Source organism: Zonotrichia leucophrys, chromosome 1A (genome assembly GCF_028769735.1).
Source record: "Zonotrichia leucophrys gambelii isolate GWCS_2022_RI chromosome 1A, RI_Zleu_2.0, whole genome shotgun sequence".
Taxonomy (NCBI): Eukaryota; Metazoa; Chordata; class Aves; order Passeriformes; family Passerellidae; genus Zonotrichia; species Zonotrichia leucophrys.
Genome location: NC_088170.1, coordinates 44,763,743 through 44,835,831, shown reverse-complemented (window position 1 = coordinate 44,835,831; position 72,089 = coordinate 44,763,743). Strand labels below are relative to the sequence as shown.

The window sequence follows — 72,089 nt, the reverse complement described above, 5'->3', positions numbered from 1 at the left end:
ATTTGAAAAATACTGGATATTTTGTATTCCCACCCTTTCTCGCTCTGAATATTATAATATCATTCCCCTCTTATGCCTTTTTTCCCCCCCCCCAAAATTATATAGCTGCCCCACAAGTTTCAGATCTTGCAAATGTAGCTCAGGGGAATTTTGGGCATTTAAAACAATTCCCCTCTCAGAAGTTCCTTGCAGCATTCGTTATATAGCCTGATATAACTAAAAAACTACATGCAGAACTCTCTCTTATATTGTAAAATATGGAAATATGAGTGATGAGGTTAACTTTGAAAACATAGAATGTCTTAGAAAATGACAAATGCTGATCTAGGTAATTGGATGCAAACACTAAAATGCCTTCTGCAAAGCACAGGTGAAAACAAGCGTAGGTAATTATTATATTTTGATTCCCATCCCTGTAGCTATAAAATACATGCCATCAGGATCATGAAATTGGAAAACAAACTTATGTTCTAAATCAAAGAAACAGGCCTTAGTCTGAACTCCACAATTTAGAAGACATGGTATCACAAACAACGTTTATGTTCTTTGACAATGTTCACAAGCATTAGAAAATTGAAGTCATAATGAAACTGCAGCTCACTCACAATCTCTGGCCCTAGGATGTGCATTGTTGATGTGTGTGTTTTGGAAGCCCCATCTGTTACGAGCTAGGCTTTATATACTGAATAATTGCTAAATTCCAAGGAGACCAGGTGGCAAGGCAAATTAATTTGGAAAGAAATAGAAAAGTCAGGGGGGAAGGGAGCCGAAAAATTGTAGGAGAAAGTTAATTCAGCATTTTCTGAATGTACTTAATGAGGACAAGTATAAAGAGAGAAAGAAAATATACAACAAAACATAGAAAGGAAGGGGAAAGGCAAGAAGAGACATTTTGGCATCAAGACATGCCTATAGACATATTTCTTGGACCCCAAGAAATGAGAATGTAAGGGCACGAAAAGCACTGAGGATTTTGCCATGAAAGTTTCTCTTCAAGAATATTCATGCTCTCAATAATTATTCATATATTTGAAACATCAATCCACAATGCCATGTGTAAACCAAAACAAGTTTAGTCTTCTTTTTTGTGAATGGTTGAAAACAGCTCTAATGTGGAAAGAAGAGAGGAGGGTAAAGGAAGAAAGATCTATTTTAGGTTCCCAGTCTGAGTGGCACATTTCCAATTTTTCATGTGAGAAGCACTCACAAAAAACTAACCAGATAGATACAAACACCCAAATTGCTACTATAAACACAGGGAGCCCTCTGTGCAAGAAATCTCTGGCAAGAACACAGGGAACCATAAAGCTGGATTAGGTTTCTCTAAAGAGCAGCTGGTGTCAAGTACAGTTCTGTTGTCCTAGCCCTCATTTGCTCCTATTACCAGCAGTCGATGAGACAAAGGAGTTAGGTTAAAGTGATTTATTAAATTTTGATTATTGTACTAGTATTTTGGATCTATATAAAATCTAAATCTAAAAGTAGATTGCCTAAGTACAGAAGTAAATCTGTAACCTGGCAGTAAATCCAGTGCAGAAGCCTATGACACCTGTAAATTATACATACACTACTCAGATTAAGACGATTTTTATCTTGCTTTGAATCCAAAGTCGTTTAAAAATTATGAAATCAATCACAGCACAAAAGAATTTATTAGCACTTTGACAGCACAGCAAAATGCAATATATACTTAGGTCATATTATTTTACAGAGGTATGTGCTCAATGTGACCCCCAAAAGGGTAAGGTGGTACGAGGCAACATTTAAGAGAAAGTTACCAAGCCAGAAAAAAGATAATCACACAAGTAAAACTGGCTCCAGGTAGGGAAGACATGCTGCTGAATGCACAAGGATTATTGACAAGATCCAAAAAACCCCAGAAAAACCCAACCAAAAAATCCCCAAATATCAAATAGAGCAGGAATACATGTGCACTGTTTTGACTAAAGGTTCAGTTTCTCTTCAGGTGTGAAGTGCTGTGTTCTCATATTCAGACCTGCCCAAAATAAAGATATCAAACAGCAGATAAATATCTGATTTTTAAGGTGTAACTGGGAGTAGATAAAAATACATGAAAGACAACACTAATTCAAATCAAGGGCCTATCTAGCTCATTATTCCATCTCCAACAGTGGCTGCAAGTGGACCCTAGGGAAGAAGAACACCAGAGAAAGCCTAAACACATAAGTATAATTTTCCTAGGTTTTTACTATTTTCAGCTCATATTTCCTGAGTGTCTTCTTGTCCATTTACTAGCTTCCTAAAGATGCCTTTTCCAAGTGCTTGTCAGATATGCCCTTGAACACAAATATACTCTAAGTACAGGCAACATCCTTTAAAAAGCAGTTTCACAGAATTTGTGCTAATGTTATGAAAAATTGCCTAATTTGTTTAGGAGGATCCAAAGGCCCTGCTTTCTATTTTAGAAAGGACAGTGAATAATTACACCTCCTTAAGTCTTATGTTTTCATGCGCACGAGTCCCAGTCTGCTTGGTTGCTCTGCCTATTTCTCACCAGCCATGTTGCCCACCCTGAACTGTTTTCAGTTCTCTTGAATCTCCCTTGAGACTGAGGATCCAGAACTAAATACTGTACTCAGGGGGAGGGGAAACCATGGATTTTATATGACAGCACATGTACCTTCTGTGTGCTGTCTTCAGTTTTCCCACTAAGCCTCAAGAATAAATTCTTCACAGGTGCCATATTTAAGGAGGGAAATAATACAAAGAGAGAAGAAAGGATTGTAGTAGAATAGCCAAGCCATGCTACACTGTGTATAAATCAAGTACACTCCGTGTACTTCAGGTATTTTTTAAATGTCAACAGTTCATAATTAACCACTGATATTTATGTATTTCTCCAGTGACCAAACTATCCCATCCAGTTTTTTGGGCTCATTTTGCATCTTTGGCAAATGTCTCTGGAATATCTAACTTGATATAAGATATTAGAATAGATGGACAGCAAGTCAATTAAGATGTGATATCTCAGAAATGGATATGCAAGTGCAGCAGGATGGTACGTTTACTTATGCCTTCAGCATCTTCAGTTAATTAAAAGGACTTAAAAAAAATCTGTACTAACCAAACTTTGCATTCCTTCACCTCAAAGTTAATTTCCATCTGCAAAGTATTTTATATCGCTTTTATTCAAAGTTGATGGAATATGTAAAAAATATCTTAGAAAATATGGAAAATAACCTACTGCTGAAGGTTAATTTATGTCACAGTTCTGGGTAGCTTTCCTATCACTGCCTGAAGACTAGTCAAATTAAATTTTTAAGGACAGAATAAGAATGATTTTATGGGGCAGAATTTGAAGCACATTTTATCTTCCAGGAAAAAATAAAAAGCTGATGATCAAAGAAACAACCAATGGAGAAGTATACAAAGGTAATTGTTTCAACTTATGCTTTCAGCAAAACTTCTGAAAACAGTTATGACTGTTATTACTGACCAGATAGTCCACCTGTGACACCAAGAATTTCAGCAATATTGGGGCTACTTAAAATTCCCTACTTTGTTAGCTAACATTAGTATTGTGTTGCAAGGCTTGCAAGGGTCTTTCAGGGGTGAAGAGATAGACGAGAATCTTGACTCCATGATCAGAAGGCTGGATTTATTAATTTATGAAATATAATACATTATGACTACACTAACAGGAAGAGAGAGAAAATTTCAGAAGCTGCTAAGCTAAGAATAAAAAAGGAATTGAATAAACAAGAGACCTCTCTGTGAATCTGTCCCAGAGAGCTTGGTCCCTGATTGGCCCTTAATTGTAAACATGGAACATGGGCCAATCACAGCTGCACCTGTTGCATTCCACAGCAGCAGATAACCATTGTTCACATTCTTTCTCTGGGGCCTCAGCTTCCCAGAAGAGGGAAAATCCTAAAGAAAGGATTTTTCACAAAAGATGTCTGTGACAGTATTGCCACACTTAGATGTTGGAGTTAATGTTAAGAACTGCAGTGCTTCAAACTTCCATACTTATCTGAACTCTGCTTGCCTTCTTGAGGCAAGACCAGACTTGCAATTGAAGTTCAGGATATATTTTTCATACTTTTACAGGGAGACTTACTCATAGGCAGCAATAAAAAAAAAAAGATAGGGCTTCTAAAGTGATACAAATGCTAACGGAACGTAGTGAAGCAGAGTGTTTATAAATTTTCTGATGTAGGTTCACTTGACTTGTGCCTATTCCTGTAAATCACGGTCTGTATTCAACTCAAGGATTCTGCAAAGGGCATAACCCAGCTTTTACTTTAAAAATCTAAAAATAATTTTTTTCATAAATGTCGAAACTATGTTACACACAGAACAAAAATTTCTGAGATGAGAAATATACACTGAAAAAAACAAATAATATGGTATATTAATTTAAGAATTTTCCTTACCAAGATAAGAATTTTAAAGGAATAAAAAATCTCAGACAAAACTGAAGCAAGTAAGTACCTTTTCAAAATTAAGAACTAAAAAATATTTCATCTGAGTTTCAAGTAATTCCAGTTTTAGAAAGCAATCCACATTTTTATATAGCCATACATTATGTGTGTGTATGCAGGTAGTTAGGCATGTATATGGCACACACAGACACATATTTCAAAAACAGATCGAACACCAATTCAGGCTCTTGCTGACAAATGATCTGCTATATCAATTTTTGCTATACATCACATTCCCTTTGGCCATGAGTACCAAATATCTTTTCATTGAAGGAGGTGACTATCTGTTAAAGCATTTTCTGTAGCAGTATTCCTGAAACCATACTGTGTTTTCATGTTTTGTCATAGGAAAATTTTTCCATAATATTTGCAATGTTTCAATTGACACATTAATTCAGTGAAAAAACCCCCAAAATAATTAATTAATATGAACCTTTCTACAAGGTCCTTTCTGATGCAGGACCAAAGCATTCAGAACAGGCATTCTTATCCTTTTGACATAAAGAAGCATGAAGGTGCTGAGAAACTTAAGAAGAAGGTATTTCTCATAACAATGGTAGTAAAATTATAAGAAAGGAATCATAAATAGGAGATTGTATTTGTATTTGAGACAAAATCAATGCCTCTCATTCCCACTATTATGTCACATATTCAAAAGCACCAAGAATTCAGACACAAAAATGTGTATACCAAGGTGAACAAAGAGCATTCCAGGTTTTAGGATGCCTATTTGTTTTGGGTGCCCTGAGAAGCACTGAGCAGATTTGTTGTGATCTTCACAACCTGTTAATCTGGATGCCAACACCACCTGCCATTCTTACAGCCCTTCTGGCATTCATTCTGCTATTCTGACAGAATGACAGATTGTTCAGTATGTCATTCAGTATCCTGACATTCATACCACTCTGAACAGTTCACTGTGTATTATCTGTGACAAAAGCATCTACAATGGCTATCCAGGAAATCTAGCCCACAGCTCTAGAATGGCAGCTCCCTGTTTGCCCAGGTATTAGAGCATGGATGCATAAAAGCTAACAGAAAACCATGCATTAGTTTCATACTGACACTGCCTAACTACCTAAGTGGATTATGGATTATACACTGAAGCAAGATCCCTGGTGGCCAGAGTTTTGAAATCAATGTGCCTAGACTTTTGTCTTCTAAGAAGCATTCCAAAAGGTCAGGAGGATTTAAAAGTCAACAGAGCAAAGTTGTATTATAATAGAAACAGGCATATTTAGTATTTCAAATATAAAAATCCCAAAGCAATTTGGTAAAAAGGAGTGACACCAAGGACATGAATACTTCTCCTTCAGCATCCTCCCTCCTCGCAGGAAGATGCTTGATAATGCTCCAGTGGCTCTCTGAGTCACCACTAACAATGCACACTCTGTTCAGCTTCAGCAAAGGTTTCTTCTGCCTCATACAGCCATGTTCTCTATTCTCTACACAGTCTCACAGGGTAAGCCTGATTTGCAGGATCTCATGTCATTACTCTTGCTCTCACTTCCTTCCTGCCTTTTCTAAACCATATGCCTGGAATGTTTCCCTTAGGCTGTGTCCATTTCACAAGCAAAGGAGGCCTCCACGTGATTCAGTTGATCCAGGGAGGAGATGTTCTAACTAAAACAAAACAGATAAAACAGATACGCTCTGTCACAAAATCCAATTTCAGCTGTGCTACTTACCTAAAGAAATGCATGGCTCCAAAGGACTGACATTAAGTGCAACCTCTACTTTGTAAGTCACAGCTGGCTGCAGATGAAGGCTGAGTTGGGTTATCAGATCTGGGACTATACAAACACGGTAAAGAGCAGCAAGACCATATCTCCCCCCATCTCCATGGCTGGGCAGCTCAGAGAGGAGCTTAATTACAGAGACAAGCAAAGACACACACATCTTTTATCCTTCCTTTGATTTTACCTACTGTGCAGTTTTCTCCCACTATGCCTGGATCCAAGGAACCTTACTTTAAAAGATATGCTTGAAAACTGTAACCTCCAGGAGCGGCAGAGAGAGGGAAGGCAAGAGCAGAGGAGGAGAGATGACCAGAAAGAAAAAAGATCAGTTTGGCAATTTAAGTGCCAGTATTTTTCCATATGAATTAAGTATGAAAAGCTTATTATGAAATGGAATTCCTCTGTGTAAGGAATAAGGTGACAAATTCATTGGCAATAATGAGGAAATTCAGACATCACATGGAATATTTATAAACATTTGTGCAGAAATCTTTTATGACTGACTGTAGCGCTGGTGAAAAAAATGAGCAGTTTTCATGGTCTTAACCTATCAGGGAAAAAAAAAGGTATATATTCACAGATCTCTCTTTGTCACAATATTACTTGTTTTCAAGCATTGCTGGCAAATATTTCACACTTATGATTTCAGTCCTGTATCTACCGCCACAATCAACTATTTTAAATCTTCCTCATGGCTGGAACAACTTCAGAATGATTTTTTCCTCCACCTGGTAGATGAGAGCTGCTATTACAGTGTAAGGTGAGAATTACAAAAGCACAGTATCTTGTCACCAGGGTTTGTAATCCCTTTGCAAGACCCAGTACAGGAAAGAGGTCAGAGCAGAGCTGAAAATGAAAGAGGGACATTGTACTGCATAGGCTTCCAGAGAAGCCCCAAATTCAAAAGCAGAAAGGCAGTAAAAATCCTTTTATTTTTTCCCCCTCCCAACCAGAATGAGCTTCCTACATCATACCTACAAGTTCAATGAAGAAATGGGATCAGGGATTTCTTTTCACATCTCAGCTTCCTGTGTGTAGCTGCAATGAACAAAGCTAAGAAATGCTGAAAACCTACTCAGTCTATAGTCAGCTTATTTCAGAAGGCCAAGAAATAGGACTGACTAGAAATTTAGCTTCTAAAAAGTCCACAAAATTCTTCATTTTAAGACTCCACATATGAATCATCTTGGTGCAACAAGAACAGCAAAAAAACGAACAATAATTCAACAGTCATAAGATTAATGCTTCATGTGTTTTGACCCGAACAATTCTCATCAATGGATCTACTTTTATTGTTCTGTTAACATCACACCTTACTGGGTTCTTAACATTATTTTGTAAGTTTACATATTTGCAGTTTGTGATAAGATAATGATCCTCTAACAGTGGTTTGAGAAAATTTGGCTCATATATCGCTACACATTGCCAATCAAGTCAAAAGCTCTTGTTCTCTACAACTCATAAATATAGATGGCACTCCAGGATATAATAGAAAATGTGCTCTCCACACTGTCATTGGATTAGTTCAACTTCACATTTTTATGTTTTTGCAAAGTAGAAATATTAACCTGAACACAAAATTAGTACTCAAAGTAATATTTAGCAACCTGTTTAACTTAGAGGGAATTTATAATACATTAATGTGTATCCTAATTATTCAACATAGTCTAAGACAAAGAATGAAATTAAGTACAAATATAAAGTTCATAATGTTGAAAAAGATGCTGACATTATCAGATAACACAAGAGAAGTAAAAAACCAAGATCGATAAATGGGAGCTTAAATGTGCAGTGATTCAGTTTTTCTTAATGCAAGAGTGTATTAAGCTTCTGAGCAATCCAAAATAGCAAGACAAATACTGTGAGCAAAATCAGAATATTTTTAATAATATGAAAAAATGTTCACTTGTTTTTCTTGTGAATTGTAGGGTTTTTGTTTAGTAAGGAACTCGAACAACTTAAAATTTATCTTATTTTCCTCTATGTGTTCCAGAAACACTGGTTAGAAAATTGTGGTAAAAAATTTACTGTTATCATAATTTGCTATGACACAAATCTTTGGTCATTCCAAAATATTAGGACTTGTTGGAAAACATGGAGAAGAAATTATGGAAAGCCATACTTCCTCTCCTTACTCTGCCATAGTTTTATCAATATAAGTCCTGTGCTGTTCTCACTGCAGGTCCCTCTAAGCTTGATATTCAGCTTTTCAAACATCAGGAATAAGGACATGGACCATTCAGAATTGATCAAACAGGACTGACTAAGATGGCCAGTAGCACATTGTGATTGTAACACTGTAATTCATCAAGAATCAATTTTCTTAATCTCTGATTGCAATCAATTTTTATCTACTGATGACCTGTATATTTTAGAGCAACTCTGAAGTTCCCCCACAGTTTTCTCAATTACCCCCCTGCTTTTCATATAATATCTCTCATAATCAAAATGCCAGACTTTCTAATTAGTTAAAATTTAACATATATATTTGGCACAAATGAAGACAGAAAGACCCTCTCAAATAGGTTAACAACTGTAATTTACTTCTTTCTTATATTCAGCCTGCAGTCTAGATGCGGTAATTTCTGGCTGACAAGACTTTTTTTTACTCCCAGCTCAGTGTATTCCAGCTTTTAATTATGCTGTAAGAACAGTCTTTATGAACAGGATTTAGAGCACCAGATGCAATTTCTGCCTTTTCTGCTATTAGCATGCAAATCAATCTAAAACAGAGCCAGCAATTTGTTTTTGCATTTTCTATATCACTTACTTCAGACTACTCACTGCTTGAAAAGATGGAGGGAAGAACACTGTGTTCCATACCACTACATAAATGAGCTAGGTGAAAACACTGCACACCACACCATGAAATAATAATTCTCAAAACTCCTATCATACTATGCGCAACTTATCCTTGGACTGACTCCCCAAAACCTGTTTAACTGAATTGAAAACAGAAGGAAAACCTACTGGATATCTCTATCTTAATTTCAGGCTTTCATTCCTTTCACACATAATATGAACCTATGGCTTAGAGTGTTAAATTGCTAGAGGCTTGTTCTCACCTTAAGTCAGGGGAACAGACATGCCTAGACACAGAAAATGTTGTAGGATATGCAGCATGCTTCTGGAATAAAAATCACTGAGCTCTAAAAATGAATTCCTTACAATTAATGGAAAGAAATTGGTGTTCACAGGACAAGATTAACTGGACCAAATATAAAGAGCTACAGCTGGTCAGATACATGCAACCTCTGTATCTAGACAAGCCAAGGAATTCTTGCAATAATAGTGTGATTGATTTAAATTTCAGTCTCACAAATCTACCCTGAGAATGGATGTTCTGAAATTCTATTTAATTATCTTCTAGCTAATTTTGCCTTGTTTCTGCTGTTAAACCTGAACATTTTTAATTACCAGGAATGGTTCCTGCTAAGTATTTGTTTTATTTTACTCGTTAAGACTCCAAAATATATGTAATCAATTAACATTTAAAACTTCTCCTGAGTAACACAAATCAAACCAATTCACAACATTCATCGATACTTCCCAGCTCAAAAACCATCTGTTTGAGAAAATACCCATAGTTCCTCAACATTGTTGCATTGCACAAGGAATTTAAAGAGAAATGTTTGTGATAGCAGGAATGTGAAAAGTGGACCAAAGGTAATCAACTATATGCATCTTAGGTTTAGTGACCAGCTGAATGCAAGTAATTTAAATCAATCATTTTGCCACTGAAACTTTTCTTCTAGATCCTAAATTTCCAACTTTTATCAAGAGGAAGACTAATATATTTATTACCATCAATATTTGAAAGTTATGTCAGAAAAACAAAGACAGATATTTCTGTGTTTTCAGTTTCATTTGCTAAATCCTAAATAACTAGTGTTGTATATTAACACATGAATATCCATTACAGATGAAACTAAAGAGCTGCATAGCCCAATATCAAATCTTTGAAAACTGCCAAAAGCAACACTTAAGGAAAATACTTACTGGTTTCTATTTCTTTGGCAAATTGAGCAACATATTACATATCTCAGCTAATATTTGGTAATCTTCTATCTGAGTTCCTTCAGAAATCCTTTGCAAATACCATTTGGTTTCAGACATTGTTGTAATCCAGTTTTGGCAGTTGTTTATATCAATTTTATTCATTTGCTTAGGAATGGGTTTTTTTCTGACACTTTTATTTGACATGATTTCTCCAAGTTTTTCAGAGAAAAGAAATCCTCTACTTTGGAAAAGTCCTAACACACTGTGGTGGACGAACTTTAATTTTCTGTGTGTGCTTCCTCAGTAACAACCCTGTTAGCCATGAACCCTGCATAGTCTCTGCCTTGCTTTTGTGTCTGTCATGCTCAAAGGAGCCTTATAGTTTTAACATCTCTGAGAAATCATACTGAAAAATATTCCTGGATGATTTGTTATGACTTTAAGTTGCCACAGTTTACATTCTTTCTTATTTTATTCACTTTGTCACCCAAATGCTGCTATGTACACATATAGAATATAATAGAAATATTGTCTTAGTACAATGCTGGTATTCCTGCAGAAGAAGTATAATGTTTTGATTTTTTTAAATATGCTTTTAATGCAAGAATAGAACATTCCTCTTGAGTTTGAAACAAACTGTGCTTCAATTTCTTCTTTAATTTCTATGTTTCTTTAGTAGAAACAGAATCTCTAAGCCACAAATTTTACCCTTTTCTATTGTGCTTATTGATGATTTATTTGGGAAAATACGTGTAATAGATGTGCATTGCATTTTATGCTATCCACTGGTTTGAAAGGAAATGCCTTTCTGTGAAAAGATGTGATTTTAAAGAAAGATAATCAAACAGTAAATGGAGGCCAGATAGTACACCAGGGATACAAAAAGATATGGAAAAATACTGTGCAAAGAAATGATTACACCAAGAATTAATTTATTCTGTCTCATTTTCCCTAATAAAAGCAGGGCTTGTTTTTGTTTGTGTCAGGACCAAGCACACATTATCAATTACAATACATTATAATTTCATTTTTTAATATCTCATAGCAGACCTGGCAGGTTTTCATCATCCATGATTCTGTACAGGAATCTTCACTTTAGTAATTCATTGTTCTTCATCCACCTGTTGGATATATACATATATTCTGACTTAATCTAACAATAAATTCTTTCTGTTCTATTGAAATCTGTAAATGCTAAACTAATTTCAGTTTAAGAATGCTGTTCTTGCTTTGTTCAAATTATGCTTTATGCTTTTTGAAGCTGATTTCCCTACTGTAGCTGGAAAGGGTAACCAACCCTTTCAACACTCACTAAGCCTCTGTCTTGCTCATCATTAGGAGCAGAGGCGTAGAACTCCTCATTAGGGCAGGAAGCATTCAATGCATCATGCTGGACTTTCATTTGCAGTGATCTTTGCTAAAAAGAAGCTCAGTTATTATTTGGCTATAGTTCATCTTTGCATCGCAACAGGAGAACTACTGCCACTGTAAAGATAACTTCAAAAATTATGTCCTCACTTTGTTAGATCCTCCCGTCTCCCACTGCTCTCCTAAAAGATAAATTTGGCTGGTGATTAGCAGACTTGCTTAAAGAGCAAGAAACCCAAGCACAGCTCATAGTTCATCTGTATATTTATTGTGTAGCCCAATCTGTTCTTCTATCTATTAAAATCATAATAATAGTACCCACTCCTGTAAAGAACTTTAAAGCTTCAGACAAAAAATGCTGTAAAAGCTAAATGCTATTATTAAGTCTTCCTCAATAAGTTGAGTATCATCCAGAGGAACAGAAGGCTAGACACAATCCTTTGCCATCAGAAGGACTACACTAAAATGGAGGTTACTGTAAATGGCAAAACATCTCAATTCTCACACAAACTTTTAAAAAATTCCATCACCACTTTGACACGCATATCACGGTATTTTTTATAAATAGACACTGTCAGAATCTGTCAGTCTTCAGAGAGATTTTCTATTTTGGAAAAGAAAAGTCTATTCAATACATCTCCAGGGTTTGCAGAAGTCTTCCTTGACACCAGCACCTCAGTTTTAGAGTAGAATATCCTTGTGAAGCATACCACAGGCTATGCATTAAAAGCTGAGTTGTTGGTATTGAAAGCTACAGAGTTGGTAACCTTAGAAAGGCTTTACATTACTTAAACTGTGACCAGCTGAATCCCCCTGATCAGCCTGAAAAGAAGCTGAGCCTTTCTCCAGAGTATACTGTACTGCACTCTGGGGGATCTCTGAGTATCTGGGGGCTTGCCTAATAAATGTTCACAACACTGTGACAACTTTCCCTTTGCAAAACTTAAAGGAGAATTGTCAGCTCTTTCACGTGACAGAATACACCTAAAAAATGGTTGACCAGAATTCAAGGAAAGCAAAAAGAAGTAGCTGTTTACATGCTGCATGGTTTTGCTGCAGCACTACTTGCCATACAATATTCTGAATGACAAAATTTTCCATAAATGAAAGGGGAATTTGGATGGTTGAACATAAAACAGTGTTCTGGGGCTTACTAAGCATGCAGAAATCACCGCTGAAACGTAAAGCCCCTGTACTGCAAACTGCTGGAGGCTGTCACAGTGTTTAAGGGGTACATCACAATCTGTCTCCTCTGCATTAGCCATCCATTAATAATTGCTGTTGAAGACAGGCCACTGAGCTGCACATACCTTCAGATTTAGCTACAGCTCTACTCATGAGTTGTGTGCTGAATCGCCTGCAAAGAGTCTGGATTTTAAAATAATTATTGCTGAAGATTTTTCCCCCATGCAAGGCAGAGCATCCAGTTACCCACAGGTACAATACTTCAAACTTCTTTTTGTGAAGCTTCATGTAATGCTTGTTGACCCAGCCTTTCAACCTTCTGACTTCTGTTCATAAGGCATTTCTTCATTCTGTAGTATCAGCCTCTCCTTCCAGGATGACATGATCTGTAAACTTTATGAATATACATTTAATTCCATCATGAAGATTTTTCGTGAAGATTTCCGATAATATCAGAGCTAGTGAGGAACTTAACTTGTGACAAGTATCTCACTCTTTAAACAAGGAAAGGCTCTAAAGTCCTCTCTAAAGCCTGCTCTTGCAGTGATTATTGAAGCCTTCTCACCCCAGATATAAAGATATTTCATTGGGAAATGCAAAGAACTTTGAAATAGTTCTAAATCTTGCTCTGTGTGTACACTGGCATACATAGGCTGGGGAAATAGTGAAATTGGTATATTTGGAGAGCAACTTATGTATATATCCATTTATATATTTATATTTATATATGTATATATATAAATTGATAGCCTGACCTAGAGGAGTTACAGATCAATAACATTCATCAAAACATCAAAATTACTGGAGAACCATTTGAGTGCTGTTTACCTAAAATCAAGGCAAGAAGAAGAAGAAATGAAAATACAAGACCTCTATGGCCTTTTTATTCTCTATCTATTCTGAGCAAAGCTTATTTTTTACCTCAGACACAGTTTTGATTAAAATTAGCATTCTCAAATTGCCAATAGTTTAATTTAATATTTTATGAGACAGTACTTGACCTATGCAGGTCTTATTGTGTTTAAATTTTGTAGAAATGTGTAGCAAATGATTATTACTGCTGGCAAAATCTTCTCACATAGAACAGAACATGCCTGAAAACTGGTACAGATTAGTTTCTGATGGCTGAGGAAGTGTAGTAGAGTGTTTAAAGCTGTGGGGTAGATTTAGGATGGGCAATTTACTGCAGAGAGTTAAACAGTTGTACAATTACCAGGAACCCAATCTTAGTCAAGTGCCTTTCTGCAACAGAGAGAGATGCTTCAAGCATTGACAGCCTACTAAAACATCCCTTAGTGTCTTCAAGCTCAAGCTGATAGATGTGTCAATATGACCTTTCTTCACCTTTTAGAAATTTCTAAAATACACGCCAGAATTTGTGTTTTCAATACCAGCGAAACAAGAGAGATTCTATATGGGTCAAGAATATTTAAATTACACCCTGCAGAAAGGCAGCTGTTCCTAGAAGAGCAAAGGTAAAAAAAAAGAGTAAGGAACAAGTGGCAGTTCTTAATTCTTCCTGGGCTAATGGAGAGCTGTATCTACAAACACCAGTCTTTAATCCAAACACTCATAAAGTGTTTCAAATTAGACTGTGACTTTATGTCTATCATGTTGCACAGATACACAAAGTTAGAGGAAGAGATGTCTCTGTGTGGTTTACATTAATATTTTCCTAGGTATGTCTAAATTTTCATGAAATAGGCTTTCATTTAAAATCATCTTTTCCCCTGCCAGTGTACAGACTTTATGGAGCCAAAAAGGGAATTACACTCCTAAAAAAAAAGGATGACTGGAGTCTAGAATGACAAGCAGCAACTAGAATTAATAACCTATCTACAACTTACCTTGTTTCTTGTGGGCAGTACATAAAGGGTGATACAAATTTAACAGTCCAGGTATCATGAGCTGATCACTTTTGACTAACCAGATAGGGATTTTTATTTCAGGGCAAAAGTAATGTAGGTAAATCAGTGACAAATCTTGATGTTAAACACATGTTAACTCAAACTTGCAATGAGCTTTCATGGCTCAGATTACTTGTGGGAATTTACTATATTTTGATTGTTTCATAACATTGTTGAAACATTTATCATCAGTAGTTGGAAGGAAGTGCTAGTTCTACAGATAATTCCTTACTAACGCGAAAGAAGAAAAAATAACAACAGTTTTTCTAAGAAGTCTCCGTATTCTTCTGATCTAGAATCCGTAAAAGGTTTGACTTTCTCATTTTTAAAGATGCCTGACAAATTGAGTCAGAGTTTAAAGCTCAGAGTTCTGAATATAAATTACTGAGGGGATAATAATAATACATTGGAATGGAAAATGTGCATTCTTTGGAGGGGGACTCTACATATTTTTCATATATTAGAAGTCTATCTCAGTAGCAGCAGTGAAATTCTGTGGTATTTGTCAGACTTGGTTTTGACACGTTTCTCAGTGGTTTTTTAGAGTGCTTTCTTTCTTACCTGCATATTTCACAAGAGAGATTATTTTAGACACAGGTAATAAGCTTTAAAATCTCCATAGTATCCTTGACAGGTAATGTAATGAGATTTACTTTTATGCAACTTCTGACTCTCAATTATGCTTTAGTCCTTTTACACCAAACTCAAGTATCCATGAATGCATAACAAGATATTGATCTTCCATCTGATTGTGCTTAAGTTGTCTATGGTACTCATCCAGAAACCATTTTCAATTATAGCATCAAATCAAATATCCTGCAAGAAGGATATTGGTTTATATTATGAAAGAAATTGAAAAAAAAATAATGCTTGACACTTTGCACTATGATTTAGACATTAGGATAAAAAGATTCACATTAAAGTAGAAGGAATTTGCTAGTCAAATAAAAAATTTTTAGGTCCCTCACTAGAGGTATTTGTATACGGATATCCTATAAAATAGATCATCTTAGAGTAGTACTTTAAGACATGCAGGTTACCACATCTCATGTCTCTGCTCATAATATTTTTGTATCCTGCTGGGAGGAAAATTCTAAACATACGTTACTCCTTCATTACTCTTTTCAAACTGCACTGAAAAATCTTCAAGAAAATTATGCAAAATGTATGGTTGAGTTGCTACTACATTCAGTCATTATATTCAAAAATTACCTTTTACGACCACCACCCATTTTTAATTTTTACGTGGATTCATTCACTAGCTCTAACATGACCATGATATTCTGACTGGTTGCTAAACCATGGTTGTATAAATTCCAGACCTCTTGATAAAAATATTTAGGTATTTTGGAGGAAAGCATAAGTCTTCATTTATGTACCTCTCAGAAATGTTTGATATCACTTAATATCATTTGTAATATCAATATTAATTGATGAGCGCAAGTTGGAATCTTTGTTTAATAAACAAAAATTTTTAATAAAAATGTTTTAATAAAAAAGCAGTCAAAATAGAATAGTTGAAACAGTTCTACAGTGTTTTATGGCAGAAGTGGCTTTCCATTTTAATTAAATGCAAATATAATTAAATCTTGTGAGGTAGATTAGATAAACTGGATTTAGATAATATCTAAAAATTAATCATTAGCAAGTACTGCTGTCTTTTCATTTGCCATGGAAACTTTTCCTTCTTTAATCTCTCATTCACCTGAGATATGCTGGTATCCTACAATTGGCCACTGTAACTTTTTATTCCTTTTGACATTGACAAAGGGATTATGGAAAGAGAGAAGATCAATGTATGCCAATAGTTTTTCATTTTTCTTTTATTGGAGCCAAAGGGTAGGTTAGGCTAAAATATTCAATTGACTGAAATGGAAGTGTAAGAGAGGTGAGGCAGGCTAGAAAAATCAAATATGAACATAAAGAATTTTGTTCCTTAGCAGAGAGTTAGAAGAAGTGTGATTCCATCCTATTAGCTGCAAAGTATTTGGTTCTGCTGAAATCCTTACCTGTATAGCCATAACTTAGAGCAAGTGTTAACTTTGAGAAAGTTACCCTGCAGAAGCTGTGTAATTTCAGAAAGGAGGAAGTTCCCTGTAATTCCCTGCCATTGTCCCAGTAACACATGAACATTGCCTAGCTAGAAAATAACATTCTGACTTTATAAACCCCAACATAACTATATATTTTATTCTGAAGCGCACAAAATTAAGCTGAAGTGTATGATGCACACAGAGCTCACTGAAGTTGGGGAAACTATATTTCATTGTCTTTGCCAAGTACAGGCTTATCATGTTGCACTCTTTCACTACCAAGTGCATGAAAAAAAGAATCAGAGCTGTCTGATCCCCCTCACAATTTATACTCTTGATGCCCTGCAATGTTAAACAGGTCTAATGTCCATTTTACAAATTTCAAAATGCATCTGTAGTAGGAAATTCATTTTGTATTTTTTGCTAACACCTAACTTGCACTGGATAGCTTATTGAATTGCATTTCAGGCAGCTACTCTGACCAAAAAAATGGTTTAAAACTTCAATAAAAACCATTGTTGAGAAGTGGTCAGTGTAATAGTCAAGGACAATTGGCTGTTTGTCTTTCAGGTGCTTGTGTATTCCCATGAAGCAAGAAATTGTTGCCTCAAAGACCCTTTGCAGAGAAAGGGGCAAACTTGCCACACAAAAGAAAGGGATTAAAAAGTGGGAAACAATTTTGAATGTATATTGCTAGCACGAGCGGTGCAAATATCCATGGAAGACAACAAAATAGTCATATTGTGCAGGAAGAATTAGGACAGGTTGAGCTGTCCAGCCTGACATGTTGAGACACATCTGATTTACAAAAGGTGAAACCAGAATGGGCAGGAAATACATCTCAGAAAGCCTGGCATTTTGTGGTGAATTCCTAACTTCCGGGGATAAAACGCCATAGAGTAAGCATTGTAAGAACATTGCTAGGCATATTTCCCCACACCATCATCCTTCCCTTCCCCCCAGAAAATACCCAGCAGAGAGTTTAAATTAGAAGATCAGATCACCAGCAGCCTTATCTGAAGCGCGATGATGAAGTGACCGTGGCAGTCTGAACTTTCAGGCATTGAACTCAAGACATTGTGCATATACAAAGTACTCACCACCTGGGCTGAACCACAGGAACACACCCTAGAGCAGAGAGGCAGACTGTGTGCAGCATGTTATGTCAGCAACAGGTTATATCTAACATCTGGTGTCCTGCAAAAGAAAGGTGGGTTGTGCAGGGAGAGGCCTTGTCAAGTGGGAACAAAACAGTGCAAAACTCTAAAGCCTAATGCTGCATAATGTCTGCTACTCAGACACAGACTGATATCCCAAGAAGTTACCTTGCAAGAAACCCTTCTTAGGGGAAAATTTTATTTAAGGTTAAGTATTTATCTAAATATCTTAATCTACTTTCTTCTGCTAAAAAATGAGAAAGACAAAATAATTTTTTTATTACTGAAATTTTGTTATACTTACTTATTCAGACAAGATACAGTTTTCTTTCTCTTCATATTTAAAAATCAACAGTGAATTGAAATTTAAGGAACCTAGTAAAACTTTCAAAGGGCAAGTTGCTGTTTCAATAAAGTATTTATTGTAATATCCATCTGGTATTCAATCAAACTGAACATAATATGTCAGTGTAAATATTATAAAGCTGGAATTATCTGCAAGAAGAACAAACTTGCAATACAACTGCCATTAACCCACAATTCAGTGCAGGTTTAAAGCCAATGCCTGCAGCTAAGCTTATTCTTAAGTCCCACTTAAAGAAAGAGTATTCTAACACACATCTTCAGAGATATAAATAAGTGCTTTGTTGTAAATAAAGCTGTGTGCTGAGGCTCCTCTGTGCCGTGTTTGATCAGACTATAATTGTAATCGTAAAGGCTTTGATATTCCTGGTTGAAAAGATGAAAATGATCCATAATGTGCTTTTAAAGTATAGACAGTGAACATCTGGAAGAGTTAGGATAGAATCAGGTAGCTGACTATGATGAATCTTCTGATTTATGATGATCATATCTGCCAGAGAGTCAGGCACTCTAGGTGCTATATATAGGTAAAGTGAAAAAATGCTAATCCCCATGCTATGTGAATGCATCAATTTGTGCGTAATTTTTCACTTTTTTTACTCTCTAGGTCAACTTCTAGATTTAAGGAATTCTCCATTTACTTTGATAAACTCAAAATATTGTTGGAATAAGTAAAGATATCACATTCAGCAATATTTTGTCCCTAATACATTATTTGAACTATATTTATTGTTCTAATGCATCTTTCACAGGGCCTTAAATTTTATCATACTCTCTGCGTAGCAGCAAAGCCATTTCCATTGCAAACTTGTAACAGTAATGGATAGCAGCCTTCCGGGGATAGACTTCTGAGAAATTTATTTCTCCTCATGTTGCTCAGCCACCCAGTGAATGAATTTGTTTCCATGACAGATAAGGATTGCAGGGATTACTTTTAAAATTCTCATGGTACACCACGAAACAGCAGTAGAGAAAAAAAAAAAAAAAAAAAAAGGAAAATGCAGGACATTACCATTTTAAAAATTTCCTTTATTCCTCCCAGTCCAAGATGTAGAAGTGAGAAATGTGTAATTTTTCATTAGCAGTCATTAAGAAACCTCAGAAACAGTCTAGACAACCTTTTAGATCTCCATAGTCTGAGTGGCTTTCTATTTATTATTTTTAAGATGCAAGTTGAGCCTGTTCTTGTCGCTGATATACACTGAAATCAATAAACCTGGATTTCTGCAAAATGTATTTCAACATCAATGTTGTTAATAGAGAAAGAGTTACAACTCAAAGCCTGGTTTGAGTGCATATACCTCTACTGCAAAGATTTACAAAATAGGTTTATTTTGACACAATATGACCATCTATTGACTTGAATGGTCTACTCAGAATGCATGAGAGGAAGCATAGATGTACTCTTAGTTTCATGTTTACACTATATACAGGTTGTATCATTAACGCAAATACAAAAGACCACAAAGATGAAAACACCTCTATACCTGCAGAGGCTGTCAATTGGTTAGCCTACATTAAGAGATCTTTACACAGATATGACTTTCCTTACACAGTATGTGGGCCTTTTCTGTCTTTCTGAGTTGGTGGTTGTGCTTCAAAGCCCATTTTGGCAGCTACATCTTAATGGCTTTCTGATGCTGTGTTGAATCATTGATCCTGCAAAGTGTGCAAGCCCTGTGACAATGAAAAAGGCATCATGTCGCTTCTTTCACACTTTCTCTTTTAAAAAGCAGAGTAAAAATCTTTAAGAAAATATTTTCAGTATTTTTCATTGAAGTACTTTTGAAAAGAAACCTTGAAAATAGCCCCAGAAAGCACTGGAGCGGTGGAAATCATTCTCTAAATTTCATATTACTATTGACATTTAAGATATTTTTAAATCTACATTCCAAAATGCATGTGCATTAATTTAAACTGCAGTTTATAATTGTTACAGGAATCATCAACTTCAGAGGAAACAGAGTGCAAGGTGATGTAATGAAGCAGTTTGTTATTAATACTTGGATCCAAGAGAAAGGAACACTAGATTCTGTCTAAATTTAAGCAATGAATGAATCACAGCAGCCACTGTCTTTGCTTACCTAGTGAATGGGTCAGCAGGAGGGATTAGCTCCCCACAGGCAATTTGAGCACTGGCTCCAAATGAGCATCAGTAAAAAATTTCCTGATGTTGATTCCTGACAGAAAACCAAAGACCCAGGAACAGAAGTATCATGTAGATAAGCTTTAACACCATCTAGCTTGACCCATTTCTAGACTAAGAAATTTTTTTCCCACAGACTACAGTAAGAGTGTGTATGTGCATGTGTGTGATAGAGAAAAATATAATCTTCACTCCTTCATTCCAGCTGTTCAGGTGCTTCAGTCCTACTCTGGTATTGCTCTGAATGATTAGCCTTAGCTGTTCTGAAACATTTTTAGTAGCACAGAAAATCCTTGGCTTAAATAAAAAGCTGGACTCCATTCCAGTGTTTGTATATGTGCATGCCACTTCAGTGACACCAGTGAAATAGGATTTGCTAATCCATACCTAGGCAAGCAGCGCCCAAAATCTCTCCTGATCGTTCTTCCCATGAATCACACTTTGTAGCATAATTTTCAAAATAACAAGATTATGTTAAATATTATTTTTGTATGATTGTATGGTGCTCGCCCTAGCTAATGAACTCCCTGCAAATTTGAAAGCATGGGGGAATTAAGCTTACAGATCTTCAGGATATGAATGACTTTTAAATAGAAAATGGTGCAAAAAGGAGCACCTGTCAAAAAATCACATCCAGGCCTCTGCCCTGACAAAAACAAGGGCAGAAACCTCTTGAGGTCCAGTCCCAGCTTTAATTCACACTTTTGAAAGCACTTTATATGCTTTCAAAAGGATTATTCCATTCTATTTTCTAATATTTAATTGTGCCAAAAGAATGCATTTTCGACACTTTTTTTTCAAGGAAGAAATGGTTCCCTTGAATAATTTCTCATAACCTGAACTACCTGCGCTTCTGCATATGCAACATGAGAAAAGTGTGTATTTCACAATACGGAAATAGAAAATAACATTAATTAGTTATAAAGTAACAAAATTAGTTGCAAAGGCAACTAAGTTTTTCAGCATAATATCCAGAGAACGGGTTTGCAATGGTGAAGGCCATGCAGTGCATTCCTCTGACAGTGAAATCACCCCTTGTCAGATGGGCTGCAGAAATTCCCTTTGCATTTAAATGGAGTCCTTTGTAGAAATGAAGCACAATGCATTCAGCTCTGTAAACTACTGTGGTTCTTATTCTCTGCCATGGCTAAAAGCATTTGAAGTTACTTCATAGCCTTCATTAAGACTGATCAGTTCAGGCTGTTATTCGAATCTTAAACCAAAGTCTAACACTAATGCTAATGTCTTTCCTTTGCAGACCTGGCACTGTCTCAGCTCTTGCCAGATATTCATGGACTTTTCTTCACATTTAGTACATTTATCTTCAATACTGGCTCTTTTTCTGCAGTTTTCCACTGCTTTGCTCCATTAAAAGTCTATTATATGATATTCATCTATTCTAATATTCACCATTTCCCAATTTTCTGAAAACTGCCAGAGTATGTAAAACCCTCTTGTTCTTCAAGAAATCCAAGTGAATTATTTAGATGGGAGATCGCACAATGACTACAGCATTGTTCTGTAGTTTTTAATGTACCTGATCATTAAGCATTGTTCTACATTTTCTGTATTCTGCCAACAGAATTCTAAAGTACTTGTGGTTATTAGGTTTTGAATACCTGATTTTTTAAACCTCTCTTCACTCAGCTGTACTTCCATGAAATGGTGTTTATTTTTTTCAGATTCTGGTTGAAATTGTAAACACCAGCATCAGCAAACTGTGATCAGTTTTGATAATTTCTATTACAAAATGCTGATATAAAATTTATAAAATTCTGATAAAAAATTGATATCTCAGCTTCAGCAAATACCTTTGCCATTTTATGTATCACGTCTTCAAAGCTTTGTGGAGGTCAAGACAATTATCCCAACACTTTTATTCTGCTGACACATTTTCATACCATTTTTCCCTCACTGTGCAGTTGCAGTTTCTAGTGACCTTAGCTTAACCCCCTATACTCACTCTGTTTGCAGTGATCTTCTTCACCCTACATACTCCATGTAATTTAATTTATGACCAATTATTCTGTGAATTTCTGTTCTAATACAGTTATCAGGGTTTTAAGCTCTTTAAGCTGCTTTTGTTTTCCTTTCAGTAAGGACAGAATCTAAGTTCTCAAGACGCAGATGAAAGGCCTTTATCAGAGAAACATGAAAACCACACTGGATTTAGAGATGCTCCACACATTTTGAAATAAAAAGATGCTAATATCTCCTGTTTATAAAAATATTTCCATAAAATACATACTAATTATATTTTCAGCCAAGTATGTCTTTCTGGTTGTTTTGAATATATGTTTGAAAATATATGATTCAGAACTCTGAGAATAGCATGACATTGCTGGAATTTGTCCTGGTTTAATTTATTGCCTTTTGAAATATTTATCATCTTAACTTATTCTCTGTGTGATAATGTACTCAATTTTTTTTCTACAAATGGCAATGATGATGTTTAATTTTCATAGGTGCAGGTAATTTTCCACAAAAAAAAAAAAATTCTAAGCTACTCAACCTGAGTTAAGGATTCCTGATTCATTGTTTTAGGTAAATGTCCACTCCTGCTATTCTGATTCACAAAAATATCAGAACCTAGTCTTTCAAAGGTTTATGACTTCTATAAGACCATGAGCATTATTAATATTCATTTTGCATGACCAGCATCTTAGCATATGGAAACATCACCTTCATCCTCAAAGCAGTTTCAGTTTCTATTTTTCTAAACTTGTGTCTAAATTAGCTCAAGACAGAGTGGAAATAAAGGATTGTGTAAAGAAATAACTGGAAGATTCTCATGGCATTTTGCAAAAATTTTGCAATGAAAATTCAAATTAGAGCTTTAAAAACTGAAGACTTGAACATAGACATTATGCAGCTTAAGCAGTGCTGTAATTGCTAGAGAAGTAGAGATCTCTGTACAAGAAGAGTTTTGAAAGATCACAGACAGGGTTTATGTTTGAGATATAAACTTTGCTAAATATTCATTCACATAGTAGTGGTCAGTTCCTATGCTATACCAAGCATCTTCACTATGTCAGTTCTTAACACTGCTAACTAAAACAGGCATGAGTATAAAATGCCACAGAAATGATCCCACAAACAGACAAATAAAAACCACAAACAAACAAACAAACAACAAAAAAATCCTGACTGTTTTGAGGGAGTTTGGTTGCAAAGCAAGAGCAAACACTTAGGGAATAAAAGAGAAACAGTGAATCAAGCCAAATTTTATTCTTATTTGAAATCACAGGTTTATCTTAGTTTACATGGGAGTAGATTGTTTCCCAGTGTGTAGCACTGAATTTTAATAAGGTGGATTAGTAGACATAAACACGCAGCTGTGTCATTCTGGCATCTGTGTTTTTTGCATTTTTTGTGTTGGCCAATACAGCAAAAAACTGTATAATTTTGTTTATACTTGAAAGATAGCCAAACATTAGCCTAGAACACTTCTGTTTGTTCCAGAGACTCAGTTTTCCTTTGATCCTAATGATCTTAGCCTACAGACATCAAGGACTAGCTTGATACTTATTCCATAACAAACTATTTACCAGGCTTAGCAGCTGGAACACAGAAAAAGGGAAAAAGTTTTCTGAAGTTAAAAAGAAACAATTGGATGTAAAAGGGACACCAGTTTTAATTTTTTAGAATCATCTTTTAAGAAGTTGTGTCAAGTTATCTATAAATAACAACAAATGCAATACTCATAAACTAAATATTTACCCTGTTTTTTAGTAATGCAACATATCACCAGCCAATTGCAAATCTAGCTTGCATACAAAATAAGTTTTAAAACAGTATTTGCATACACAGTGGGAAATGAAAGAGAAATTCTTGATGGATTTGATGCTATCTCCAATAATACTAACAACTCAGGAACAGAAGAAGGAGAAACAAGATAAAAAACCTAAAATAGTTACAGAAACACTATATTTAGATATAGTCTGACTGCAGCAGGTTTTCCACATTTGTAAATCTCAGCAGTAGAAGATCCTATAAAATGGTAGATAGAACACTCAGTAATGAACAGATAATCTGAGAGCAAAGAGTTGACTCTTTTTAGCAACTCTGAGCTACAAAAAACTTCATGTAAACTTTTTGCAATGGTAAGGACATATAAATAGAAGTGAAACTCAAAAAGAAGTTTGTTGAGGTCCTAACTTGTCCTAATATTCACTGGGGAGAAAATTAAAAAGTTTCAGATTCTTTGGGAAGAATGTAGAATTTATTTTGCCTAAATATATGAAAGCAGGTGTACTGGTTCGGGCCGGGATGGAGTTAATTTTTTTCCATGGCAAGTGGCATGTGTGAGCATTTGTGAGCAAAATCATGTGGATTACACAGATATTTTATCTATTGCAGAGCAGAGCTTACACAGACTCAAGGTCTTTTCTCCGTTCCTCCTCATTCTGTCCAACCAGCAAGGAGGCTGGGGCTTGTTGAGAGTTTTGTGAGGGACACAGCCAAGACAGCTGACCTCAAGTGACCAGAGGAACACCACAGACTACCTTGTTGTGCTCAGCAATAAAATCTGGGGAGTAAGAAGGAAGGGGAGACCTTTGGAGTAACAGTGTTCCTCTTTCCCAGTCACCACTACCTGTGATGGAGCCCTGTTTGCCTGGAAATGGTTGAACACCCCCCTGCCCATGGGAAGTGGTGAATGAATTCCCTCTCTTGCTTTGCTTGGGTCTTCAGCTTTGGCTTTACCTTTTCACCCGTCTTTACCAAAGTCCTTTACACTTCTGATTCTCTCCACCCTTCCTCCCTGAGGGGATCCACTGAGCAGCCAGGTGTTGCTTAGGTGCCTACTGATGTTAAACCATGGCAATACCATATCCCAAAGGGACAAAAAATATGAAAAATATACATCTGTGCAGTGCCTGCAAGCCATGGTCATGAGAAACAAGTGAGGCTTATTTTAAATTGCACTGCTGGAATGTGAAGTTATTTCACGATTTTCAGAACTGAAATGTTATGTTTAATGGCTTAAACGTTGTTATGAAGGACTTTTTGGCCATTATGGGAAAACTGTATAAAGAAGCTGCAATCACCGAAGCTCTCCCCTCCCTGAGTATGACTCCTGAGGGCAACTTCCCACTGTGAGTTAACCTACCTAAAGGAACTTGAGATAAGATAATGGTGACACTATTTTCCAATTATCTCAGGCCTGGGGAGAAATCAACAGGGCTGAAAGAGAATAATGTATCCAGAAGAAAGCCAAACCCATCAGCTGTCCTGAAAATCATCTCAGGCTGGTTTCAGGGTGGGGACGCCACAGCACACACGCTCATCTGCTGAGGCCAGGTTAGTACACACTTCCCCACAACCAAGGGGAGAGGAGGAGAGTTTTTGGGTGCCTGGAATAACCTCTGATAAGAGAGAGTGAGCACCCATCCTCCCTTCACAAACTGGCTCAGTTATAACCACATATCCCATCCCTAGGAAGGCCACATCCATATGGGACATTTCCATGAGAAGCAGCTGAGGAGGTGTCATAATTCATCAAAGACTCCCAAAGCACCTCCCAGACTCAATCCTGAGGCCTTGCACCAGAGCACTATATCTGATGCAAAGTGATGCAAAGTGATGCAACAGATTCAGGGTCTGTTGCATGACAGTGTCAAACTCCCCTCCAGGGAGGGACCTAGGTTTTCCCACCTGGACCAAATGTGTATTAACCCATTGAACTCTATGTTTTCCAAGACTCTCACCACCAAGAAGAGTAGAGGAAGATTAACTGGACACTATGGAAACCCATGAAGTGGTGATATTTTCTAGTTAATCTCTCTCTCTCTGTTGCTCTCTTTTTCTCCCCACACTTTTTCCTAGCGCTCTCTCTCTCTCTCTCACACACACACACACACACGTTTACTGTTAAATAAAATCCATACTTTTGACTTTGGCATATGGTCTCATTTTCACCTTAATCCATGTAGAGGCATCTCTCTAAAAATTTTAATAATCAGGTCGTAACAGCCATCAGCAATAAAGCTGCTATTGCCTGCTGCTAATTTGGATTTAGCTCATGAAATACTTTGGTCTAATGGTCCTGGAGTTGGAGTCTATTCACAGAACAAACACAAAATGGGAAACTGCAGTGCATAGTGTTTCATTTCCCCCAATATATTTCAGCCAAGATTTACATGAGTTACCTTTAGGGGTTATGGAAGTTATTGCTCTCTCTACCCTTTTGATCAGTCTTGTGCTGTGCAGTGAATAAAGGAGGACCAAGATGACTGTAAAAGGATGGTTTTGTTTTTGGAAAAAGGCCGTGAACTGCAATTGAACACCTGCTTTCAGTGGTATATATGTATATAAATTAATACATATATGCACACATATGTACATAAATATGCATATATATATATGTGTACATTTTGGGCAAATGCATACATACAGGTATGCACACATGCACACAAATGCACATGCACACACATTCCATATGTTTATGGAATTACAAGTAATATAAGAAAAATAATATACATCATCTTATGGGGTTTTTTATAACCCTATAACGATATCCCCAAACTCAATGGATACCAGGGATAGTATATATGTGAGATATATATGTGAGATATATATAAAACATATATGTGAGACCACTACACAGGTTATTTGTCAAAAAATTATTTGAGATCTGTTTAGGTGATCTTTGCTAGTGTTCAGTGGCTGAAGGCACTTTACATTTTTGTGTAAAACAGCTTTGATTAGAAATGTCAGGAAATGGACTCTGAAAATTACTTATCTATCACATTATTTATCTTTATTGGTATGCCAAGAGTCATTAATTGGAAACAAACTAAAAGCCCAAGAGGAGATCCAGTCTAGGCTATATAAGCTTGCTAGTGAATTATACACGCAGTGCAGGCAAACTAATATCTTTCACATCACATGACTAAATGTGATGGCAAATATTTATTGCACCTTAAGTTTTATACCCCTGATACCTTATAAGATGCAATACCTGACTTTTAAGGGGGCCTTGAGGATAGCAGATAAACATATGGAAATAACCTGAATGCAGAAATATGTGCTCATAAAAGGTATTCACTGCCAATGTCCACAAGGACTGGAACACTATTCATCCTAGATTCATTGTAAAAGTTTGGTGCTGCTTGTTAATAGTTATTTTCAATGAATCAAATTTTTGAAGCTTGATTTATTGTTAGTTTTGACTCCTTAGTACTAAATAAAATCCAATCTAAAACGAAATTACTTGCCTTCTGGACTCAGGTCTCACTAAACAAGTCTATTAATGACATGAATGACCAAAATAGAAAGGATTGAAGCTTCTTTAGCAACCATTTATGCAGTAACATAAACATTCAGTTATGTTTCCTTAACAAGAAGAGTAAATAGGTCACAAGTATATAGGTCAAACACATAGAAATCAACCTGTATTTCTTATTACACAGATCTGGAAGGCTAATTTTTCTTGCAAATAATGATTTTATTCTGTTTCATTATTCATTTGGCTGTCTGAATAGGTAAGATTGGATTTCCTTGTAGAATTGTTGATTTGTTTAGAGATTAAGTTCAAATATTTGGTTAAAATTACCTGGAGCATAAACATTATTTTTCATTTCAGAATGCAACACTGCTTGGATTTTTGTTATTGTAATTTATTTAGAAAACCTGTATTATTGCTACATAATTTGAATGTATTTTCATTCTAGAGAAGGATGTCAAAAACATTACAGTTATTTATATTATTGAGTCTGAAGCCTTTTTACGTACTCAAATACCACTTTTACATGAGCAACGTTCATTATCCCTTTATCATGCTGTTGAAAAATGGCCACATTGCTGTATTTTACTCGTACCCACCTCAAGGGAGGGAAACCACAGAGTTGTTGTCTGGCTCCCACACTTCAGCTTACCAAGCCTGACTTTTCTCAGTTACCTTTTTCTGCTAGGTAATAAAATAGCTTAAATGTAGAGTGACAACCTTTCTGTTATTACTTAAACATGGATGGATTGATGGAAAAATTCTAAAATCATGTTTAGAAACAAGAAACTCTTTTAATCCTCTTAAAATTATATTTTAAGGGGGTATATATACCCTGGAATTAAAACCATCAAAGGTGAGTTCAATGTGCTAACACCTTTTTCTTACCTAAAATGCTTCCTCGATCAAAATTTCCGCGAAGGATCAAGCCAAAGAATAGTCAAGCCTAAAATTCCACAGCAGTTAATAGCAGATATTTAGGTGGGAAAAAATGTAAGAAACAGGGCAAGTATAGAATGCTCTTCCATCTTGTAAAAGCTCCCATGAATCAGCAGGTCAGTTTTAGCAGTCAAACTCCAGGGTTTTGCTCCAAAAAATGATCTATTAAGTTTTTGAGCCATTTAGACCTTTGACTTTCTTGTTATTCTAAAGGTAAGAGGTCCACAGTGTAATAATGGTTTATGTGAAAACAGTATTTCCCTTTGCTCTCCCGAGAAGTTCTCCCTCCTACTTGTGTTGGCTGAGCCTCAATATCCTTCACGTGTTACAAGCAGTGAGTAATCACTCCCAATACCCCTGACACTCACTAGAGGCTGACTTCCACCAGATCAGCTTCCTGAAGCTGATACTGGTTGAATGAAATGAGGTCATATCTTTTCTGCAGGTCTCATTAAATTGTGACTGAGAAAACTATTTTTTATTTTTAAGCCTATTATCTTTATCTGTGCTGATCATATATCTTGCAGTCATACTTCTGCTTTACCTCATTATTCTCCCAGGTGTTTTACTATGTAGCTTATGTTAGTTATTTCTGCAATTACTTTTTCTATCAGTTATATATAGAGTTCCATGCTTGCTACTTCTATATCTCCTCATTATCACTATATGCTTCTTGACTAGCATATCTATAGAACTGATCATCATGTGATCCAAAGTTTTACAGACTCTCCACATATTACTGGCTCATAAATTTGAAGATATTCCCCTGATTCTAATACTGACAGATTTCAGATGGTTTAGTTTTTTATTTACCATGCTGCTTAGCTCTCTTCCTCCTTCCTGATATTTCCATCTGAGTAATGACAAATTGAAATTTCCACTCTCTAGTTTCAGATGTGCTATCTTTTGGAAGCTGTTAATCCAACCACAAAAGAGCTTTTAAAGTGTATTTTATTTGCAACATCCTGCCCTAGAACAGACACCAGCAGAAATATCACATAAATAACAGTAGTCCAAAAGAGTTCTTCCAACTAGCTATGCTATTTCTTCTTCTTCAATTCATATCTTAAAGAACTTCTTTGCATATTCTTGAAATTAACAATTAAAAATGGAGGAAGTTTATCTGTTTAAAAGCACACAAATTACTAACAAATCTTTTTCTTTCGTGTGCCTTATTTCTTATAATTTTGCCAGAATGCAGAGAAACTGCTTTTGTTGGTTATTTTTCTCATTTTACGAATGATACTAGTAATTTAATTTGAATGCAGAAAAAACAACAAAAATAAACAAAATAACCTACAATAAGATGTGAGCATAGATGCTCAATAAAAACATTTCATTCTCCAAATGTATTCTGAATTACAGAACTATGACAGATGACTGTAAGTACTATAAATCAGCAAGTGTTGTGCACAAACCCCCCAAAGAGCAGTGTTTGTGTCCCAAGCCTGCTCCGGAGAGTGCAGAGCTGGGCTCCCAATATCCACACAGCTCTCTGAGCTGCGCCAAAGCTCCCTGTACCTCCACCTTTGGATTGGCTCTCTGCACTTCTGCTCTGCCTGCAGAAGCATTGCACCAAAAAGAAAATGTAGCACCACTTCTGTAACAAAGGCACAAAGTGCTGGGCACTTCCTTTGCTTTAGGTCTCATACGTGTTGTGCATAAAACAAAGTGGAGGACTGCAAGAACAAGTGAAACCACTAAGAGCTCTCCCGCTTGACAAGGTAATACACTACACAAGTGTAATTAAAAAAAAAAGCTATACATTCAAAAACTTTTCTTGTAAATGTGTCACATATAGGGAAACTGATAAGAGCTTGATTTGATCTCCGAGGTCCTATTTGCGTAATATATGTATACACATGCATTTATAAACTCTTCTGGCAGGGTTTGATATGTCCTGGCTTTGATTCCTATTTTACACTATCCACAGTGTGAAAAACATATCCCTTTTCTCTGTGTGTGTGGAAAAGTGAGACAATTGACAGTCCTCGTTAAGCGTCTTGCAGCTATGATAGCTGTGAGGAACTAATGACTTCTCACCTGGAGCACTGGTGTTTACAAGTCCCAGTGTGTTACTCAAACAAATAAGCTTGACAGGACAAGCTTTGTTGGGCAGTTCATTCCACACACTCTGTGAATATAACCCTTTTACCCCTTATTCCCCCAAGATTCCTAACTAAAACTCACTTCTTTCACTAAATCTCCTTCAAAATAATTCTAAGGATTTGTCTCCCAATGTACTAGAGATAGTTCACAGCATTAATGTAAGACATACACACTCCAACCTTAGCAGCAGATAATTTTAGATTAACATGCTCTGTTACTTTCCTAAGAGAGGTACAGGGTGACCCATTTCTCTGCTGCATTTCTCTATTTGCAAAAGAGGGAACCTGGTTGTGCCTTACCAATCCTGTTCCATTCTATGTTCCAGCATTGCTTAAAGGGAGAGCACCCTGGGGAGTCAGGGTCTGCAGCTCACTGTGTTCCATGGGCTTTCCAGGGATGGACCATTTCCAAAAAGGAAGAGAATCAAGGAGAGTTTAGAAGTGGCCTTTGATGCAACACATCCCCATGTGCCTCTGCATTTTGAAACAATGTGTATCAGAAACCTTACAGCAAAAATATTAATGTGTTTGAGGTCAAATCATTCACATATGGAACTGTAACATGCTTTTTGTTGTGCTGATCTTTTGTTTCTAACAGTAGTGGTCTCAGAATGAAAATTAATTGCTTTTTTCTGCTTAACTACAGAGGAACAGCTTAAATATAACCACAATCCAATAAACTAAATGAATACACTTCTTGGAAAACTGGAATGTACAACCTGAAATTCAGGTTGAGATGCTAAGAGTCAAAACATAAGCAGAAGCTCCCTACGGTCATAAATGTGCAACATTTCTAGCTTTATTGCAACAAAGATGTCCGTAAGAGAGTCACTGAGACTTTTGAATTTTTATTAGGAATCCTTTCACTTTAAATCAAATGGATTGATAACCAGTTGAAGTAGTGCCAAATGGCATTAATGAACAAAGTATTTTTTAATATTTCATTGCTGTTCTCTGTATTTCCATTTTTTTCCTTATTTCTGAGTCAAGAGATTCATTTACCCATTTTAGAATTGCAAAGAGAAATAAACCTGTGAAATACAGTAATAAACTAGTGGAATTTACTTTGTTGATAACAAGAAAGTATACACAATTTGATATATGATATATAATTTGTTCTCTTTAAGATATCACTGATTATTTCTAGAACACTAGTTCACTTTCTACTGCTTGCCATAAGATGTAGAAACACAACACTGTTAATCCTGAATATCTTCTTTACGCAGCAGAACATTTATTGACATTAAAATAAAAAGAGTGTACAGAAACCCTGCTTCAAATTAATGACTGCTATTTGCAAGAAGCACTTTCTGCACCTAAAAAACAAGCCCCCTATGAGTTTCTTTACCTGGCTTCTAAGTACACTCAATTTCCATCTGAACTGTGGGGGCTCTTTACTGTGTGAGTTCATAGTTTTCCTTCATAAGGATTTTCTGGTGAATTGATAAGGGTTAAATATGCAAGCCACCTCTTAATGTTAATAGGATATCTTTTGTTTACCTGTAAATCTGTCTATTAAAAAGGCTAAATTGGTTGAGAAAATGAAATATCTTCAAACAGTAGACAGGAGGACAAAGCCATCTCTACCATGCTTTCATGTAGGATCCACTTGCTTTGAAAGTCAAGATAAAATTTTACTTGGTAAAAATTCTCAGTAAAATTGAGTATAATGTTCACCTGTATTTCTGTTACTGCATTACAGTCAGTCGCAGATTTGAATAAAGATAAATGTATATACGTTTTTCTGCTGACAGACAAAAGAATTGTGTCATAAAACAATTCAATGATCAAGATGAAAGTGATTCTCCACTTGAAGGAAATAACGACGACAAAACCTTTTGAAGTGGGTTCCAAACCATATTTTTGAAAACAGGTCAAGGAATTGAGAATTATTTGAGCACACCAGAAACAGGCAGACAAAGGGAAGGCCACAAAGAGTTTGTATAACAAAAATTTGTCAACTCTGTTCCACATACAAATTGATACTACATATAAATTCCCTTAATTTAGGAAAGGAAAAAGGAATCTTGCAAGACCGAAAAGAAAGGCTGACAAACACTCTGGAAACGAGATAGGATCAAATGAAATGCAATTGAAAAAAACCTCCAAAAAAGAGAAACTCTGAAGTTTTAGTGTCTTCAAAAACATAGCTGTGAGGAAATGAGCTGCTTTAAAAAGGACCAAAACATGCTAAAACCAAGATCAGAGATGCTGCCAAAGCAGGCAGAAAAGGCAAGTGGGAAGACAAAACCTGGAGAAGAAGATATCACGGACATGGCATAGATACTTATAAGAAGAAACAAAAAGGAAAAGAATCTTTCCCTACGTCAAAGACATTAAAAGGCATGGCATGCCATCAAGCACAGAGAAATGCACAAAAGATTCCTCTATTCGTCTAAAGGAAATTAAATTTCATTCTGGGAAGGGAAAAGGAATCATGGGAACCCAAACAGAAAGGCGAACAAACACTCTGGAAAAGAGATAGGATCAAATGAAATGCAATTGAAAAAAAACGCAAAAAAAAAAACAGAAAATGGGGAGATTTAGTATCTTCAAAAAATAGGCTGTGAGGAAACGAGCTACATTGCAAAGGACCAAAACATACCAAAACTAAGCTCACAGATGTTTCAAAAGCAGGACAAGAACTCAAGGAGGAAGACAAAACTTGGAGAGGATGATAAGAAAGACATTGCATGGATCCTTGAAAAAAAAAAGACAAAAAGAAAAAAAATCTTTCCCTAAGTAAAAGCCACCAAAAGGAATGGCATGCCATCAAGGGCAGAGACATGCACCAAAGATTCCTCTATTGGTCCCCATTGAAATCGCAAGATTCCTTTTCCCTTCCCGAAATGAAATTTCCTTGAGTTTTTCCCCTGCTTCTGCAACATCTGTGAGCTTAGAGTTGGCATGTTTTGGTCCTTTGCAATGTATATTTTTGCCTATATTTTTGAAGACACTAAAAATCACCATTTTCTGGTTTTTTTGAGATTTTTTCAATTGCATTTCATTTGATCCTATCTCTTTTCCAAAGCGTTGGTAAGCCTTTCTGTTTGGGTTCGCAAGATTCCTTTTCCCTTCCCGAAAGGAAATGAAATTTCATTTCCTTTCGGGAAGGGAAAAGGAATCTTGCGATTTCAATGGGGACCAGTAGAGGAATCTTTGGTGCATGTCCCTGCCCTTGATGGCATGCCATGCCTTTTGGTGGCTTTGACTTAGGGAAAGTTTTTTTTGGTTTTTCTTTTTTTTTTTAAGAATTCATGCAACGTACCTGATATCTTCCCCTTCATGTTTTGTTTTTCTCCTTGAGTTTTTCCCCTGCTTCTGCAACATCTGTGAGCTTAGTTTTGGCATGTTTTGGTCCTTTGCAATGCAGCTCATTTCTTCACACTATGTTGGAACTTGTGAATTTTTTTTTTTTTTTTAAAGTATCCAAGCAATGTCCTTCATATCTTCTCGTCCAAGTTTTGTCTTCTTCCTTGAGTTTTTCCCCTGCTTCTGCAACATCTGTGAGCTTAGTTTTGGCATGTTTTGGTCCTTTGCAATGCAGCTCAATTTTTCAAAGCCAATGTTTTGAATTTTGTGAAAATTTTCTTAATATTTTTTTTAAAAAGTATCCATGCAATAGTCATCATATCTTCTCGTCCAAGTTTTGTCTTCTTCCTTGAGTTTTTCCCCTGCTTCTGCAACATCTGTGAGCTTAGTTTTGGCATGTTTTGGTCCTTTGCAATGCAGCTCAATTTTTCAAAGCCAACGTTTTGAATTTTGTGAAAATTTTCTTAATATTTTTTTTAAAAGTATCCATGCAATATCCATCATATCTTCTCGTCCAAGTTTTGTCTTCCTCCTTAAGTTTTTCCCCTGCTTTGGCAACATCTGTGAGCTTAGAGTTGGCATGTTTTGGTCCTTTGCAATGTATATTTTTGCCTATATTTTTGAAGACACTAAAAATCACCATTTTCTGGTTTTTTTGAGATTTTTTCAATTGCATTTCATTTGATCCTATCTCCTTTCTAAAGTGTTTGTAAGCCTTTCTGTTTGGGTTTGCAAGATTCCTTTTCCCTTCCTGAAAGGAAATGAAATTGTAATGCAATGTGTATTCCTGCACACCACATTTCCTAGCAACCCTTTGCACACAGGCTACAAAAAACAGACTCTGGAACACTGGAAGAGATTGTTACCATGGCAGGCACTCCTTCCACAAGTTATGCCTTGATTTCTATTGTATGTCTCGAAATTTCCTGGAATTAAAAAGTGAAAATAAGAAACTCAGAAACTCTTCCTTCCAAAACACTCAGGAGGCCTTATTTAGGCAGATTCACAGTGCATAATGAAAAATAATTAGAAGTATAAGGAAGAAGTGCACAGTGCAAGTACAGCATCTCATATATGTATTGTATTTATTTAATCTAAACATCTGAATCTCCTATTTATTCGGTGCCCAGTAAGTTAATATTAGGAAGATATTTTGAAAAAATCTGATTTCCAAATATTTGGGAAATTACTCCAATCTGTAAAATGTCAGCAATTTTTACATTCTTCAGGTGTTGTGCCACACAAATGCTGGTTATTAAAAGCATATGATCAATTGCTTATTTTATATCAAACAAAAACAAGAGAAAAACAAACCAAATAAGACTATTTTTTCATTCTTTACCAATTCATACTGTCAATGCTGAAGAAGAAATGGTTTCTGTCAGCCATTTGTAAAATTCTTAAGGTATTTTTGCTAATGCCTCATGGCATCAAAAACATCTAGGACTCACTAAAAATCAGACAGGAGGGGGACTTGAACAGGGTAATTGCCACTTATATATCTTTTCTTTCTTCATATTATGCAGAAGTATGCAGGTAGTTAGCAGAAGAAGAAATGACAGCAAAGAATACGAACCCAGGGCTGTTCTCTCCCAGTATCATAAAATTGAACTGTGGCTCATGCTGAGAAAATTATTGCATCTTCCTTCTGTACACTCTTCTCTTATTACGTTAGGGGGAGGAAAGCAAGTATATGACAGGTTTCACCTTCTGATCTATGTACTATGTTGTTACTCCTACAGCCTAACTCCAAGTTTTTAAAAATAGTTATCTAATATTTTCCTTCAGTAAAATCTTTATCATCAATTTGGTGCTACCAAAGAAAAACAAATGCTTCTCAAGGAACAAAATTCCAGAAAAACCCACAACCACCTACACATGCACACTCAAACAAACAAAACCTACCAAAAAAAAAGAAAAAAAAAAAGCCACTCAAACCAAAGCAAACCAAACCAAAACTTCAAGCATGTTGCAGCTTTTCAACCAGATTTCAAGGACATCAGCAGCTGATGGATTCTACCCTTGTTGAAAGAAATTTTCATTCAGATGTTGGGTCACCTGTCTGTTAAAAAACTACATCTGTGGATATTGTGACACTAAGTGAAGGCTTATTTATGAGTACCTACATCTGAACCTATGAGATCAATTTTACATTTCAAGTTAAAAAGCAGGGATTTATAAAGAGGAATATCAAGGTTTATAAAAATCTCTCTTATCATTTACAATGCCGGAGAGGAGAGGAGAGGAGAGGAGAGGAGAGGAGAGGAGAGGAGAGGAGAGGAGAGGAGAGGAGAGGAGAGGAGAGGAGAGGAGAGGAGAGGAGAGGAGAGGAGGAGAGGAGAGGAGAGGAGAGGAGAGGAGAGGAGAGGAGAGGAGAGAGACTTTTCTAGGTTATAGTGCTCTCACCAGCCCAAACCTTCTAAATTGTGGACAAAACTTTTTCTTTCTTTCTCTTTTTCTTTTTCTTTTTCCTTTTCTTTTTCTTTTTCCTTTTCTTTTTCCTTTTCTTTTCCCTTTCCTTCTCTTCAGGCCTTTACAACAAGGTAACTTGACGAAAGCTGATTTACGAAAAGGCAACAGGAGTTAGAAGGACAAAAATACAGAGTTCTGGAGTCTTTTGGGACAGCCCATAGATTTGAGCAATACCTTCTTCTCAAAAGCAGTTCATAGCAACCTAATAGAGATTTTTCCTTCAAGTCAGCCTTTTTCTGAGCTCAAAAAGGGTAGGAGGGGAGATCTGACCTTTGATGAAGTTACTGTATCTTTTATTCCTTTAGTTCAAACAAAAGACTTCAGGCCTTTGAGGTGCGCTGGTTTCATTTTTTTGTTTGCAGATAATGAAAATATGAGGCAAGTTAAAGGCAAGCAGAATGAAATTTTGTCAGTTATTTAAAATTTAGGGCCTTAATAATGAAAGAGTTGTGATTGAAGATAGCCTATGAATATATTAAGTGCATGTATGGCATTAATGGATAAAAATTGAAAATAAACAGATACTGAACTGCAGACACAGCACAATTTTACTCTGAAAAATGCCTGAGATCTCAGCAATGCACACTTTAAAATGAGTACTGCTCTTAAGTAAATAACAGACAATTTGATGTGTCTAATGAAACTAAAAATTGAGCAAATTATTGTTACATTTGAACTTAGTTCTTTTTGTGGAGCACATTGTCAATAAGGGAAAAAAAGAATTTAACTTTACAATGACCTTGTCATTCGGATTTGATTAAGTCTGTACTGTAGTTTTATTTCCTGTGGTGCCCATTACTGGCAGGGAAGACACATTATAATTTATCTGACAGTACCAGAACCATTTAAAAAAATAAATTCTTGTGGATGAATCTAAAATATACCCTTTAACTCATTATGGAAAACTGTACTGTTGCAGAAACTAAGCAGAAAAAGTCAGCCTCTATATTGAGCCAACAGTGTAAATTAAGATTGAATTTATTAAGAATGCATATAGCTACATAAACTTAGCCTACATTAACTTAGTTTCTCAATTATTTGTGTATACAGATATGTATAAAAATACTACTGAAAATGAAGAAAGGTATTTACATCAGGAGCCTCGGAGGATTGTTAAACAAAGCACAGTCACTTGGTTGTAGTCACTAAATATCAAGAAATATAACTTCTGTGCAACTGCTTCTGCATCTGACAAAGAAGACCAAGAATTATCCTTATTAACGGAGATGGTTGCTAGCAGAAAATTATTGCAGGTAGGTCTCCCTCTTAACGTGCTCACAGCCCCAAATACTCTGGTAATGAGGGCTGAAAAGTTAGAAATGATGTTCCAGGATTGTAAATAGGAACTGTGAATCACAGAGGAATAGTGCCTTACCAAAATGAGATAGCTGAGGATCAAGGAAGCCATAGCCAGGCTCCCTGCTTCTGCTGCCTTCATTTTTATGTGGATTTGGACTACAGGAGAAATGCATCCAAAATGAATAATGACACTGAAATATCTATGTTGTCATATCACTACAACTGAGGAGTCAAAGTGGCCTTGAACAGTGCATCAGTGAAAGATAGCACATGGGGGAAGAAGCAAAAGGAGAACTCTCATGCTTCACATGCTGAGCCAAGTTTGTATTCTGGAGCAGTTAAAGAAGATTTTTGTTATTAAGAGTGATCTAGAACTGTACTCTGCTGCTTTGGGTGGGGTTTTTTTTTGCCTTGCAACCTTTTTTCCAATTTCATAGTCAAGAAGAAATGAAGCCCTTAGTTTGCTAAAATAAAGACATTTTCTTCTTTAACCATGCTTGTTAACCATGCTTGTGTGTAAAAGGACCTCAGGTACTCGGGCTAGCGGAAAACAAAATAGTTCTTCAGAAGCAGCAGTGATCTATTTACATAAACTGTACAACCCTAAAGAGAAGAATAAAAAATTGGAACCTTGATTTGGCAAAGAAACCCTGTACATGAGACCTTTCTCTTCTGTGAGAATTCTGACCAGATTTCTGCTCCACAGCAATACATATTGAAAATTTTTATGGATTTATAGTAGCAGAAACAAGCATTTGATGTTGATCACACATGATATCTGTCCTATATTCATGTCAAATATGAAATTTTGCTGAAGAAATTGAAATATGAGCATTTGTCCTTTTCTCTCTGCAGACCAGACATCACTGTGCAATCTGCCATAAAAATGGTAATCTTCAGGAGAATATAAACTTTAATGTCATCTAGATTCAACTTCAGATTTAGATTCAGTTGCGCTATTATGTCATTTCTGATAGCACAGTTACAAACAGATATGTTTCTGTATAGATTTTTGAGGATTTCAGTAATTTTAAGTAATATCAGACTATTTGCTCATGTTTATTTTTCATATTAAATACTATCCATATGTATTAAGCTGTTGGCTTGCTTTATTCTGGTAAATGAATCCATATTTTTTTAGACTGTTTAATGCTCTTCAAGTGCAAGACCTTCTGTTCTAGAAATAGAAAAGTGTTTATTCATGCATACCAGCAAATAGCTTAGGAAACACTGTGAATACTATAACCTTAAGGTCAACAATACAGACAAGAGGTACTTGTGAAAAACTGTGTGCAGATATCCAGAATGGGATCTCATCAGGAAAAGCACAATCTCACTCATTGGAATAAAACCAAATGTGTGTAATGTCCTCCAGCCCACTTAATTGCAGAAACATGGAATTATTTGCATTGGAAAAGACCCCTACAATCATTGAGTCCAGCTGTTAACCCAGCATCCCTGTGTTAGCCCCAGAACCATGTCTCCAGGACCCACATCCACATGCCTTTCAAATGCTTCCAGAGATGGTGACTTCACAACTTTCTAGGCAGCCAGCTCCTCTGTTTCTGATACAGGCCAGGGTGTCATTGGCCATCTTGGCCACCTGGGCACTCTTCTGGCTCATGTTCAGCTGGTTGTTAACCAGCATCTCCAGTCCTATTTCGCCAGGCAGCTTTCCAGCTACTCTTCCCCAAGCCTGGTGCATAGGGTTGACCCAAGTACAAGACCCAACAATTGATCTTGTTGAACCTCATACAGTCAGCCTCAGCCCATCAATTCAGCCTATCCAGATCCCTCTGCAGGGTCTTCATACCCTCCAGCACATCAACACTCCTGCACAGCTTGGAACTGCCTGTCAATGCCCTGCGGATGCATTCCATCCTGTCAGGTAAGTGACGAAGATATTAAACAGAAATGGCCCCAGTCCTGAGCCATGGGGAACCCCACTAATGACCAGCTGGCAGTTGGATGTAGCTCAGTTCACAATCACTCCCCAGGCCCAGCCTCCCCACCAGGTTTATAACCAATGAGGAGAGCACCCATCCAATCTGTGAGCAGCCTCGCTGCCAGTTGGTGCTTTGGTCATTCTTGTTCAACACCTGTTAAGGGGGTTATTAATACCAGAGTTCAGCCAGCCTGTGCAAGGAAAAGCACTTCCCTTCCAAGCACTGTCAGCTGGATCTCATCGAGCTTACTTTCAAGGGTGGGATCTGCCTTTCTTTTGTCAGCCTGGGAACACCCATTTTTAGTGGAGGTAAGTGCTGGCAGATCTATGAAGACTGCAGCAGGCAGCCTACTGCCTCACGTTCTCAATGGACCAGTGTAGGAAAAACAAACTAATAGATAAATAAAGCTCGAAAACTAGCATTCAGACACTGTCACTTTTCCACCACTGTTTTTCCATTAACATCATTAGCACTGATTCTGATCAGAATCATGCTGCACATTTTTCAGTTAACTGTACATCTGGGTGGAATGAGAGAAAATGTTTTAGACAGTGAAAACACTAAAACACTGGTCAATATTTTAGCAACTCTCATTTGTTAAGTCTCTGACTTAATGTGCATTTATCTTAAATGAATCTGGTGAATAGTTGTAGTTTATCTTCAGTGTTGTTCAATCATTTTACACACCACCTTATGCAAAAGTAAAGCAATAAATGTCAATCATGGTACTTCCAGCCAATTAATGACAATTTAAGGGAACCAAAGATTTCAGTGTTTGAGCTGTAACATGTAGTATTTAACTGCCTTAAGATTCCCTAAGATTATTAATATAAACCACGTGAAATTAATGAATGAAGATAAAACAAATATATAATAATATTTTTGTTTATAGTTTATTACCTATTTTATAGTATCAAGGGATAAATAAGGTTTAATGCACCCCTGGAGGTCATATAGACCATATAGATAGAACATATATTTAGACAACACAATTATTTCCATAGTTTTTAAACACTATTGCAGGTAAGACAACCTTCAACCTTCAAATTCAAATCTAGTGAATTTATAACATGTTTTTCTTCACCGAAGTCTGGTCTCAGTTCCTCACCCCTTCTTATTGCGCCAAGCACAATCAGAACTTCTGAGTTCATTTTTAGAGCTGAAGGACAAAGCAGAATGTTAGCACTTAACAGGAAGCAAAATGCGCTGTTCTGTGCAAACTTGAAAATATGAGACTGATATCCTGAAATATGGAATAATAGTTTTTGAAGTATTCAGAGTCTTTCTATACCTTTTACTAACATGACCAAAGTAATATTTCTTCTAAGTTGACTAGAAATAACCACACTTTTATTTTTAAGGAAAGTGTAAGTATGTCATATTAAGATTTTAAAGATTACAGAAGATCTTACAAGTTATAAAATAGATCTTCCTATGGGGCAAAAGATTAATTATCTTCATTTGCTTTACCAACTATAAATTCAGTAAAAAAAAAGGATTATAGAAACAGCACTATTTTTTTTCCTTAGAGTTACAAAATATTAGTTACTCTGGTACAGTGTAATTTTCTCTATTTTTTCTTATTCAGTCTGATTACTGTAATTTAATCTTATTTTTATAATGATCTCATAGTGAAAAAATATATCTCCTCTTGTGAAGACAATTACTATCATAACTGAGCAAAGGTAAATATAATCTTAAATTATTTTATGTATTTTTAAAGTCTTCTTGTATTTTTGCAAAATCACTTCTCTTGCAGCTTCCCAGTAACTATAAATTTTGAAACAAATTCAAATTTATCTTTGTTGAATATTTTTTTACCACGATGGAAATGGGAATATTTTTATAAGAATGTTTATCCTATTTAAATGGAAACTATGGACATATAATTCCAAGCATATTTTGCTATTTCTGCCACTATCAAATAAATGATAATACAATTAAGCTAGTCTGCTCATAAATCAATCCTGCTGTGTGAAGGGTCACTTTACTATCTTATAATCCGAATGTAATATTTTTTGTAATGCAACTTCTACTATAATCCAGGAAAAATGTTGGACAAGTTTGCGTTCTAACAATGTATAATATGCTTTAAAGCTGACGCTTGTTGACCATGTGATTCAATATCAAGAATGTTATGTACTACCTAGAAAATGTGAAGGAAAAAGAAAAAGAAATTTTTCATAACAAAAAACCCCCAGCATTTTACTATGTATGTATATACATAGATATATATATATATAAAATACATATGAGAATATGGAGGCAGTTCTAATCTCACATGATAAAATGGAAGACAATTCATAATCAGGAGGGGATAAAATAAAAGAGTTCTTAGAAGGAAAAACAGGACAGAGTAAGGCACTATTGCATGTTAACCCTCTGTTAAGGCCTTAAAAATGAGAAAATATTATCACCTATTGACTAGGAGATAAATACTAAAAGAAATAACAAATTTGGTTGTCTGGCATATACCAGCGCATCAAAAGGGAAATACATTACTTTTAGTAATCTCAACCATGAAGAAGGTTGACATTTTTGACTTTATGCAGCAAGTTATTTAAATACACACTTAGAAATGTTAGGACATTAGCACAGACTTTAAAAATAAACACAGCTCTATTGGTAAAGTGTTGAAAATTCATCCTAACTTCACATCATTAAATATGAAGCATTTCTCCAACATCCATCCTCATTACTCTGCATTCTCATCAGAGATAATAACACCACCAGCTAGCACTTTTATAGGGCAATGTTGCTACATATTCAGTAGCATCATTAAACATATATTTTTCTCCATGAATTCTACTTAAGTAAGACTAATATTGTGGCTGACAGTAACTGTGATCGACCACAGTGCTTATCACATTAACAAATATTTCAAGCTTGTTTTAGTTTATAATTTTCAAATCCACCTGCAAGAAATTACATTACTGTTGACTTTCATTTCAACAGTGAAATCTTCTTCCATACAAATATAGAACAGGAATGCACAGAGTCATTTTGTTAGGAAGACTCATGCTTTCCACAAAAAACATATTGGGGTGCTTTTTCTGTGGCCTCAAGGGACAGGCATTATATCAAGTCTTTATATTCCTTTTTCTGTTAATTTCAGTTTTCATCATAGCCATTCTAGTTATGCTTCATTCAAGCAATGAAAAATAAAGAAAAATTAATGTACTGTGAAGTCATTATGTTAAGGGTCTAACAAGAGCTGACAAAAGAAAAAAATTTCTCATTTCAACTGTCAATCCACTCAAAGTGACAACCTACACTAGAGATGTCCTTGTTTTGGTTTAAATTTATATCTCTAATATTTTAATCTATTGGTTGCAACTGTTATTTCAGAGCAATAAAAGAAGTGACTTCTATGGACATTTAATTAATGAGATACATATTTAAAATGCCAAGCATAAAATAAAAGTACCATAGCTTTTATTTGCTTGATGGGTTTGATGAGTGATACCAAGTGCTTTCAAAATGATGACAGAATCAAATAATCATCTGCTATTAACTTTGAGAACACCTTAGTGTAAATTTCACTCACATTAATTGACTGAATCACAAAACTAGACCTGGGAATTATAGAGATGTTTTAATTTCATATTGAAATTTCCCTTTAGCACTAAATGTATATGAATTACATTGGAACAGTATGCATAAAACTTTGTTTTGAACTGGGATAAGACCACAGCTTTGCCAGTTAACAGAAAATATGAGTAGCACGGGTCAGATTGTCTTTGTTGATGAGTGACAGTGTGCTAGAAATTTTATATCTTAAATAGGCAGCTTACAAAATATCTGTAAAAATATAATTGCTACAGCTATACACTGGGATTATTTATATTAAACATAGTTTGTTAATGAACTTTGCTAAAACAAAATATCTGGCCTTGGGACTTCTTCTCACTCAGACACTGAACAACACAGAAGGAGAACAGTTCTTGTGAGACCCTGACACCAACTCCAGCTCATCAGGTGAGAGCAGCTGAAATGATTGATCTTGCCCTTTAGACTCTGTAATAGTAGAGTGTACTTAAAATGCATGCAGAGTACAGTCCTTTAAATATGTGAGAATCCTGTTTCTATTCAAATATTGAATTGACAGCCCTGAGAATGACATTTCTCTATTGCCAGATCATACCTACAGAACTGGCAACAGCCTGGCTGTCAGTCTGGAAACTCAGCTCCAAGTTCTCATATACAACACAGTCAGTAAAGAAGACACTGATTATTTGAATTATTCAAATCCAACTCTTGTGTTCTCCATTTCAAGCAGGACTGAGCCCAGGAAATGTTACAACATTACTTATTTTTCTAAACAAAAAATAAAAATAGCACTGAATTTTAGATAAACATCTGAAATAAGTACAATCACTTTGTCAGTAAAGTCAAGGCATGCTTCAGCTGAAACTGCCTTACCATCTCTTCTGTCATTCACTCCTGTCCCTCCAGGACCATAATCTCCTTTCCATGATTTTTGGGTCTATTATGCAAAATGAAAGACCCTTGACAGATCTCAGGAACTGTCTGTTGCCAAAAACTGCATGCAAACAACAAAGGTTAGGTAGGAAAATCTTGAATCATCTTGAGGAAAAGCAAATTTTACTCATAGAGCAAGAATAGGTAACTTTGCTGCAGTACCTCAGCTGTGTTTTGAAAAATGTTCAATTTATATTCCAACATTTTATGATTCGAGTGGAAAATAGTTCCACCAGTGTATAGAACACATTTGTTTTAAATGCCACTAATCAATGAAAATGAAATATTGGGACCAACATTAGTCAAATACATTGATGATAGATGCACAGAAATGCATAACTGAATAGCCTTTAGCTATATTTGTATGGAAATTGTTATTTAAAATATATTTTGTGCTCCCTCTAGTCCATTTCTATTTTAAACACTATTAAGGAATTTTTCCAAGGGGGAAAAGGAGAATTTCTTTCTCAAAGGAATTACCTTCATCTGTGGTAGAACAATTAACATTTTTAAACACTTACTATATTCAGTTCATGCTTCGCATGCACTATGCCAGATATTGCTTTGCAATGCTATGCTTTTCTGCTCATTTTTTTCTTTGAGAAACCATGGAGAGTATCTATCTATTATCTGTCTTTGGATATATTTATGGCATCATCATTGAATTTATTTTTTATATCACTGCTTTTATTTAAAAAAATTTATAATAATTTTTAAAAGGCAGAAAAAATTATTATATTATCCTTTTGCTGCACCAGCTGTATTCCTGCCACACAAGATATTGAATCCAACAATTTATAAATTAAAATAAAAATTAAAATTGAAGAGTTCCCATTTTTCCACAAGCAATGTCTAGGATTTGCCATAAAAAAACCCACAACTATTCTTCAGCAGAAGAGTCTAGGACAATCAAGCCAAGCGCCACGGGATCATAGGATCCCTCCCTGGCAGGTAGGCAGTCTCCACTGAATCCTGGAAGTCAATCACCTTTGAACTCAGAACATTTCATTACTGCTTGCATGCTTTTCCTTCTTCACTTTCCTTCCAGCCCATGCACTGCACCTTACATCACATACCTGTTTCTCAGAATGTTAAAGAAAAAAAAAAAAAAGAAAAAGAGAGAAAGAAGAAACAGGTTTTTAGTCAGGCAGAGAATGGCTAATCACAGACTCAAAGATGCCCTGGAGAGATTTCCATCTGGTTTGGGAGAGGTTCATGACTAGTTCCCAAACCAGCTGTTATCCATCACTCACAAGGTTTATGTCATGTCCTCTGCTGCCCTTCAAGTTTTCCCAAGGCCAAGGGATTCACAGCTGCATTCCAGTCTCTGCAGACTCCTAAAAGGACATCTGCTGCTGACAGAAGCTGATAAATCAGCCTGAGGACACAAAGTCCCAGATAGCACTCACAGAATCACAAGGTTTTGGGCACCCACTAAGGCATCCTACAACCTTGCCTACCCATAGTCAACGGGGATGAATTTCTCTCCTACTTCTTGTTCAGATTCATCGGTGTCATCCTTCATTTTGTTTTCTTCCCCACATTTGCAACTTTTGGAGCTGGTTGGTAGCAAGGAAGTAAACTCCTGATACATTTTTCTGAAGAACTGAGAGATTAAAGAGAAAATTGTTTGGGGACTTCCTTTGTTTGCAAAGGTCAGTTATGTCAGGCTCCCATCTAAGTAAACAGCTGCTGCAGAGTCTGATGGGCTCGAAGGACAGTCTAATACTTCAGACCTCAAGTAGCCTTATAGGCCTCATGTCTGACTTCCCAGACATGAATGGTATGAACTGCTTCTACTTAAGCTGGTGAATGAAGTTCCCAAAGTCAGCCAGCCAAATTATTCTCTGTAGGCACCTTTTTGACATTATTGAGTGTAGAGGCAGTTACATGTAGCTTGTACAGAGATATCTTCCTTTGGTAATATGAGCTGCTCCTGGCATGTCCTTGTACCTGCTTCTGAGACATCACCAATATCAACAATTTTTAAAGTCACATCCAGACCCTTTGGACTCATGCTAGAGCCTACTGGGTCTACCTGGGCGAGAATTAATTTTCCTTTCATGGATAAAACAACATCACTTGGGGAGTGACTGAGGGAACACATCTATGAAACCATTAATAAGCTGAAAGGGGACACAGCCCAGACAGATTATTCAAAATGGCCAGGGGAATGTTCCATACCATGTAATGTCAAGCCCAGTATTAAAAAAAGAAATAGAGGATGGCTGTAGTGGCTTTTGAGGTGACCACTCTTTAGAGACTCATTGGCTGAGGTGGGGGTGAGGGGTTTGGGGTCTTTTCCCTCTCCTTGTCTTACCTTCCTATATTCAGCTGCTTCTATTTTTTATCTTTGAGTGGTTTTCCCTTATTCTTCTTATTTTTTTTCTTCTGTTTTGCTGGGGGTGGAAGAGCAGCTGGGTAGGTGCTGGTCTGCTGTCAGGGCCAAACCATCACACAGAGAGTACAAACCATTAGATGTGCCAGTTCAAAAGCTGGGGTATGCGTCTGTCTGAGAGAAAACAGAGGATGAAGAACAAAAGAAACAATAAACAGCCTAATTTCCTCTAACCTTAATGCTTTTTTTCATTTATTTTTTTCTCTGAGCTGCCTTGTTATCCTAATTTATATCATTGTGCTGTAAGCTGGAGCTTTTAATAACTAGCAATGTTTGTCCACAGATATTTTCAGCCTCTCTAAGTAAAGAAATTCATACTCATAATAGCTAAACTCAAGTGTGAATAAACTGTTGATTTACTTATATACTGAGAAAAAACATAGTTGTGAAAAGAAGTTATGCCAAATCTTTGGCATACTGGCAACTCCTGGATCCTAGCTCATTTAAACAGTTCAGAGCTGTAGTGATTTGTGTCAGTGAGTTTGAAATGTAGATAGAGTAAAATTCAAGATTTTAGTCAAGTGGCGTACCATGTCCCAAACATTCAGTCCTATCTGAATGTTGCAACTTGTGTCCACACCTGTTGTCATTTCACCACCGTTTACTTCTATTCTGTTCTCTCTTAGCTGTATTTGGTGTGCTACTCTAGTTTTTCATGGAGCTCTTCCATAGGAAAGAAGTATGTTGGCTTCCTGCTGTGGAGAAATGGCTTGTGGAAGGCAGACAGCTGAAAATGGTGTGAGAGTAGTTCAAGGTAGTTGAGTTTTATGAATGAATAACCTGAAATAGAATTGCTACTACTTAATTTTTATCTGTGCAACCAATACACAACAAGAGTAGGATGTGTTCATTGTGCCATGGGAAGCAACTCCCAGTTGCAGCAGGGCAGTGGTTTCCATCATGTGATTGTCCAGCTGCCAGAGTTTAGCTCCTCTGCTGCATGCATTTTGGAGCTGAATCAAACTTAGATATTTAGTATGTCAAAACACAAAGAATCACTTTAAATAGCAAAAAAAAAAAAAAAATTAAAAAAAAACCAAAGCTGGAAATGAGACTTTGGTGTAATATTTGACATTCATACAAATTATATAATACCTACCAAGCAGATGTTTGTTATGTTTTTATGATAGCTTATCTTGTTCCAATGGCAATTACACTCAGGTGAGCAGGTCCCTCAAATGCTTGCAGTCTTCTATCTTTTCACCCTTGAGAGCCAACTTGAAAATCTTGGCTTAATGCTGTGATATAATATAATAACTTATCTACTCTCTCTTTAATTGCACCAGCTTATCTCCTTAACCTGTCAACTTTGACAAGCAATTTCTTTTTAAGTTTATATCTCTGCTATTCTTCTTATGCTGGGGCCAAACTATATGAGCTAGACACAATAGGAATACTACAATCACTTTATCATTAATTGTTTTTCAAATACAATCTGAAACAAATTACAAACTAATTGGAAAGCAGATTTTACTGTTCAAAAGAAAATGTTTCTTCAAAATCTAGGACACATTTCCTTGAAGTAAACTAAAATACAGTGAAATTAAGAGTGAGTAAAATTTTGAATTGTATTCCTGTCATGACTAGCTTGCGTCTTGTTATCTGTGTTAATGTGTCTTTGAAATTACTCAGGGAAAATAAGATTCAATACCCTTCATTGATTTAAGATAAGACAATTTCAGACTTTGTCATTACATTATGGCACGTGTTGCTATTATTTGTGACATTTCCCAGTAAATTATGTCTTGATCAAAATACAGTACAATTCAATGATTAAAATAAAAGGTTACTTGAAGTACCTCTCTTTTTATTATGATAGTGATTCAACTCAAGTCTTTCATAAATGGCATATGTTTTATATCATACACTGAAGGAGGAAAGCCAGATTAGTCTGCTCTAGCAAGGCTTCTGTGAAAACAGAATTTCTTTCTGTAAGAAGCCATCATATAGGATCTAGCCACAGGAGTGTTTCTGCAGAAAAATGAAATGTTTTGGATGTTTGCTTCCAGTGTCTGACGTGAAGATAATGTGGCCCTCCTGGAAAGTTCCCTGGGGGCTCCCTGAGACACAAGATAGTGGGGGAAAAGTGCCCTCTTCTACATAACCTAGTGTCCACCAAAGTGTACATGAACACTGATCTTGGGATTCTTCTGACCACATGTCTGTACAGGCTCTTTAGATTCCTTCTATGTGAATGCACTGAAATAACACTTTTAGACTACTTTACCCTAAAGCTGTTCACCTTAACCTACACCTATGCCTATGACACACATACCTTAGCCTTGAAGAGTCTTTACATGAAGTTTGATCAGATCTGGATCTTCAAGCAATTCAGATTGTCAACCTCTTTGCTTTGTAGTTATTTTGAGGCTTTGCCTGTTGACAAATTTGTCAATTCTCTGTTGTATGCTGACATAGCTCCTTTGGATTAGCTTGTGTTATTTCTTTTTACATATATTATATACACTTTATACATACCTTTTATATGCTTGAGGATGTGGGGCGGAGTAACAGAAATAATCTAGGAAAATTATTTTTTTAAATGCACCTATTCTAAGCAAGATTCTTTTCTACACCAACTATGTACGTGGACTCTACAATTCTCTGCATATTCTGCGTAGTCATTCACAAAATTCTACCCTTAACATTTCTGAAATACCCTGGAGGGTTCAAAGCCTGTTTATGGGATATATTCAAGAAAAGCACACAGATTCGTAATCTCATCATCTGAATACACAACCCAGCACTAGCCCAAAGATCTGCAGCTATGTTTTGTGAAGGGAAATACCTTGTTGATTCCCTCAGATATTTTTGAGTTTTGAGGGGATATGTGGTTATCTTAGCTTCTTTTTACTTGACAAGTTTATTTTTTCTTAATTTCACTGCAGAGCAGAAATTTTGTAGTAGAAGTCTTCTCTCTCTGTGACTGAAGAAAACCTGTCCTATGAGCCTAATATCTTTATGGCAAGAGCAGGAAAATTTGTCCCTTGTTAAAGATCCCTCTAATTCAGATAGATCAAGATGATCCTTCAGGCATTAAACAAGGAGTTTTATCCACTTAAATTCCTGAGTTTAAAGTAAAGCAAGACATAGATCAAGCAAGCAACAGGAAAAAAGTTGGGCAAGGATACATTGGCTAAAGGCTGTTGAAGACAGAGGAAAAGTACAAGTGTCACAGGAGGTTCGTCTTCTTGTTAACAGCTACAAATACCTGCACCAAATACCTCCTTTGTCTTAAGTTTCCCACTCTCACCTCCTTCAGTCTTTGAAGAAAATGGAGTTCTCAGGTGGACTCTGGTGCCCCTAATCACATCACAGAATCATAGAATGCTTGGGTTTGGAAGGGCTTCACAAAGAACATGAAGTCCAGCTCCTGGCCCTGTACAGGACAGCCCCAAGAATCTCACCATGTGCCATTGTCCAAACACTGTGAAATCTGTCAGGCTTTATGCTGTGACAATTTCCCAGGAGAGCTTCTTCCAGTGCCCAATCACATCATCAGAAAGTCTTAGAAATGGCTTTTTTTTTTTTTTGCCTTCACCCTGCAATGTGCGCATATATATATACATAAGGGATAAAGGGTAACCTAAATGCATAGCAACCAAATGTTACATTTAAGCAAGAAATCCCTGCTAGAACTACAAGAGACCAGCAACCCCATATGAGACCACATCCCCACCTGACACAGAACACTGTGTCTGAATGCAGAGACTAACAAATGCCTCAGAAACCATTTTTATAAAAAGCATGAAAGGTACAAGTCATTCTTCACTAGATTATTTTCCCAGATACCACCAAACTGCAGACAGCTTAGATAAGGCTATCAATATCAGTGCAAGTACACTGGAACTGAAAACAGTATTTTATCCTCAGGAAAGTGTTGTAAGCACAGAAGAACTCATCTCCAAAGAAAACCAGATGTAAATGGTAATGGGAAGAGGGAAGCATTACCTTATTGCAGGATCAGGAAAATAAATTATTTATAAACTGAATAAAACACAACTTTGAGTCATGAGGAGAAATTAAGGACTAATATTTAGTCAGTGCCCTGCCCTCCATCCTCTCTGAAAAAAAGAAAAAAGAAAAAAAAAGTAAAACTAGAACAGGTTGAATGTTTGTGGATAAGTGCTTTCCACAGCAGAAAGGGCATATTAGATGGGACCAGAGATGATTGTCTCATCCTTCTAAGGCATAACCTGAGCTTCAGTTTTAAACAGCTACTTGGTTTTACCTATACTTCATTGCAGGTTCTGTATTAATTGGATTTCTAACAGCTAGGTTAGAAACCATGTAGTCAAGTGTTCAAAATCTTTCGATGACATCTCCCTTTATAATTACAGATCTATTGAAAGTGGCTCAATACAATTCCAAATATACATGAAGAAATACAAGTTTCTTTAAAAACACTGCAACTCTGAACTCACATTTGTGTTTTTGCAGAAATAGAACATTATCCTCCAAGAATAATTAAGATATCACTGAAGAAAGACGGGAACTGTAGCTAATGAAAAAAATGCAAATGTGGTTCATTACATATTAGTACTGTGTTACATTGAATAATTTTCCTTATATGTGTTCTACAAATTTGGCAAACATTATAATTTGCTTGTAACAGCAATAAGGAAAAATTTGTTCTTAAATGTAATACCTTTGGCTAGGAGGGCAAAGCAACAATCAACCATCTCATAAAGGTTTTTAGTGAAAAATACATAACCTCAATCTTATTGTATTTGCTGTTCCTGCTCATTAAATTGTAAATGTTTTTGTGTGTGTGTGAATTATCCATGTAATGTTTCCTGAATGAACCTCCTAAAGCAATATTTAAATATAAGAGGAAGGAGGTTTAAGTGATTATATCACATGACCCATCAACTCTGTAGAAGAGGAAACTCTGATTTCCCATTTTTACAAATATGCAGTCCAATGCTGAATACTGGAGCTAGAGATCATGATTCAAATAAACAAGGATGCTGGGTTAGTCAGGGGACTGATAATGCAGCACAGAATGCTTAAGCATCTTCCTGCTAACACTGCAAACCAATACACCTCATTCACCTCACTGATGTTTGAGGACTTGAGGATAGAAATAAAAGATTTGATTTCTCTTAGCATATGTGCTATAAAAGCAGCTATAACAAATGAAGTTTGCCTTTCATGTCAGAGAACAATAGGTCAAAGTTTTGCTCAGCCTATGATATTTGTAACATGGTTTTCTTATTTTTGGAACAGGACTCAGCCTTGTCATGGCTAGTGATTTTCACCAACTGAAGGGCTACTCTGAATTGCTTTTGTAAACAGAATTGTGTTATGTATAATTTGCTAAGGATCTTTTTCTCCTTAAATTGGTCTAGAATTTCACTCTCACCAGTATGTTGATGAAGGATTAGTTCCAGGTGCACCAGAAACTGCAGGTAGAAGCATATGCAAAATTAGGGTGGTGTAAGCTTCCCTCAGTTAGTGGCTTTGGTGAAAGAATACATCTACATTATACAAATGAATCTTTGAAGAATCAAGATGTTTCATGAGCTTGTCTGGGTTCAGTAGTGTGAAGCTGCTCTAGAAATGTTTCCTCATGTGACATGGATTGTGGTGGTGGCAGAAGAGATCCGTGAGAAAGGAGATCCCTCTGATACTCTGAGTAAAAGAGACACTAAATTTGGATGCATAGAAGTTACAGTCAGAAGAAATACAAGTGAGAACAGAAAACTGTAAGAAAGATTTTTTTTCTATCCAAATTCAATTCCCTTTCATGAAAAGCAACATGTAGGAAGTAGTCTTGAGGTGAATCCTTAATCCCATCTTGGGAGAAGAAATTTTCCAAGGTGTTATAGAAACTTTTTAACACTATTTTTAAGTCAAGCTTAGGGGTATTGTTTGCTTTCCCTGTACTTCCTGATGCTAGTATGATAAATTCAAGTTTCCTCTGATCCTGTAAAATGCCCAGCATTAAGAGTGGTTTCAGGGTTGATAACAAATTTCCAGCCTCCCTGACCCCAGGGACACAAGAGTTTCTGCAAGAATACTGATTTCTTTCATATCCTGTCATTCAATGGTCCAAGATCCCCAGAATTGTAGGCACTTCACCTTCCTTCAACTGCAAAGTGCCCAGTCTTCAGATGGTGAGTCAGAGCTTTAGCCACTTTTTCTAAGGCAGAACAAGGATGGTAGATTTCAAATTGTTTTCTCTTTCAGGTTATAACAGAAGGAATTTTGGCCAAGGACAGGAATTAAAACACAAATTTGTGAATTAAATTAAAACTTAATTGCAGGTTAAGTTATCAAAATCAGTCTTCTTTAGACTATTGCAAGTTTATATTATGTTCGCTTTGGGGTTTGTTTTTCCTTTTTCCATTAGTATGAAATATTTGCAATTTAACTAAACATTCTAAAAGCACTTGCAAGCAAATTTCTGATATCAGATATTGTTCATCCTTTCATGATTGCCAGGATCATTTATGTGTCTCTCTGCTACCCCTCTATAAATCCTCCACAGTTACTGAATTAGCATTCAACTCTACTGTTTTTTCAAATTATTCTACAAAAAAATAGAAGTCAGTATTATCAAAATCTGTAATTAAGGCAATAAATAAATTAACATGTAATTGATTAATGCTCAATGTTCTTTGGTTAGTTGCTTTAAGAACACATAGATCTTCACTGGAATAAATTTAACTTCATAAAGGTTCTGAAAGTCACAGAAATCCAATATATTATTTGAATTAGATCATTACAGTTCAAAATACATCTCAGAAGACTTTCTGACATATTTATTAATTTTTCCCAGGAAGGCAGAAACAATTTTTTATAAACTGAAAATCCAGTCAGAGTAATAGAAAAGTCTCACCGAATCCTGAGCAAGTCATTAATCCTGCACATTTAATTTAGAACCCAGTATGGTTCTGCTACTCTCAGCTATCATATAAAAAGCAGTATGATTTTCAAAGAAGTTAAACTTACATGTATCACTGTCACATTCTGATCTGCAGTGAGGCCACAGCACTCAGTATCCCTTAAATGTTTCATTTCCATTATGTAGCACGGTGGTCTAATGTTTTGTACTGGAAAGATAATGAAAAACTCAGGAGAATGAAAAGGAAATCAAAGGGAAAGGATGTGCCAAAGAGAAAAGGCAGACAGCATGATTTAAAAAACCTTTCTGGCTTGCCTGAAATGAAATGTCAAACACACTATTTCTAATGCTGCTGGTCCTCCTGCTGTTTCTGATTCTGATATTTCTTAAAGCCTAGGATGGAAAAAAAAAAAAAAAAAAAAAAAAAGGAAAAAGTAAAAGGAGAGTTTTTAAAAAATTTATATGCTCAAGAACATTTAATTTTTTTCTGATAAGGTCATTATATAAGTGTATATATACTTCATTAGGGAAGTATATTAGCTCATACAGTACCTGGACAATAAAGCTGCTAGAAGTTTGGAAATCAGTCCTTGTTTGCCTAATGTGGGACCTATTTTCCAAAATCACTATCACTGCTGCCTATCTCCTAGCAACTGCTGGAAAGCCTAGCAACTGCAAGAGAATTTTTTCTCATTATTTTATGTTTTTGAATTGCCTTCATGGAGTAGATTCTTATCTGTGATTGCATAAAGAAATAAAGAGCTTTTAGAGCCTCTGGAAGTGATCTTTCTCAGCTCAGTTGTATGAAAGTGTATTATGTTTGGATAACTATATGCATCTACAATTGCTACAGTCCTCTACTGAAAACCAGAAGTACTCACGCAGCTAAAGGGAGTATTCAAAATGGACTTAAGTCTGAAGCTCCGCATGCGCAAATCCTTACAAAGAAGAGATACCAGTCTGTCCCACAGAGCGAGCCAGGCAAAATCACCATGAGAAAGATCCCTCCTTGTTTCAGCAGCTATCAAACATCCAGGAGAACTGGGTATGTTTAACAGATGTAATATGTACACTTATAAAAGTGGAAGAACTGAGTGAGGTAAAGAGGCCAGAATCTACTCCCCCAAACAGAATTTCACAGTCACAAAGAGAGCAATCTCTTCAGGTCACTGCTCAGATGCCCATATGGAAATGTGCCTAGCCAGAAAAGTGGGGTACTTTGAGAAATAAGCAAGTGTCTTCACTTAAACTTGTTCTTACCCTGAAAGTCTCAGAATTTTAGACATTTACATACCTTCCCAGGAAAAAAAACAAAAACCAAATAAAATCTCATGAAATTTCCCAGGGGAAAAAAAAAAGGAATTATAGTGGAAAGACTATTTGTTTTCAAAATTACAGCAGAGCTAAATGAAAGCTAAAAATCAGAAAAAGTGAGTACTAAAATATAGTATTTTCTCTGTAAAGCATTTATTCAGTAGATTGAACTGAAGGAATATAAAGTGAAGATGAGCTCTCTACAGGGATAAGTGGATCCTTTGACTGAGTAAGTACTGTTTAAAAACAGAGATGAATTCTGACGGTGTTCCAAGGGCTAAAATATAGAGAGAAACTTAAAAACAGAGTTTCGGTTAATAACATACAATTTCACACAAAGAACAGATATCATGTTATGTTTTCACCTGTGTGCAATAAAGTAACAAGCTTCCCAGCTTTCCAGTATTTGTCCTTTCATTTCATTATAAAGCAAGGATTGTTAAATAGCTTTCCTAACTTCTTTCATTTTGTGTCATTCATACAAAATATATTCAAATTAGGGACCCCTAGTCAGAACTCTAACTTTGGAAGGCTTCACAGGAATTTTCTAAGGGATGTATTCTACCTAACAATTCAACATTCAATAGAATGTGAATATAAAAGTGTCTCAAAGGCATCTTTATATGTTTAGTTTTTCTTGATTTTTTTTTTTTATTAGAGACACATCTGCTTTTTATTCATCCTGATCTGATTAAATGAGACATTTTTGCATTATAGGATATATGGGAAAGGAAATGACTGACTACTTTCCCAAGTACTCCTTCAGTTTTTGAATTCAGTTTTCTTAAAAGTTACTTTCATCTCAAATGGTTCTATGTTCACTTGCAATCCTTGTTTTGAAAAACTGAATTTCTTTTATAGAGCATAATTATATATATTTAATTTCACCTAGGTATTTGTCTATATAAAAAAAAAAGTCAACAAAATAATGCTTGAGCCAAAAGGTTACAACAGGGTTGCCAAAAAAAATCTTATCCCATAAAAATATGGGCAGAATACGTGCCCAACTATAAAAGTCGGACAAATTTTGTTTAACAAGCCCTTTGTGATTAGGTAGAAATTAAAAACTGGCAAAAAACAAATAGAGAAGAAAAGATAATATTTTTGAAACTTACCTAAAGAAGAGAGAAAGATAGGTCAGGACAATTGCAATATGGTTTCCAAAAAGTGTTATCATATATAGGAAGAATAAATTACAAAGAGCCTGTTGTCTATTAACTCAGAAAAAGCAGCTCTAGGTCTTATAGTCTGACACTACTGAAATGCTTTTTGCCACAGCAAAAAATAAAACTGTTCAATGAAATTTCATGAGCAGTGTCACTATTGTGACCACTGCTGTCACAAAGAATGTGTTGGCGAGTTCAATTCTGAGAATTTATTTTCCATCACAAAAGAGAATGGAATACAGATGCTTTATCTTGTCTTCATTAATTCTCTGGAACAGAAGCACTGGCAGCTTCAAGAGCATATCCTACAGTTCTTGAAGGGATCATGAGTAGAAGGGAGATTTTGAGCAGCCTCATATGCAGATGTTTTGCTGTGTGTCTCTTAATTAATTGTGTCTGTCTTTGCTGAGAGTCTTTGTCATTTTGAGAGACTGTTGATGCAATCATGGATTTTTTTAAGGCAGACATCCTGTTAAAGAGATGTGTTGCCTTCTGTATCTGCATAGTCAGGACCTGACAAGACTTCTACTAATTTTTTTCCTCTAAAACCATGGTGTATAACTGCAGAAATTACCAGAACATACATCCGCATTAAATTCTGACAAAAATCTCATTGTTATTCTCTTTTTTTTTTTTACACCAGAAGCCTGTAAATATAGAAGACGGATCAGGAAAAAATGGATGCACAACAGAGAGACAATGGAGAGAACAGGTTTTATATATCTCTGGAATCAGATTCAGAAAGGGAAATGGATATGGACAATGTTGTCATGTCGTGTCTTTCACAGATGCCATTATCCTGCCACCAGACATCAGGCTGGAGTCTGCATCCTACAAGAGCCTCCACAATGCAGAAGAAATACAGAATGGAAGTCTAGACACGCTTTTCAGCATCTGCTGCCTGTGTTATCCAAAATAAAGTGCTCAGTGGATACTCTTTGAAACATCAGTCATAACTTTGAACAACTTGGGATGGCTAGTTTCCTACAAGTTGTGAGAGGCCAGGAGCCATTAGTGACTGGTTTGTCAGTTTGGGCTCCAAAATTATATCTGACTGCTCATGGCAACACAAGGCTTCCATGACTCTATGCTTCCAAAATTTTGTCACCTGTTGCTGGCTGATACACTTCCAAAGCATACTGCAGTCCCACCAGCCTTAAATGACCACAGCCACAGAAGCTGTGGCTTCCCAGAGGCAAAGCTGGCACAACACTGAAATTTCTCAGAAGTCATATGTCAGGCTAAAAGAAGCCCAGGAGACAGACCATTCAGAGAATTCTCCCAGAGCAGCTGCCACAGGCGACCAAGAGCACACCAGTCTGCTCACACTGAGCCTTTTTTCAGTCAGTGTAAGTTTGGGCAGCAGGCACTGCGAGGACACAACAAAGAATGCTCAATAGAATGAGGAGAAATAAAACAGGGCTTCTTTCCTCATGGTAACATTATATAACACATAGGGCTGGTAAAAAATGACAAAATACTCGTCTCCGGGGTACTTCCATACTCAAGAAGGAAATGATTGTGGTCAGGTAACTTTGAATACCAAATGCAGTGACAACACGTGGTCAACATTGTAGACAGCTCTGTGCAAAGCAAGCCTTCTGAAAAACTGTGAATGTAGAGACTTAAGCAGAACCTGTTTGGATGTACCCTTTTAGAGGTGCATTGTCTGCTATTGTGGTTCCATTGTCATGGAGAGCCAGGAAGGAGAAGCACTACTTATTAGCAGTAAAGACCTTTTAAAACTATTTGGAATAAAGGTCAAATCTTTCACTATGCTTATTAGGAATTCTAATATTAGAGATGTGTGTTTCACCTGACTTCTACAGTATTTGTGTTTCACCATTTTTCCCTGATAATACAATACAAAATATTTATTGCTTTGAAGGAAAAGGAAACTACCAGGCTTTCAAAGAAATGCCTGTATAAAATATTTAAATGCATTGCTGATTGAATTATGAATTGGCAAGAAACTTTCAAGGTTAAAATGGAAGAATTATCATCTCTATTAGTGGACATTGTTAACATGCTCATTTATTAAAAAGACAAGTAGAATTAAATAAAAATGGTTTGCCCTTGGGTGAAAATTAGTGTGACTGTGGAGAGAAATTAGAATAAAGGAAGGTGATTTTTTTTCCTTTCCAAAGATCAATTGAATTTTCTACTGGTTCCAAGGTGCAAGACAGGTTATGTCATAAAGATCAACTATTGCTTCAGGAAGGAGAAAATTGATAGATTCATTAATTCACAAAGAAAACTCAAAGTCCTCCTAAATACTCCAAGAAGTGGGGCAGGGAGGATGGGTGGTGGCGGTAAAATCATCATCACTTCTAAGGCAATATATCTCAAATTAAAATACTTATTCTCAACCATTAGTTGATGCATTTTAAAAGCATAACTCACAGAGTACTTCAGTATGTCTCCAGAAGCTTAAGTCATGCAAAATCTCTTCCATATTTTCGACAAAAAACAAAATAGAAAAAAGTTTACCATCAAAAATGAAGTTTAATATAGATGTAATAAAAGAAGAGTTAATTCAATGGAGCTAAATCTTCTGGGAAGTAGTGAGATCTATTAATGCAATAGACACAACACAATTTTCTAGAAAATTATTACATGGTTAAAGCCAATATTATCTCACTAAGGAAGTCCTTATAGCAATTGAGTCCAGGCAATTTGTGATAAGAAAGACTTTCCAGGCACTTGACCTGGATGAAGTCGTCCAGTCTCTAAGATTTCAAGAGTAAAGACTTCATGTTTTTAAGGACGACGCATGCAGAAATTGCATCTAAGTCATTATTCCAATTCCAAATCTCGATTTTCATGGCTGCCTGAAAAGGGTCACTGCATAGACCTCTGCCATTGACTTCCAGAAAGGGTGTGAAGGACAGAAATTCTGTAGGTGGCATAGCTGTGCAAATATGCCTCTTGTCAAGCAAATGCATGTAACCTGACACTAAGAAATCTCTACATTTCCAACCTGTCAATTCTGCTTTAGGTGAAAGAGCTGAGATGCTCCAGAATAAAGCATGGTTAAGAATGTTTTGCTAATGTTAAGCCACAGGTGCAAGATGATCTTTAGATATAGATATATAAAAATATTAAATAATGTGTTTGCGTGTTTTAATGGAAAAATATTACTTCAGTGTTTCCATTGCAAACAAGGGCTCTGAGATTTGTAAACAAAATGAAAATTCACCAAGCTGAGAGTTTAGTGGAGTTAGGGACCACTAAATGTAGTGCCCATTGCAACCACTATAAGAATATTCCTGAAAAATACTTAATATTTGCAACAGTTTATAAAAAGTATTACTTATTTACTTATCTCTGATTATGTGCATTGAAAGCTAGAATGTAGTCATTATTCACACATACCAGGCCCAGATCCACAATATTCCTTCCCCCTTCCAAGCATATAGAAACTGAAAAGAAAAACCTGTTGTGTTTTACAGGTCTGGTCATTACATATTTAGCTCTTACTACATAACAGCATGAAAATGTTGAAATGTTTGGCAGGTGGGCTTCAATTCTTCACAAATGCAAGATAATACACATTGAAAGGGGATAAAATATTGAGTTCATGCACACTAGAATGTTATAAAGTAACTGGAGACCTAAAGAAAGAGTACCCTGTCATCAATATCACTATTCAGTGAAAACTTCAAGTCGTTGGTAACCTTGGCTAAAGAAAAAAATATTAGGCTATACAAAGTGCAAGATAAGATATCCTGAAAGTATTTGTACACAGAATACTTTTTTAGTTTTACAGTGGAATATTTACAAGGCACACTGCTTTTAGTTCTCCTCATGTGTTCTCAACAAAACATAACAAAAAGAGGAGGGAAAAGTAAATAGATACAAAGCCTGAGAAAAACATCTATGTTTAAGGTATCTAGTCTGGAGGTTCTTGCTATGCAATCCTATAAGTTCCTTGTGTAGCTGAATGAGAGAGAAAGACAAAATAAAGACCTCAAGTGAATAGCTTAGTCAATTCGTCTAAATATGCTTTTTTTTCCCTGCTGACTTAGAAATTCCTACTGTTGTAGATGTGGTTCAACTGAAATTTAGGATCATGTGCCCTCTGTAAAGGGTTGGCCTAAAGGATTGCCTCTATAACACAAAATGAATGAGAAAGAAATAAGCATTACCATAACTGCTCTTGTCTTTCTCTGCTGCTATTTAAACATGAACACTGCTGTATTATGTTCCAAACATGTCAGTTTATGAGCTGTTTAGAGACTTTCTTTATATGTTAGAATCACTCCTCCTGGCACAAGTAGGTGAAAACTGTACTGCTCTGCACTAATAAGGCTTGCCACATGAAGAAATAAACTAACTCTAGTTCAGTCAGAAACACAGCCTAAATTTCTGTCTTGAACCACAGATGGAAAGAGTGCCAAAGGGGTATCCTGAGCAAGATCACAATTCCCTTCCCAAGCATACCTATGTCATTGTCAGTTTGAGGGGCAATGCTGCTGCTTCTGTAAAAGTAAGACAGCATCTCTTCTGTTTTGGAAAGGTTCCTTATGAAAAGAATGTAACAATAAAATGTCTTTTATTTTCATCTTTTTCTTTATGTATCCATAAATGTTGACAGCATGATCTTTTAACCTTTGCCTATAAATATGCTTGGTGTTGCAATCTGTTTTGTGTACTATAGTTAGGATAAGCATGTGTAGAAAAACAGGGAAAAGGGAGATGATTGGAAAGAAGACTGACAGAGAAAGTGGGCTTCTTTTCTTAGCCTAACTAGAGTTTTACACAAACCCCTCTTGCAGAAGTTTGGCACTTCTCTGCAGCTAACAGTGCATTATTTTCTGCTTGCTTGAAGACGTATTCATTCACAACATGCAAGATGATTGTGTCAAGAGAAAAATATTCATAGATTTGAAGGGCTTGCTTTTTGAGGTATCCATAAATGCAACATCTAAAATCTTAACTGGTGTCAAATAAACCAGATAGAATAGAGAATTTATTTATAGCATACAATTACAACTAAAATTGCACAATTCAGATAATCATTATGATAAGATCATATAATATTAATGTAAGCAGCAAAAATCTTTAGCCTCCAAAACATAAAACTGCTGATTTTATGAGTATGCACTATAGTACTAAATTTTTATACTCACTAATGAAAAACCCAGTCACAAGCCTGAACAGTAAGTTAGGGTTATTTTTGTCTAGACTCTAATCAAAATTAAATTATATTTAAAGAGCAGAAACCCTAACAAAAGCCCATATATCCGTGTATGACTGTAGAGCCAACATTACTTGCTGTTAGGTGACAGTTACTGTCATTATAACTGCAGTACCAGGGAAAAACTTTGTAAGCAAGTTCATAAAACAACTTTCTCCAAACAAGTCTGTTTCTTTGTCTCCTTATTATGTAGGAACAGGAAACAAAGATATAAAAGACAGAAGATATATTTGACAGTTATAGCAAATAACACAATTTTTTTGTCTTTATGGTCATTCTCACAGTAAATTTATCTTTTGATATCATGCTACTAGTGACATCAACACAGAAAAAAATGTCTTTTTCATTTCATCATGTACCTTTTGGCATTTGGGACCAAACCTATTTTGTTGTATACAAATCAGAGGGGAAAGATAAATGTATACTAAAGAACAAAAGTAAGATCAAATGTGAATCTGCTGATAGTGTAGTTGCTCCCCTTGGCCTCATACTTGGCTGAAGGAGCTGTAACACAGGGGGAAATACAATGCTTTGACAGCATGTGGAAATGTGGTACAAAGAAGATGAAGCACAGACGGAAAAAAGGAATTCTTTGTCTAATGTGCAGCAGCAATGTGCTTTCCACAGTGGCTTTATCTGCCATTGGAAAACTGAAAAGGCATACTGTGGGAGACACAAGCTCCAGGATAATAAAAATTGGTCTCCCAGAGGATAGGAAATATCTGCATGCTACACCCCAGGAGGTAAGAGTAACCCAGGTTCTTGTTAATAGCTGCCCTGGGACAGATTAGAGTGAAGTGATGTTGTATTCATATTTCTAGAGTCCCATACCTTCTAGATGGTTTTCTCCCAAGCAGCTCTTCACAGCAGTGTTGCTCCTGCTTCTTCATCAGGACTCCTCCAAGGTTCTCCCTGACCACCCCACCCCCTTTTATCCCAGCTACCTCCACAGGCCACAGCTGCCACCCAATTAAGGCCATCACAGCTGCAGCCCGTTTACAATAACTAGAATCGGGGCAGGGTCACTTATACAATACAGAGATCTTTTACTGCAATACATATATTTACTCAGGTCCCTATATTGTGACACTGAATGATCAGTGCTTTTAAATATATCTATTTAAAGTTTACTTTAGAACAATTTGTTTGAAATGGAAAGCAGGTATGTAGCCATTTTAGTTATTACTATCTGCTGTAATAAGTAACATGAGACACAAAAATATCACTTATAAAAATCTATGCGGAAGAAGAAAGGAAGAAAAAGAAAAGGGTGCATATTCACTGCCAGGGAATCTACAATTATGTCTGTGGAAGTTACAACCTTCATTCACAGGGACTAGGGGAAGGAGCCCATGAAACATAGCCTGATGGCTTAATAAACGCATAGGTTCAGGTGGGAAGAGCCTGGTATCTACCCTGTGTAGAGAGGATATTTCAGTCCTCAGGTGGAAGGCCTTAGACTTTAGTCTGGGGGCACTTGAAGGGTCTTTGATGGTTTTTAACACCTAAGACACAAGAGCTGCCTCCCATGTCAGTGCAGTTGGGCCAGTAATGCCCCATCATTTTGCAACAGAGCAGAGGACAACTACCATGGCAAAGAACACCATCCTGCTGTCTGTCTTGTCAGCCTCAAAGCCTGGCTTCACCAAAGCACACTGGAGCCTCCACAAATGGATAAATATTTTGAGTAATTAACCGCTAACAGCCCAGTCTCTCAAACTGTACCCATGCCCTTGTACACATATTGTAAAAATTAAACAGATCCAGTGCTGCTATGAATTGATTAGGACCAGCAGGTCTGTTTCTCCCATTTCCAGCATATGGAACAGAATACTGGGTTCACAAAGGGTTTGATCCTGCACCTGTTTCAGTCAGTGAGGACTCATCACTTAGTTTACTTTGACATTACCTATATGTGGGATTGAAAGAATATAGCAGTTACAGCAAGAAGTTACAGCAAATTTTGTTGGGTTTTTTTTAGTTTGAGACTTGTCCCTGCCTCTTATTCTTCAAAATGTTATCATTTAGGGCTGAGGCCTCCAACTCCATAGGAGGTGTGATCTTAATTACCACTCAGAGAAAAAAAAAATCATCTGGTGACCTTCATCCCCTCAATTTCAATGAGCACATTGAAAACACATATCACTTCCATTTGTTTCTATTACTTCAAAATACTTGCCCTTTTCAAGGTAGGGCTTTTGCTGCTGTATATATTACTTTTCTGAATGTGTACTGCAATTACAGTCTAATTAGATATTAAAGACAGTTACTAAAGGTAGTTATGAAAGAAACTAATTTAAATGTTGTAAATAAAATGTTGGTAATTGCTAGGTGAAGGTAACTGTTTGATAACTACAGATGTTAAATTGCAGATACCTGATGTTGAAGAAAAAGCCTTGAGCAATGAAGACTGTCAGGTGTCTTTTTGCAGATACATCATCTGAAAATTCACCTCTAGGCCAATGAAAATGCCCATGCTATGCCAATTTTTCATTCAGTAGCTAAATGTTCATTCTATAAAGCCTGAATTCTATAAAGTTTTGCCAGAAAAAAAAAAAAAAGATTACATTGTCTCATAATTCCTTCAAATGCATGTAACAAATATAGACATATTTTCTTATTCTTCAGTGAAAGTGCAATCCGTCAAACTCAGAGGACTCATCATGGGATTTCTAGACCAAAACCTAATGAACATGGGCCAGTTGCTTGCTGATTGGCTTCAGATTCCCAGCCATTTTTTTTTTTTTATTTCACAAATCTCTAAACCAAAACTTGTTTTTAATCTGGATATTTTTTATAATATAGTCCTAAAATCAAAGTTCCAAGTTGCAGAGAGAATCATCACATATCAGATCACTCAAACAATACATATTTATCAGAAAGCAGTATCTGAAGGAGAGGAGCAGAAGGACACAGAAGCTCCAAGTGATGCTGGGTCAGAGCTCCTCACAGCTCCTCCAGAAAGAGGAAAGAAATCAGCAAGATGTATTGACTAGCACTCAACAATATATCTCTTATAAAATGCTTTTCATGGCTTAGAATGAAAGGTAAAACTGAAGGACTAGTCAGCCACCAGTGATTGGAAAACTCCCAAGGTAAGCAATTGTCATGGCTGCTTTTACTTGGCCTAATTATGACAGCAATTTGAAATGCATATTCATTATTAGCAGAATCTGAATTCCTAAAGCATCTCCTAGGCAAAAAGAATGAAATTTTAAAAGAAAATAAGAATTCCAAGAGTGGATTTTCTTGACAGAGTTTTATTTCCTCAGAGGAGTTTCCAGGTTACTTATTTAAACTCACTGTGTTATCTGCCCATTGAGAAGAATATCTTAACATTTTGAAGCATGGTCAAAATTCATATTCTCTTTCCAATCAAAATCCTGAGGAAAATGTAAATTAAAGTTCAAAATATCCTTGGTAGTCCAAGTGCTGAAAATCCAAAGAGCCTTCAAAGCTCAAATCTCACATGATAGCCCATCTTCAGCCTCAAGAGAAGCTGAATGTTCCAGGCAGAATGGGGTGCAAGTGAATATATTTGTAGACAAGTTAGAGAAATTTAGGAATCTAGAGGTTAAGAATTAGAGGGAGTTTGGGGAATTAGAAGCCACTATGGTTAGACTTTCTAGAAGATAGATTCTTCAGGCCAGTTTTAAACTTTAAAACAAAGTTTTGATAGATGATATTTGTTAAAAATATATACTAGTATAAATTATTACTTAAATTTTATCAAGACTATTCTTTCCATTCAAGATGCCTAAGACTAGGGACCATCAGAAAATTAAACACCCAGATTTTGTAAATATGTGAACAAATAGCACCCTGATAGCGAATTAGTCAACTTGTATGTAACTACTTTTAAAGCCGAATGGAAATTAATGTTAAAATAAGTCTTTATAATATTTATATAACTAAGCACAAATAAAAAGAGAATAGTAAACTAGAAACATGTTCAGTGTGAGAAGAAACGTGACCCTTTATCAGCAGGCAACAGTAATTTAAAGAAAAGAGATAGCTTTTTAGACAGCATGTTTAACGCAAGGCTAAAGTCTCTGGTAAAAAACACTCACCAATTAACCCTGATAATATTTTTCTAGATGTGTAACCTTTGGCAAGAACAATTTCTCCACCTTTATTATCCAAAATTTCAGCTATTTAAATTGAATTCTTTATAAACTAATTTATATTTAATGATCAGCACTTACTGCTATGGTTTAATTGACAATGCAGAGTTAGGTAAAAGAATGAACTCAATATTAGGTTTTTTCCAACCTTATGGATTCTATGACTCCAGGATTCACAAAGACAGAGAAAAATAGTTTTATTTTGTTTTCACTTTTGTTTCAAATTGATTTAAATTTTCTACAGCTGAGGTATTGGAATGCAAAAATCAATTTATTTTTTTAATTCAATCTAAGCAGTTTTTGTTAAAGTCATATTCTTTGCATTGCATCATTTGGGATTCAAAGACTGCAGGAAAATCTTTATCTACCAACACGGGACAATTCAAGCCTTTTTAATTACAAAAGCTCTCCTGCCAGTGTTAGAGTTAATTAAATCTTCCTTTTTGTTAAATTTAAGTCTAGAACCAAATTCAAGCTGACAATGCCTCTTTGATTCTTGGTCTCAAAGGGGGAATATTTCATTTGTTGTGAAGCCAAAACCATGAATGAACTATGGCTTAAATAAGGTAAATTGAAATGAAGGAAAATAATTAGTTAATAAAGGGAGTTTTTTATTTGTTTTCACATTTCCTTGCTTTTTTAATTTTTCTAACACCTCACCTCAATAAATAAGGCAATATTTTAAGGCACATAGACAAAGAACAGAAATATTAACTGTGCACTTCCAATTTGAAATCTTGACTTACTACAAAAAGAGGGAAAATCTATCTGTGTTTAAAGTTAGAATCTACTTCAGCTTCTCAGTTTTTTGTACAACTATGTCTTCATTCTTGAAGGAAAGAATTACATACATGCACTTTATAAAAGGAGCTCAGTCTTAGCGCATCCTTTACAAATGCAAGGAAAATTGAAACAGCCAACTATTATCTGTGTGAAGGCCAGAATTATATTCTTATATTATTACAGGGGATCTATTTCTATCCCCAGTTCTTTTTCTGTTTCTTTTATTCATGTGGCCTTTACATCTTCACTAGAAGCTACTATTCATCATTGCCATTTCCTCTAAGTTTGCAAACCTTACAGTTCTTGCTGAGAAACTTCTTTAAAACATCAGGACTGTTGGGAAGAGTAGCTAAGTAAGCTTCTTTAGTGTACAGAAATTATGGAGGGTGACTTTTTTATTTTTCTTAAACCATTAGATACAACTGTAAATGTCTCTTTATATATAAACAGAGCCTTACTGATTCTGTTAAGATAAAGGTGCTGGAGAGGAGATGACAGAGATAGAAAAGGAAACTTTTTCACCCTTTCCATTTAAAATATACTGAAGTAAGATACATTCCATGCTTGCTGTCTTTAGTGCTTTCTGAAAATAAAAGGCATTTAGAAGAGTAAATGCTGATTTGTCAGGAGTCAGTAAGGTATAAGTCCAGTTTTTGTCAACCAGATTTCAGCAAGTTCTCAGAAGACAACCTGATACCTCTTCTACATGGTAAACACAAACCTCCAGCTGGGTAAACAGAAATCATTTAACTGTATTTGTCTTTCTAATATAAAAGTGTCTGAGTGAAAGATTATCCAAGATTTCTATAGATGAAGATTAGGACAGCATGACCTTTTACTTAAAAAAAAATAAAAAATCAGTCCACAAATGTTAACTGTTTGGACATTTTTTGCTTTTATGACTGACCACAACCTTCCGTGGAATTGCAAAAAAAATTCTGGTTGTGCTGAATTCAATCAACAGTAGCTGATAAATCAGAAATAAGGGTTTTTTTGGAAGAATTAGAGCAGAAAGGGAAGGAATCAAGAAAGTATAATACACAGGTTTTATTCTTCCTTCCACATATCCTATTCTGTAACATTAAAAGCAGTCAGAAAATAAAAATCTCAAAAAAATTATTGCATATCTAAAAATAATCCCACCATAATGTCAACAAAATCACTTTCAGAAATTTCTCAGTGGAAACAGGTATGTGTCTGACTGAAATCCTTTTAACTTTCTACTTTGAATATTTGTACTGAATGCCAATCAAATGCAACAGAAGAATTAGTATTTGCTGCCAATTTTCTCCTACATTGCAAAAATTCCAGAATCATTGATCATCTACCAATTCTTTTTATTCTTTGTATTATCATCATAACTTCTACATTCACCTAGACAACAGTAACTTTGTAGCAGAAATACTGTAATAATACTGAGTACTGCAGTGTTTCACTACAAAACTCCAGGTTTCTCCACTTAATTCTTATTAAACTTAACATTTCACAGCTGTTCTTTCAGCTAGAATGAAAAATATTTCTGGCATTAATTTAACTTTAGTAAAAAGTTGTTTTTTTATAAGAAAAAACATTATAAATTTCTTGACTCAAAAGGAAACAAACCTCTACAACAGACATTTTTTGCCAAATAGGCAGAAGAAAGTGGGCCACATGTGCCAAGCAGGATGATAATGTGGGTAGGGTATTCTCTCCTGTAGATACCCTTCCTTGATTGGTTATTCGGTACAAGGCATTTCTTCACAGATAACATTAGAAATATTTTCTTTAACCCATTTCATCCTGTCTTTCCCTCCTCACTTTCTTCAAAGTTCAGGTCTACCATCTTGAAAAATAACAAGTCCATCATGTTACTCCTAGATCTGTGAAATGTTTAGAAGAGTCCAAATGTAACACCTTGAAATTCTTTAAACCAAGTATCTCAAGCAAAATCAGGAGTTTCCTGCACATGGTAAATTTTTGTTCTTTGATAAATGATAATAGATTATGAACAGGACATAATCACACTCTGCCAACAGCATAATCTAAAATATTTACCCTTTACGCTATAACTCTGTTTCAGGAATTCCTAAATAAGCACTGTTGAATTTAAAATGGAATAGGAGAATCTTAGAGAAAGTTTGAACTTTGCTTCACTTGTAACGTGGTTTTAAAAATGTGCTGAAATATTCAGAACCATGTCTTTGCAGGTTTTGGTTAATTTGAATGGTAACAGAGGCGCTGAATTTCGGGAACAGAATAAGCAAAAGGCACCATCATAACAAGGTTGACGAGAATCAGCACCAACATGGGAACTTCATTTTACCATATTCTCTCAGAATTAGGAAAGGCATATGCTCTATAGAAGAGTTTATACACACCAATACAGACACAAATACTGTTTTTGAAATTTGCTGCATTTTAGAAACAAATAGGACATTGAATAATATGAATAGCTTTTTAGTTTTTTTCCCCCTGCAGTTTGCCTAAGGAAAGAACTTGTGATAATGTGGAAAGGAACTCGTATCATCACCACAGGAGCATTTGTTTAATGGCATTCATTTACATGGAAATATGCACCCTAGTAGGAACAATTCAGAAATTCAGCAAGCAGCTTGTGATTTCAAAAAACTGTTGACAATGCTAACAATTTTCAGTGGTAAAATACCTTCTGAGTAGTTTAGATTATTATTTGTTTGCATAATTGTCATACTAAATCATTCTCTACCCACTGTTCTATTTTCTTATGTGGTCATTTCCTCATTTTTATTAACTCTCAGGCAGCCTCTCATTTCACAAGTCAAAACTACATTTTCTAAGAAGGTTATTATTAATTGCTGCAAAAACTCACAATAAATACCTTAACTCTGCAAGTTTATACAAGACTAGAAGATATTTAGGCTCAGATGAAAAAAACCTTGGCACTTATACTCAGTCATTTTACACCCAGAGACTTCTCAGTCCTGTGATGGTCAACACTACAGTGCACAGAGGGACTCAGGTCCTTCTATGGCAGTAAAACCAAAGTCCATTATTATCCCATGGGATTTAGGCATCCACAAAAGGATTTCACAGTCAGCTGTATGAAGGGACTCCTAAAACAGCCAGCAGAAAAATGCCTAAACCATAAAAGAAAAAGCACTGTCTTTCTTCAGGACCTGGTCACTTGTCTGGAAGCTGGAATGAAGCACCTCCCTGTTGAGAGCTCTGTTCAGGGCAAAGCACCCTTTTCTATACCTACCTTCTTAAACGTTGTGTTTTGTTAATGAAAATTGCACTCTTCCTCTTCTTCTTCCAAATGGCTGTGTTGGTGATTTCATCACAATTATGGTATCAATTACATTGCCTTCTAGGAAGGCAGATGTTTGGGCTTCACTTGCATTCCCAGTTAGAGAAGATCCAAAAGAGCTTTTCCTGGTTTCTTAAAAGACCCAGCTCCCTAGCCATTAACTTTTATATCACTGTTGGAATAGGGAGCTTTGTACTGTATTGGCAGTGGTAATAGTTCTGTTTGGTCCTGAAAGCAACATTCTCTCTTTATTTTGTCCACAGCTGGAAAGAAAAGAGGAGGCAGTATTTAGTCATCTTTTGCAGTTCTTGTGGGTATAAGAAAAGTAGTGACCATAAAGGCCAACACATATTTCTAGGGAAGAGAACTCACCAGATCTTGCTCCCTGATAAATTTCTTGTTTTAAATTTTGGAAAAATAAAACATGAATCAGCTAGATCCAGAACAAAAATGAGATTTTTTTTTGGTATGATAACAATGAACTGTGATTCTTAGTGCCCATATTATAACTACAGCAGACAGTAGTAACATTGAAAAGAGCTTGTTTGACCTTCTTTAAAGAAGAGAAGTGCAGAACAAAATGATTAGACAAGGAAATATTGAGAAGATTAACAAGACAATTTGCAATAGAAATGAAAATGTGATTTTCCTTATAATTGCTCTGGTGTCTAGACACAGTGCACTCATAACCATGAGTTCAGTACATTTGTTTCTACAAAATGAAACATATCTCCAACTTGTCAAATCAGAATGGCCACAAGAATACAAGTGAGGGATAATTACAATTTCTTGGACTCAACTTATTTCAAGGCCTTAAAATATACTTTGTGACACTATCATTATGTCTTGGCATTCTACACCAGACCTGCATTAATTATCTGGTTTAGCACTGTCTCTAGCAAAATAATTGTACAGCTTGATTTTTTTTTTTGGTGGGTTTTGAGCCCAAAACACTGTGTTTTAGTGGAATGGGACTCCTCAGTTCTAAAAGCTGTTGGGTCACTGCTTCCCTATATGAGCTCATAAATTCAGATCACCCCAAGGTATTTCCCTGCTGGAAAATGAAGCTGCTAATCTTTACCTACTTCACTGAGGTGTCATGAAGATCTGTTAACATTTACACAGTGCTTGGAAAATGCAAAGCCCTGTGAGCTACATTGAGACTTGGCCTAAACAGCAAAGCTGAGAATCCTCCTCCCATCACTGTATGAGCTGCACAAAGAACCTGGGCTGGGATGGAGACTGAGTTCAGGAATATGTTTCCTGAGAATTTCTGGCTAAAATTGTGACACCATTTACTGCTTAAATTATTTAACAGCATTTTATCAGGTGGGAGAGAGAATATGGGGAGTAACTACAGCATATAAATCCTCCTGTCTCCAGTACATTTCAGAAAGATATGACAAATACAAAAGCAGGACTAAAAAAAATTTTTTTTTTAGAAAAGAAACACCACAAAATTATGTGAGTTTCATTCTCTAGTTTTGAGCAATATGCCCATCACAACCTTTCTATTTTACTCTTCTTAAGAAAAAACATATATGACCATATGCCCAGAGGGTTTTACTTGTGGTTTTTCATGTTACTGTGAATCAACATTTGAAATACAATAGATAAAAAGAGAATTGTAGCCCTTTTCAAAATTATAGGAGATTTTTCCTAATGCTACAAAGAATTTGTGAGTATTTTCTAACACTTATTTCATCCGATTCCCTCTAGAGGCTCAATCCGGCTGCTTTTACACATTGAGCAGGTTTAAATAGATCTTTCTGAAACCAGTATGCAAAATTTTTAGAAGAAATGTCATCTTTCATGTTCTTATTCCATTAAAAACACAATAGGGAAGAAAAAATATTTTTACTTTCTAGCCTAAGAAAGTGAAGAGTAAGGAAGGGAGGAAAACCTCCTCTTTTCACTACATTTTTCATACCCAAACATAATACTAGATTAAAATGACATCAAAGTACATATATGTATTCTTTGACCAAAACTCATAAAGGTGAGATCCAAAAAATTGTACCAAAATGAAGCACTTTGAGGAGGGATTACAAAAATGAACATGCTTCACTCAGCTCTCAATGCCACACCCTAAATAATGGCTATGACAAAATTGGGATACATTTGTACCAAACATAAACCTCAACAGCACTGTTTATTTGCTAGCAGCCTCAAGATTAAAGCACTTGCCCTTCTCCCTCACAGAATCAGTAAATAATATAAATACTATGGAAGTCAAAGATTAATATTGCCATAAACTCTAAGCTGGTCTAGTTTATTCTGATGAGCCATACATTTTTATATCATCCATCAGAGTATGAAAACACACAGTTACATTTTGTTTTCCGCAGCACTGTCAATCCAATATGAAGAAACAGCAGATTTAAACGTAATACTTCATGAATTTTCCTCACAGTACTAATCATTGTGTGATGCTGAAATAGTAGTTTATTGCAATCTTCAAGAAGCATAATACAGTTATAATGTACATGTAACAAGACATGTAATAAATATATTTGAAAATCTTGATGACACAGTATGTTATTTCTTAGTATTTATATTAGACCATGTTGTCAAATGTGGTATTTCTGAAACACATATTGTAAAGATTACTTTGTATGAGTGTTCAGAGAAACTATCTCATAAAAAAACACCATTGTACAAGGAAAGCAGATACATAGAGCTGATGCTAAAAAATTGCTTTTATACATTGTGTCCTGAGATGTTAATGACTTCAGCAACCACTACTTAGCTCAAAAGATGGGCTCCATCCTAGTGCTCTTTGTGCTTGCCTATGCATATTTTAGAACTCCCACTGGCTTAATTCAAATGATCTGGGGAACCAAGATATCAATGCTAACTATTAA

General features: G+C 35.9%; 1 long non-coding RNA gene across 3 annotated transcripts; it reads right to left on the bottom strand.

The window, feature by feature from the left end:
• Positions 1 to 40,645: 40,645 nt before the first annotated feature.
• Positions 40,646 to 61,955, bottom strand: LOC135457714 (uncharacterized). 3 transcript variants are annotated; one of them, XR_010442759.1, is made up of 5 exons: positions 61,885 to 61,955; positions 46,446 to 46,637; positions 45,113 to 45,201; positions 44,066 to 44,186; positions 40,646 to 40,802 (listed from the first exon to the last, which is right to left on the bottom strand). It is a non-coding gene; the product is annotated as an uncharacterized LOC135457714 (long non-coding RNA). The 3 variants fall into 3 exon arrangements; XR_010442760.1 differs by lacking the exon at positions 61,885 to 61,955 and adding an exon at positions 53,481 to 53,573; XR_010442762.1 differs by lacking the exon at positions 61,885 to 61,955 and adding an exon at positions 47,054 to 47,115.
• Positions 61,956 to 72,089: the final 10,134 nt, after the last annotated feature.